The sequence below is a fragment of the Oryzias latipes genome, chromosome 5 (assembly GCF_053564925.1).
Source record: "Oryzias latipes strain Hd-rR chromosome 5, Olatipes_Hd-rR_3.1".
Classification (NCBI taxonomy): Eukaryota; Metazoa; Chordata; class Actinopteri; order Beloniformes; family Adrianichthyidae; genus Oryzias; species Oryzias latipes.
In genome coordinates, this window is record NC_136241.1 from 26,586,659 (window position 1) to 26,651,879 (window position 65,221).

At 41.4% G+C, this 65,221-nt stretch overlaps 1 long non-coding RNA gene and 1 other non-coding gene across 2 annotated transcripts; both read right to left on the bottom strand.

Annotated features, from left to right (window-relative positions):
* Positions 1-9,920: 9,920 nt before the first annotated feature.
* Positions 9,921-35,767, bottom strand: LOC110015154 (uncharacterized). Its single transcript, XR_002290276.3, has 3 exons — positions 35,483-35,767; positions 34,513-34,629; positions 9,921-14,932 (listed from the first exon to the last, which is right to left on the bottom strand). It is a non-coding gene; the product is annotated as an uncharacterized LOC110015154 (long non-coding RNA).
* mir135a-1 (microRNA mir-135a-1) lies at positions 16,614-16,718 on the bottom strand. Its single transcript, NR_107092.1, has one exon. It is a non-coding gene; the product is annotated as a microRNA mir-135a-1 (primary transcript).
* Positions 35,768-65,221: the final 29,454 nt, after the last annotated feature.

The following is a 65,221-nucleotide window of genomic DNA, read 5'->3' on the forward strand; positions in this document are numbered from 1 at the left end:
ACGCCTCTGCACTCCACCTTTGCCCCGTGGTCTCCTCTCCATCCCGACCAGAGCTCGGTCCGCCAAAGCAGTCAAAGCAGAAATACCGCTCAGTCATTACAAACACCAATCAACGTGGATTTGTGTTTCCAATCGTGTCCCGACAAAATAAATGCTGATGTTATTCCCACATATGTACGTGCAGCCAAGATGCAGATTGCGGCATTTCCCGCATGGATTTTATGTTGATCCAAGGCTAAATGTTGTTAGCACAACACATATCTATGTATGTGGCAGCTTGGCCTGTTTACAGCGGGACTCATTTCCTCTTCCACTGTTGTTGAGCACATTGCTTGCAGTTTGGTTTACATCTGGGTTTCTCTCCAGCCTTTTGTTAAGTGGCTGTAAAGCAGCAGAGTCTTCTGAGTTGTAAGCATCTCTGTGAGTCGGCCTTCACGCGGCTCAGTCGATCAGGGTGGAGCACAGATCAGAGCTGCAATGCAATCTGGGTTCGAAGAGACGGTGTGGATTGGCTTACGTACTTACGTTTAGTTTCAAAGCCTCCAGACGAGGCCCTGAGAAGCCAAATGTTTCCCCAAACTTTAGTTTGTGTCCACCAGCCAGTGAGAACTAAAGAAACCGAGAACCAAAGGTTTCTGCTGACACAGCACATGTTTGCAAAAGTGCAGCTGCTCACTCAGAAACGGCGAGGTTTGATCTTCCTCCTCAGAGGAACTGCGCATTATTGACTGTTCTCATTGAAGTCAACAAAGCAAGTCACATTCCGGCTATTTAATAGGCTCCCTTTGATGCCTCCCCTTTCCCTCCGGTAAAGAAAAAGAAGAGGAGGCGACAGGAGCGGCACGGCGCTCCGACAGGAAGCCCAGGTTCACACCGGGGTGGCTCGACTCTCCGCCTGTGCGCACCTGCGCAGGCTTGCATATGCGTCCGGAGAGGCTTATGAGCAGCACACCTCAGCACCCGCCGCGCAGCATCTGTGAAAAGGTAAATTGAATTTTACAGGCACAAAGCCGCCTCCCCTGCTGTCTTTAGAAGAAAAGAGCCCTACTTTGTGAGGCTAAAGCTTTTCTAAAGCTCCCGTCTCCTCATCACCTTCTCTTTTTCTTCTCCCCCCATCTTTCCCTTGCTCCATCTCTTTCTCTGTGGGGGGAATGAAGGTGTGATCGATCTGCTCATTAAAGTGTTGTGTCTTTGGGAGGCCTGTACCCATAAAGCCCGGTATAGCACCATACTGTGGAAAACCGAACAACACTTTCCATAACAAAGAGCTAACAGACGAAGTCTTCACTTCTCCCTATTGCTTCATTTTGTCAACTTCTCCTCCTCCTCCTCTCCTGCTGCCTCCCTGCTTACTCAGAGATGTAGTTAAGGCACTTTTTTATTCTGCTTTGGGCAGAGGACTTTCCAATCTGTACGTGTCTCTATTATTAGAGGCTCCCAACATAGCCTGTGTTTCTGTAGCCAGTTCACACAAACAGCAACGCAGCCAGTCACTGCCCACACAATTAACCCCCCAAACACACACACACACATGCCGAGCTGCAGAGAAAAACGCAGTTTGATATGTTAACTTCTAATTAACAACAGCACTGCCGCCTCCGCTGCCTCTCCCACGTGTGCGTGACTGCGCGTGCACATCAGGCGGGCAGTTGCGGTAAGAGCTGTCCACATGTGCAGCGTGTCCAACAAGCCGCGCGTTTTTTTTCCAACGAAACCCTGGAGAGAGTTTGACCTGGTTCCATTTGGCGGGTTTGGAGGATGTGGGGTGGAGAGATGATCACACTGGCCAACTGCATTTGAGCTGCTCTTACTGTCCTCAGAGAACAGACGGAGAAAACTATCAATGTCAGCAATTATGTAAGAGCCAGATAAAGAGAGAAAAATGCTTTCCTGATGGAAAAACACAGACTTTCGGTCACTAATGTGTTTCGTAAATTACATTGTAACTGTAATAATGTGACACCTTTTCAAAATAACTTTGTGTTTTATTTCAGGTTTGTGTTCATCACTTATTTTCTGAGGCTGGATGGCTCAGTTGGTTAAGTGCAGAACTGGCATGTGGGTTCTATTCCCAGGGGACATGATGGGCGTCATCCAGTGTGGGTCCTAAGGCAAGACCCTTCGCGCTACTGCCTAACTATGTAGCCACATGGGGGCCCAAGTCTGGGTCTCCCTGTGCCGGTCCCCCGCCCCTGATAAAATACAGGGTTGTGTCAGGAAGGGCACCTGGCACAAAAATGTCTGCCAAATTACCTGTGCAAATCAGTAATTTGCACAAGTAATGATTGTGGCAACCCCTGCCCTGAGGGGATATGCCAAATAGTGAACAACAGTAACAAACATCACTTATTTTGTCCATGGGCTGTCTGTGGGTGAAAACTGGGCAAACTTGTCTGGGGAACGCAAGTGGCCTGCAGCATATTTTAAGGTCATAGGCCGCTCAGTGAGCCTGTAAAGCAGGGTCACTAGCGGACCGCGGTCTCAGATGCTGGGTCATGTGGACCCAAACCCGAATCCTACCTTGACGCAAAACTAATACGACGGGCACCTCTATTTTAAATGGTGCAACACATACTCACTTCCCACTCGTTGTCAGGTGGGGAGGGCTGGTGAGCATGAAGGACCCATAATGCAGAGACAGCTCACAGTTCCAGGGCAAGGGGTTTATTCTCAAACAAAAGGCCCTGCTAAGCAGGTGACAAAACAGAAACTCACTGTGGGCTAACCAGGTAAACAGGGCAGAAGACGGACATGGACATGACAGCCAGTGAAGAGACAGTATGGACCAGCACAAGAGGAAGGCAGAGACAAGATTTAAATACAAAACAGGACTGACGAGAAAAAGGTGAACATGATCAGGAGAGATTGCGACAAGGGAAGTAAAACTCAAAAGCATGACAAAACAGGAAACCTTCCAAAATAAGACAGGAAACAGAACTCAAAAATGACAGAAACAAAAGGAAACAAAAACTAATACAAAGAAACCCAAACCATGACACTCGTCATATATGGATTTATTTTCGGGGCCCTCCGCCTCACTTTCTGACATTTTGGGTTTCCCAAACTCGTCACTTTTTTAAGTGTTGCCTGTTCCTATTAAATCAAGGGTCCCCAACCCCCAGGCAGCGAACCAGTGTCTGGCCGCAGTCCGAGCGCCACTTGGGCAAGACACTGAACCCCACCTTGCCTCTGGTGGTAGGCAGGCACCTGTGTTTGGCAGCAGAGCGGCCACCGGTGTGTGAATGTGTGTGTGACTGGGTGAATGGGTCTGTGACTGTAAAAGTGCTTTGTCCTTGTAGGTAGAAAAGCGCTATACAAGTATACGCCAAGTGTTCCCTTTATGTTTTGAGTAGATAGATAGATAGATAGATAGATAGATAGATAGATAGATAGATAGATAGATAGATAGATAGATAGATAGATAGATAGATAGATAGATAGATAGATAGATAGATAGATAGATAGATAGATAGATAGATAGATAGATAGATAGATAGATAGATAGATAGATAGATAGATAGATAGATAGATAGATAGATAGATAGATAGATGGATGCGTGGTTCCAGGAGCTGTGCCCAGTTAGAAACACCCCCAGTTTTTCAAAATAACTGATTGGTTTGTCTTTATCACCAGCATGGATTTTTAAAACAAAAAACAACTTGTTTTATTTTTGTGCTTTTCTTTTTGATCGGTTAACATTTGGCAAATATAAAATAAAAAAAACAATGGATCAAATTCTATATCAATGGCAAAACCGTGAAGACGATAGACCAACAGTGTTTGAGTTATTATGAGGATTCACATTGGCTGTTTTACAAATCATGGTAGCCTTATTTATCACCTTTTTCCTGTCTGGCCTTTGAGAGAGTCTAATCACTGCAGCATACAAAGCCTTCTGAGCAAACAGAGCAATTAGGTTTAGTGTCGTCCCCCTGTTTGGAAGAAGGATAAAGTCGGTGATTGTGAGAACAGCCCATAATGTGCTTCCCAGTCAAAGGTTTGTAAATCACAGACAGACATGAGTCATTATTCAGATCGTCTCCAGAGGTCCTTGTCAGGCACTTGTCGGTTCCTCTGGGGTTGGATCCCTGCGGAACGGTTCTCAGCTTCATGATTGCCGTCTATAATTAACGTTCACTGACAGATCAGGAAGCAGTGGAGCCGCATGGGGAAGAGTTGAAAGTAGAGACTCTATATGCGAAGCTTGCAGATTACAACCTTCGCCAAACAGTCATGATTTATTAAATACAAAATTTCTTTAACCTTTATCACAGCGGGCTGGAAAAGCGTTAAAATTACATGGAGCGTGAACTTTACAAACAATCATCAAAAACGCGGGATGAAAGAAATGCTGGATTTTGCAGAACTGCGCAAGGCCCTTGTAGTTCCATGGTGATAAGGTTGCATTAGCATAGGTCACTTCGGGCAACTAAGAACAAAAGGCTGAGTGAAAACCTCTGATGTGCAGCGGCTGATTAAATGCACTTTTTGAGAATGAAAATTCTGACATCCAAAAGTGAGATCTCACAAAAAACCAATATACTAAGGAAGTTCCGAGTTTTCTTTGGCTACTTTTACTTATCTAAACATGCTCAACACAACGAGAGGGTAGTCCTTCGTCTCTGTTGACCTCGTAGCAGGTAATCAGATTTAGTTATGTCTTGCAATCAATCTTTTAGAAAGGTTTCAAACAGTTGTCAAAACTTTATAATTCTGGGCTGTTTGCTGTTTAGTTTGTTTCCTCCTTTCATTCGTGCGTGTCAAAAGTTAAACCAGGTTGACATTTGACCAATCAAGGACTCGGTTTTGGTAGTGACATATGAATGAAGTTCCTTTTCATTCATGGATGTGCCAACTGTTTAAAAAACGGTCATGTTCTTGAACACCGGGTGTGAATGTAACTTTAGGGAAAGATACACTCTTTATGGACTGTGGTCTACCTGTTGATGTAGTCAGTTAATTGACAAGATAATTGCATTTAGGTAGCCTGAACCCTAACCTCAACCCTACAGTACTCTTTCTGCCTGTTATCCTGATTCGGGAAGGAGGGGAAACCATGATTGAAAATATTTGAAACGATTTAAACACCAAATATCAGTACTTGGGACGGCTTGGTTTAATGGCTAGCAGTCTGGGAGAACAGGGAGAAGGCCCTTGTTGAAATTCCAGTTTGGACCCTTCTCTGGGACCCTTCTCCTCGTGCATGTGTGGGTTTTATCTGGACACTCTAAGTAGACCCAAGGTCTGCATGTGACTGTGTGCAGCCCTGCAACAGATTGGTGGTTCTTACCCGATTACGTACAATCAAGTAATTGTAGCTAGGTTGGCTCCAGCAACCCCACTAGCCGCTTTTTCGATAAATGGATGGGTGATATCAGTGTTCGCCAACATGTGTTTACTTTCTCTTGATATGGATAAATGAAGTATTATCTAAGTTTTTGATACTACCGGTATATTGGAGAACAAGGATTGTCGAAATTGTGCATCAATTCACACAGTCCAAGCAATGTGGGATTGCAAAAACTAAAAGTGGTGAAATCCAGATGCTACAAGTTAAACATTTTTTGGTGTGGTTGTAAAAAACCTTAAGTACCCAATCTGGTCCAACAAGAAATGTTAGAGTTTAGCCTCATATATAATAGGTATTTATACAAATATACACATTGTGTGTCCAAAGATTTAAGACTTCCTACTGTAACAGTAAAATCTCTCCAACGCAAGACTCCTTTAGCTCTTATCTGTTTGTTCCACTGCTGGACAGGACATGTTTAAAAGAAATTTGAGAAAATACCCAGAAGGTACTTTCTGTTCTGTAATCCGAACATACACTCCTGAGCCACCGACATGCAAAGAATTCGAAAGGTTGCCATGGGGCTATCGGCTTCGTAGCGATGGCCAGTTTTTTAGAAAAGGTCAATCTTCAGAAGGTCATTTCAGTTCATTGTTGTGTTGTAGCCTGTCTGTCATTTACATGTCATTTGCCTGTCAGTGTAGTTGTAAGAGCTGGCATGAAAGTTGGAGTTAAAAAAAGTAAAAAAGGTAAAAATCCAGTAGATTCGCACTCTCCGATGCTTCGACTCTCTGCAGTCAATTCCTATCCGTGTGTGGAAACATCAGGACGAAGGCAGCGCCTCTGGTCTCCATAGCTGTACTGCCCAACTCCGGTTGCCTTGGTTACCGTTTCCCTAGCGAATGGTCATCTTACAGTTACTCTGCTAATGATCATATATCAAAGTCACGAGCGGCAGCGTGCGCCTGTCGGGCGCCGATGCGCGGGGGTCGCCCTGAGGCCGAAGTTTTAAACTTAAAATGTCACGCCAATTAAGAATTTGTGAAATTAAGCAAGTGGCATAAAAAACTTAGCATTTTGTTCATTAAGCAGGGAGCTGCTCCTAATGAGATTCCTCTTTGGATCATCTCCCACTTGATTTTTCCACATTCTCGTCTCTGGCTCCTCTCGCTGCGGTTTACCAGTTTAATCAGGCTGCAAAGTGAAGGGGGGGGGGGGGGGGGGTCCGAGGGTGTGCATCATTCTCCCAGCTTCACAGTAATGCATCTTTATTAGGCTCCCAACAGCAGCCCAGGAGATGAGCCTGTGCTATCACTGTCAATTAGCATGGGGGGGGGGGTGCATTCGCTGGGGGGTGGAGAGGGGGGGGGGGAGCTTGCACCTCTTTATTAATATCAGCAAACAACCACACAAGACTCAGATGTATAGAAAGGAGAGTCTTTATTAAAACACACAGAGCGTCAGTGCAAAGCAAACATGGGGGTTTTCATCAGGCGTCAGCTTTTATTCACTGCGACAGTTTCAGTACAAATAAATAAATACATAAAAGGGGGGGGGCTTTGTTTTATTTAGCATTACATTATCATTTCATCATGGCTTTTTTGGCAATATGGCTTTTTCAATCAGCGCGCACGGATTATTTATTCATAGATGCATTTTTTAAAAAGGCACACTAGAAAGAGCCTGGCCAATCTCCGCAGAGTTGACACAATCAAATACACATGAATATTATATTAGTGTGGGTTTTGGTGTGAGAGTGGATGAATTAAACTTTATTCACACGGAGAAGGAGGCCAGGAAATGGAAGAAAGGATTAGAGCGGAGAGCGTTTCAGGAATATCTCAGCTGAGGTTTGGGTTTGATTTGACGGAAGCTGCTTTTGGATTTGCATTCGCGCGTGTGGTCTGACACCACATCCTTGCTTTAAGGCTAGTGTCTCTTTAATGAGGCTTTGCTGCAAAAGGGAGCTCCTCAGGACTCCTGATGTGTCCTGCATTGAAAGCGCACACTCTGTGGCGCCGCTCACACACACATGCCGACACGATGCCCCACAGGTTGAGGCTGAACGCAGTGGCATTGATCGGTGGCTATCCTGAATGTAGTGAGCTCGTCAATGAGACATAGCCTTTCTGGAGCTCCATATTGGGCCTCGTCCTTACACTTTTTTTCTTCCACCAGCTTGTCCTCCTCCCCCACCGTCTCCTGATTTCATGTTTATGTATCTCAACCTGAGTTATCTTGTTATAGTGCATATCAGAGCGTGTGCCATCACTTGTGCTTGTCCTAATGAGCTTAGGTCACATGACCCACTAGTTTCAATAAAAGCCATTTTATAGAACTTTTTTTGGTTATGACAGTGTGATGTTGGCTTCCTGAAAATGGTCGTAGAGATCAGACGAACAAAATTATAAATGGGTTAAATCTTTGAGTAAGGCTGATGCAAGACACGCTTTGGCACAAACTCAGACACAACAAAACAAAACTATTACATTAATAAAAACATACTTTCAGGACAGCTTTAATTTCGCTGAGCAATTTTAAAAGTCTGTATCAACGTCAGGTAAAACCCTTTTTAAGTGTTTATGACATAAAGACTGTCGAGATAAGAGTATGAGAAGCACTGTGTCTCATGTCAAAGAGCCTGCATTCGCCTGTCCACATTTTAATTGCTGTGTCTCATTGTTGCTCCACGTTCGTCCGCGGCTCTTTGTTTACATCCCTTAGTGCTCAACTACAGTGGCCATTTTGGCCCAGTTGCCCTGCTCCTGGCACGGCGCCTATTCAGACTGAGGTAACTCAGTGCGAATTTTGAAAGTCACAATCCTACAATAAAGTCAGCTTCAACCAAAGTGTTTTGAAAGAAAGGAAACTTTAAAGATAAGATGTTGTAAACAAGCTCAGATAAAGGCCTATCTGGTTAGACCGTAAGGCTTCACAAATATTTCCAGACACCATCCACCAAAATTGGGCATGTGTGTGCGTGTTTGTGTTTGCAGGCCATTCCTGTTTCTGAAGGGGAATGAAGTGTTCAGACCATTAGCAGCCGTGCTGAATCACTCTTAATGAATGCTATCAGCCGCTAATGAAAAGTATTGTTCTTGAGCAGCAGTAAATCAAAAGGAGCTTTAAGCGCACGCTCGCTGCACTCACATGCACTTCATCAATGTGCTCCCTGATGGGAATTCGACACCGTGGAGAAATCAAAGTCTCATTCTGACCACGGCCTCGGCTCAATACCAGCTCTGGAATTGACCGGCGTTGGCAGAGGGGTGTGGAATCTGATGGGGGCAGCTGAACTGAATTATCCTTCATTAATAATGGTGATTCAGTATGAAATAATGTGGCACACCAGACCTTCTCTACAACCCCATCCCCCCAGGCCAAAGGTAGGAGTTTTTCTTGCTCGCTGCTGAGTATACTCGTTTTCCGCCTGAATTTTCTGAAACAAAACTTGCATCCAAGCTCAGATAGCCTGCAGCAGCTGCTACAGCGGTGGCACGTAACTTGTTCAGAGTTATGGAGGACTCTGAAGGTGAAAAAGTTTCCACTGGCTATTCCTTTAACCTTTGACTAACACTGAAGGCCGCAGGATATCTGCAGAATTCGAAATGCACACTTTTTGTTTTAAAAAGGTAATACTTTCGATTTCTGAGCTTAAGAATTTCTCTGACTATGCCTCTATTAATTTTTGACGGCCTAAAACTATTGATCAAATGTGCTCTGGAGTAAAGACAGGGGAAATGAAGACAGTCAATAGTACCGCTCCTAAATTATAGAAAATATTCTTAGACCCGCAGCATTTCGAAGTGCCACGAAACGAAGGCCGGTGTTTACCCCAAGGTGCCTGCAGGGAAACAGCTTACAAATGTGTGAGTCAACAAAGCACAAGCCAAAACCCAATGAATTCATCCAAAAGATAGATTTATATTATGCACGTGTTGACAAATAAACCTTAAGGTGATTTGTTTTCATCCACTGTACCTCATAAAAGATTGGTGGTTTGAGATTAAAGACTGGCTTCTGATTTCCAAGAAAGCGTCATGTGTTTGTAATTCGAGTTGATGGGTTGTGCCCCCTTGTGTAGAAATGTGCAAATACACTTCATTACTAAAAAAAACACTCAAGAAATCGAAACTGACTTTCTGTTTATTTATTGAGAGTAAAATATTTAGATGCTAGGAGGATAGGTACAGGGAAAACTTTTATTTATGTGAATTACTGATAAATTTCAATGACACTATCACTAATTTCTTCTTTTGAATTTTTCCTTCTTTGTTTTACGGAAAAGCCTAGTTTTACTGCCGTTTCTGTGAAGTTCGCAACTGCACATCTCTCCACTTCCCATATTTTATCCCTGTATTTTATTTTTGTTTACGTGCTAAGAAATGCTGACTCATTTCTCAACTTCTTCAGCAGATGTTTTGGTGGTTTTGTGATTGTCTTTACAGCTTTATAGGTGGTTACCATTTGAGGTTTTAGTTCTGCAAGAAATTTTATTGAGAGGGTAACGTCTTTCCGTCTATTGAATTCTCAGTTTAAAATTAAATAACAACAAATAATTAATACAAACCATTGGTTGCACTTCAGTTTTTTTAATAGTTAAGTTGAGCCTAAACCAGACCCACATGATTTCTTTCTTTTGCTTTATTTTTGCTTTTATGAAATTGTCTATCCTCTATACAAAGTGTCAAGACAGGGAATTGAATCTAAATTGGTGCCTAATAAACAATATTTACTGAAGAATTATTTGTGATTCATCTAAACAGATTCTTTACCAACTAAAAAGTTCAAGATTTTAGTTTTTGTATCTTACGTACAAAAAAGCATTTGGTTAACATTAATTTCATTTTTAAATGAATATGAAAACAAATTAAATTGCCATAGATAGATAGATAGATAGATAGATAGATAGATAGATAGATAGATAGATAGATAGATAGATAGATAGATAGATAGATAGATAGATAGATAGATAGATAGATAGATAGATAGATAGATAGATAGATAGATAGATAGATAGATAGATAGATAGATAGATAGATAGATAGATAGATAGATTTATGTATCACCTCATGTGATTCATCTAGCTGACAGCACCTAAATGGATTTTTTTTCCTGCAGAAAGTCCAAGATTTGAGTTATTTCTCCTGGCCGTTGGAGTTTGACAGGATTGCCAGGTGCAGCTTTAGCTGCGACTTATAAATAAATCCCACTCTACTTGATTTCATCTCCCCCGAGGCATGGACCTCAACTCTTAAGTGAGAATTGGTTTTTCTATTACAGACAGGTTGCGGGGTGGCGAGTGATCGACACAGGTGGGGGGCTGGTAATGAACATGGTGCAGAACTTAGGTTGGCACAGCAGGCACCAATATAATAAGCCCTCCACCCTTATTTTTCATTTAGACACGGGGGGAGAGTTTGGTATTTACCAGTGGCAGTTGTGCTTTTCAATCACACGCTTATGTGGACACCTTGTTAAACACTGAGACAGGTATAATCAGACGGATTTGGTGTGTTGTCGTGGTGTATTTGTGTGGGTTGGGTGTGAGTGGGTGCGTTTAACAGGTAACCGCACTCCAATCAGTAATATTTATGTGCATTGTGAGACTTGCCGTTTGATGCCCGTTGACTGGCACAAATTAGCAATCAGGCGAGGTTGGTATAGAGAAGAGCCTCTTCTTATGAGGATCCTGACTCCAATTGGCCCCGCTCTTTGCTTTCCCATTGTCTCCTCTCTCTCCTCCCCATCACCGGAGCCATTTTAACTTGACCCTGACAGGTGCTCCTGACAAAACCTATTACAGTCTCAATTACGCCATATATCTCTCTCCAACACCTCCTAGGCCCGTTTTTATCTCCTCTCGCAGCATGCCTTTTTCCCAGTTCCCTCTTCTGATGCTTTGTGACTGCTAGGAGATCCAGCATCTGTGCTTCCCATCTGACTCTATTACTAGTCTATTAGTGTTTTGCCTCTCAGACATCCTAATTAGCCGTGGAGCGGCCATCACTCTTCTCTTTATTGGGAAAAACACAACAGATGTGGGTAAAGGGGAAAAAGGTAAGGTGGGAAATCGTCAAGAGGCTTAACTGACTTCTATAAATCTCCTAAAAATAGGGAGTAAAGTAGTAAAAAAGTAACTTCTAAGGTACTGACCTATCAAAAACCCATTTTTCCATAATTTCTTTGTAAAATTAACCTTCAATTGAGCCTAGTTTTCATGACTGCAATGTCAGTATTTGAAAGATAAAGTATAAATTTACATTAATATCATCCATGAATCCACACAGGATTAGCTTTGGGATAAAAAAAAAAGGATCATAAATCAATGTTTTTTTTTATTTCAAGTCCTAAAATCAACCAACATGAAAGGCTCACCTCTTCTATCCGTCAAGGGTAGACCCTGGAAAGGTCACCAGTCATGAGCGGTCTGTCAGGGGAAATGTTTACGGTTTGAGATAGTTGGGAGTAGTGACATTTGGTTGGTGCCAAATTGTAGCACAGTCTAAATTTAGCTGACATCTTTGGGCAGGATTGACACACTTGGCATTTAGTGCCTCAAAGCAACATTTAGTTACATTTTAAGACATTTTTCTCCTTGATTTTTCGTATGGTTGTAGGGTTTATCACCCATGAGCCAACCTCTTTCACTGACCGTGCAGTTAAGCACTTTACCTGAACACTGTCCAGGTGTTTAAAGCACAACTGCATCTTTTGGATAAATATAATTTACTTGCATTGCGTGCTGGAATTCTATCCGTAAAGTCGCTCCATTGGAAGAGTGTTTCTGACAGGGAATGTTTTTGAAAATCCACCTCCAGTGGCTAAGCACCAACTATTCTGTTGACTGCCAATGACAACAGAAAGACAAACCAGTTAATAAAGAACAACAATCAGAAAATATTTGGGCTTTGAGTTGAGGTGCTGAAACTTTTCTTCAGATGTTAAGATAAAGTTTTGGGCCAGACCAGAAACAAGCAAAAAGTTGGTGATCAAAAACCCACTCTGATGAAAAACACCTTTTTTTGTGTGTGTTTAATATGTTCTTGAGCCATTTTTCTGATGATGGAGGACATATATTAGGAAAATTAAGCTCAAATTGCAGTGAAACCAGCAGAATAATTCCAAACATTGGGGGCTTATGAATTACCACATTTTGGGGGGCTTAAAGCTTTATGAATGTGTTCATTACACAGTCAGTTCAGGCTGGAACAATATGATGAAGACTTTAGATTTGATTAAAAAAAGACATCATTGATTAATTTTTCAAACGGGCTTTTTTTTTCCAGCATTTCCTCTTTACTGTCTAAGTTTCTAAGTGGAAAGGTGTCCAAAAGGAATTTCTGCTTTTATATTTAAAGTCAGATTCAGCTGCTCTGTGGATATCTGTTAAAATATGAGTGAATTCTTAAAACCTCTGGTATTTTTGACACTCATTTCTGTATTTGGTTGTTACAAATCAAGAATCTTCAGTGTCCCTGACCTACTTTTTTTTTCTTAACAGGTCCTCGCGTCTTCTGCATCCCTGTTTGTGTCGGCCCCTCCTATACCGTCAGGTGTTTTGCAGTAGAGGCGTCAGAGAAGCGCCGAAAGGTGCGACAGATGAGTCTCCGGCCGTCTGCAGCAGCCTCCGCTTCGCTGGTTCTTCCCTTTTTTTCTGACCCAAATCTAATGCGACAGGACTCATTTTTCGCGCTCGCCCCCCTCTTATACCCACCTCCCTCTACCCCCCCATTGGTGCTATCGTAAGAGTCGTGCACCGTCCTTCTATTTTTAGCTGTTTGTCCTTGACTTGCATTGCCTGAAAATTGCCATGATCCATAAAGGATTGGGTTATAAAAAAAATAAATAACACACTGCTGCCAAGTAACATTTCCCTGCAGCTCTACCCCCCACCCCTACCCGACAATAAATCCTTTCACCAAAAAACAAATCATTTTTTGTCTTTTGCTATTACTGCTGCCAATATTCCTCCTATTAGGAGGGTTAAATGAAGGGAGCGGTGATGAAGGCAGATCATGCTGCTCTCTTTACGCCGCATCCCTCACTCCCCCCACCCAACCTTCAGAAAGTTATCTACTGTAGCCAATTAGCATGACTATTCTGTCTAGCATAACACCCCCTCCCACCCCCATCTGCATTTTCAGCCCTCGCACTCATTCTCATCTCCTGGCTTCCTCCTCCAACCCCTCCCCTCATTCTCTGCTTCTCATTAGAGCTGCATCGTAACACTGAATCATAATAGGTGCCGTGCTCTGTGAAATGGCTTTAGCTTTGTTTCACTGCATCGCCTGTGCGTGCGTGTAAACACACCGTCTTTTCAGACACGCACTGGCGCACACCATCCGGTCGTCCATAAATCTGAAGCAAAGCAGCATTTTGCGCATTTTAGGAAGTTGCTGATATTCCGAAGAATAGAGTTTATCTGTAAGGCCATGTCCAACCAAGGAGAGTTTGATATAAAAGGTGGTGGTGTTGGTGGTGTAAGACAGACAGAGATCCACAGAGGCACATTCTGAATGTAAAAAATGTGTGAGGGGATTATCGCTGAGTGCCAGGCGGCGCTTTTGGGGCTTTGTCTCCGTGACACCGTGACGTTGGCTTTGTTTCCCTGACAGCAGACGTGTGTGAGTCTGTTTGTCATTGTGCATGTTTGTGTGTGACGTCCAGGCATCTGTTTCCTGCTGGAAAAGGTTAATTACATCTCCACCGCCTGACTGGACGTGCCGCGCATAATCACGCCCGCAAATGAGACTTTGTCTTCGTGGTCGGACGCTGAAGGTAACCCCAAACCACGCTGGCCTTGGCTCTAGCAGTCTGCAGTTATGACCATAGATGGAACAGGTGACAGCTGAAGGGGGGGCGCTATCAGTAATCTATTCGTAATTACCTGCCTGCCGATTAACAAGACGGAGATGCCACAGCATCAGAGGACAAGGTGCTCTCCGATTCCTCATTCTGACCCTTGACTCCCATCTTCACACTCCAGCTAAGCTGCTGATTGGACAGCTGCTTGGCTTTAGATGGAGCCCAGCGCAGCGTGAAAATCTGTGATGGGCTCCAGCGCTCTGTGGGCGACTCTGGAAATTACTCCGCGCCTTCTCACTCGGCTTAAGTTTTCTCTAAGTTGATCTGACATGAGCAGGTAGGTGTGGATGCGGTGCGGCTCGGTTCCAGCTCAGCCTCCAACAGGGGCTTGCAATACAGGTGTGTGTGTGTGTGTGGGGGGGGGGGGGGGGGGTTCTGAGGAGTGTGACTGAACCAAACAAGAGTCTCTTCACCACTTTGTGCAGCTATTGAGAGTTTTTGTAAACGTACAAAATAAATAATTTTCTCTAAATCCCAGTAGAAAATCGATGCTCTGATTCAGAACGGTGTCTCTTAAACCTCGATTGTCTCATTTATGTACACAAAAAAGTGAAAAACTACTTTTAAAAACACAGACTGAGCTGCGCAGATCCAGACAGAGATCCTGTCACACCTCTGTTTCCTCATCCCGCCGTTGCTCTTCTTCCTCGCCCTCCCTTTCTTCCACACGCTCCCTTCGTTTCTGCCTTCGTTTGCAGCAGAAGCCGTTCAGGCCACAGAAGCAGGCGCAGGTGAACGGCATGGTCTACCTGACGCACGGCATCTATTCAGACCTGCAAGAGAAACCCAAGAAAGGAGAAGTAAAGCTTAACTCCATCAGGAGCTCACACACTTTGTTCCTGGAAACTCTGTGGAATCAAAGATGAAAACAGAATTAGGACATTGTTTTTCCTCTGTTGCAGGCAGAGGAAGAACTGAAGGAGTTTTATTTGTTCTTTTAGAGAAGTCCTTTGTATTTTTAGTTTCTTAAAGTACAGAAAAGAAACTTTCAAAAACAATGTAGCTAGAAATTAAAAACTAACTGGAGCAACAATGAAGGTTCGTCATTTAAATTTCCGTCCGTCAAATTGAAAAATGTTAGCTCTCCTTGTCCTTTTTCATGTGTGATTGTCACTCTTTAAAGATTCCAAAGATGGCAGTAATCTGGCCTAAAAATTTAGAGATTATTATTTTGAGTGGAGTTAAAAGTCTGGATTATTCCTTTTATTGTGGTTATATGTTATAACTTTCAAAAATGTTTATGGAAAATGTCAGTCCCGTCTGGAGTCACAGTGACACAGAAAAGGAACATCAGAGCAACAGTCAAACATGGTGGTAGCAGTGTAATGGTATGGGGTTGCTTTTCAGCTTCAGACTTCTTTTTTTTATTTTGCTGGCCAGTTATATTTTCAAGTAATTATCGTCATTATCGAATGACATTCATTAAAGAAGCATTACAATTTTTAAAAATGCAATCTAATACAAATTAGACTATATTATTGAAGTAAAAATTACTTTTATTTATCTTGTATTGAACTTTTCTAATTTTATTTTTTTTGCTTCAATTTGGGTAACTTTGTCTACAATAGGGAAAAATAGCAAATTGAGATCCAAAAAAGTAAAATTAAGCTAAGAAACGGGATAAAATCTGTTTGATGATCAAAATTGACCGAAATTTGTTGTTGAAAGTTAAATTTAAAAACATAGATGCACATTTTTCTTTCATTTGTTTTATTAATTTAGTTTTTGATCATAATGACACATTGTGTAAGAATTCAGAAGGTAATAGTTGGGCTAGCAAAGGTCAGGTGTTCACATTTGTTCCACAGACCTAAACGCTCTTGTTGTATATCCTTTCATCACAAAGAAAGAAACTTTTGCAATCAAGAAAATTACAATGGCTGTCGATAAAAGTGCCTCTTTTTGCTGTTTTCAGCACAAACTGCACACTTCGATCCCCACCTTTGCCCCCCCCCCCCATCCACACTCACAGTCTGAAAGTCTGTTGAACTCCCTGCGTTAACAGTTTTTGAAAAGGCGGCCAGGAGCCAATCAGAAGAGAGCCCTGAGATTAGGAGACGTGAGGTGAAACTGAGAGTTTCATTTAATCGCAACCTGAGTCAGCAGCAGCAGTAGTAGCGGCGGCAGCGGAGGCGGCGGGAAGTGACTGGTTAGAGCGTGGTGAGGGGGTAATTTATGTGGGAGAAAGTGGGTGACAAAAAGAAAAAAAAACAGACCAAACAAAGTGTCTGCAGTCATGAAGGGGTGGGATGGGGGGGGGTGTTTGTTTGTGTGTGGCTTTGGGGATTGATACTGTCTCATATGGGGGCAATTAGCTGAGCTGTGCTCTGAGCTGCCTGCGAGCTAAGACAAAACTGCCTCAGGCTCTTTTCTGTGTGTACGTGCACGTATAGACCGTGAGGTTTGGTTTCATCCCGGCTCTGCCATCCCATATATCCATCTAATCCTCGTCTGCAGATCTCCCACTCTGCACCCAATGGCTTTAGACCCTATGTGACATGCCAGAGAAAAATCACATAGGAATAGAAAGCCATAAGACACAGCAGTGAATCAGTCACACTGGTAGCAGGAGTAAACTTTTCTCCCCTCGTGGTGGTTTGTGTGCCTCTGTATGTGAGTGTGTGTCAGCCTCTTTAATACCCTCAGCCTTCCTGACAGCTAACAAGGCCCTGCAGAGGATTTACAACGGTGCAGAGACACCTTTCGTGTCTCTCGTGTATCCCTCTCCCGTGTTCTTCCATCTTTCCACCCTTCTCCGAGTCCCTCTGCTCCCCCACATCCCCTCCAAATCACCCAACTCTTGTTTTGATCATTGCACAATTTCTACGGGTTCCTAATGTTGACACAGATGAAAACATAGCTGGCAGGCCTCTGAATTATTAACTAAAGAAACCGGATGAGTCAGCGCTAACAGAGAGGGAGACCAAGGAGTCCCCATGTGTCTCCTGTGTGGGCCCCCCACCCATCTAGAAAACCTTTATTTATAAGTAGAACTAAAATCATGTGATCAGGGATTCATTGAAATGTGTGAAAAGGCAAATTAAATCTAAGTTTTCAACTTTTAACCCCGTAAAGACCACTACATCATACACAGAAAATTCAAAGTTTTTGGACTTATCAACAATTTTGCATTCTTTCAATACAGAAAGTAGTCATTTAAAGAAATGAATAACAATAGATGAGTTATATTCACTATCGAATTTTAAAAATGAGCAAAACCTTTTTGGCCAAAAGTGTTTTTGAGGTTTCACAGAGGCAGCCTTTCTGCTGCCCCTAGTGGATTAATGATGAACTACAGGACAGAAAACATGGACCAAGTAATTCCAATGGGTTTATAAGGAAAGTCTTGATCATGCTAATGAGATAGGGGTCTCAAAAATGTGTGTATCAAATATGATTTGAATAATATATAAGGGTTTAAGTCAGAGATGTCCAAATCCATGCCTCAGGGGCCGGCGTCCTACACGTTTTCCAAACAAACTGCCATTGAATCTCCTCTTTTGGCTAAACACATGTGGATTTTTACTTTATTTTGCAGGTTTTCAAAGCTGATCATATGTAAATGCAAGTAGCGTTTGCATTGAAAGCTTTATTGAGCTTTGTTTTACAATGTGCACTTTTTTTGGCCTGTTTTGCATATCATCAAGCATTAATTGGCTTTTAGGCATTTGGTTTTATCTACAACATTTAGCTGTAGCTGATAATTATTAAGTTGTATCGCTGCATTTTGAAAGAACACTGTGTTCTTCGTGTGTTTCTGAGTGTTTCTGAAAGAGACTGCAAACTGAAAAGAGACCGACAACAGGATGAGCACTGCGCCGCAATCAGCAAAGTGACCTGCTGAGCTACTGCAGCTAATGACTAGCTGCTAGCTTGTTATGAAGTAATGATCAAAAGCCCATGCAGCGTGTTTGCAGGTTTTCTTTTTCTAGAATTAGCTTCACTGAATAATGTTTGCTTGTTGTCCATTAAATGACATGTTTCTCCTCTATTTTCTAAAGTTAGCAGACAATTCCCTTTGTATAGGGAAGCCGTCATGCAGGACTACCATGATGCTCGGCAACTGCAATCCGATTTCATGACACTCCAAAAGCTTTACCCTTTGGTTATACTTTAGTTCCTGCATTTAAATTGTTTTGACTAATCGTTTACACAATTAATGAAAATCCAGCAGATTCTGAAGCGGCGAAGATCAGCCTCACGCTGATATGTAACACACTGCAGTAGTAAAATGTTTAAGGAACACATCTGCTGAAAGGATCTTGACCCACACAAAGGGAAAGCATCTCCCCTATCCTCAAAGCTCTTTATTGGCCCCCGGTTGTTTACCGCTTTCAATATAAAATATTAGTGCTGACTTTTAGGGCCCTTCATGGTCAAGCTCCTACATGTGTCTGTGATTTGATCGCCCCCTACAGACCATGTGAGGTCTATGGTTCAGAACTTGTTGATGGCTCCTTGCACACGGTTCCGGACCAAGGGAGACAGATCCTTTCAGGCTGTTGCTCCTAAACCCTGGATTGATCTCCTGGACTCTGTGAACTATTTTAAAAGTCTACTGAAAACTTTTTTTCTTTTGCAAAGCATTTCAACTGAAACCGTTTTTATTTGGGCTTAGGTTGATTGTTGTACGTGGTGCATGTTTTTGCCTTTTATGTTTTTATATTTTTTAACTTGTGAAGCACCTTGGGACTTCTGTCCTGTGAAAGGTGCTGTATAAATAATATGTGCTTACTTACCTAATTAGTTACATTGTCACAGTATAATTTATCTTAGGGTAACCCTTTAACACAAGTAATATCGTTAGCTGCACTTGAGTAACACACACTGTTTGAGCTACCCTAACTGTTTGACCATTTATGCGCCATTAGTGTTCCAAAACGACGCAAAGCCACTTTTTTCTGGGTAAAAATGAGCTGATCTATGTTGATCGCGTAAATGGTCAAAAAAATTTTATTCAGGTGCCGCTAATGATATTTACAGGGTTAACTTAAGAGAAATTTTGTTTGATTTACTGACAACTTGTGGAGGAAGTTTTGCATTGCAATCAAGTGATAATAAAATGGACAACAAAAATGTATAGTTATATTAATAATTCAAGGTGGAATCCCTTAAAGAAACTGTGAATGCCTGAAAATGGTGTGTGTGTCTGTGCATCCGTACACTCAATGTGTCTTTCCTCTCGAATTTTGAGAACAAAGAGCCGCTTTGGCGGTTTAGAGGGGAGCCCATCCTTTTCAAAAGGCTGCTGCAGCAACAGACGTGGGAATAGAAAAGTCAGAGGGCTGGAGAGACATGCAGAGATAAAAAGAAATGAGAGATAAAGGCAACGTGGTTTGAGAATAAAGCAAGACGGGCAGTCGGAGAATTTGAAGCAGCTTGGATTAATGTCAAAGTCAGCCATCCTTGTTTTAATCCATATTTTTCAGCCTCATCCCAGCCAATCCCCACTTTTCCTATATGCTCATGTGCATTGGCGTGTGCTCCTAAGCTGATTTGTGTCTTATCGAGATTCGGTGTGGAAACAGACAATGCGGTTTATTTGTGATCGTCTTGTTTGTCCGACAAGATAAGCGCTCACACGCCGACGTGCGGGCGGGCGTGCGTGAACGAACCAAGCAAAGATAAGCCGAGTGTTGTGTCTTTGACTTAGAGTGACACAATCCATATTCTGATCCCAGGCGGTCAACAGCCCCTAGACTTGCAGTAATCTGCACGCACTGTAAATACAGCGTATGTACGACCTCTACTTGTGATGGGAAATCCTCCAGAGAGAGAAAAGGGTTTCCAGAAAAGCTCACACTCGGTCCTCTTTACCTGCTCGGACTGCTGGAAGAACAGAAGCTTTTCCTTTTCAATGCCTCGAATATCTGAATCCCAAAGCACTCTCTTTCAAGTACAGATTTTTAAGGTCATTATATTTGTGGGGTGTACACTTCAGAGGATGCTTTCAGAACTCACCCAGACTTCTTCTTAAAAGCAGAAATGCTCCCGAAAGAAGAAAAAGCCTACAGATTCCGTTTTTACTTACGTTGTGTGCCCGTTTCTTTCGGTCTTTGAGAGACGCCCCCGTTTTTTTTTTAAATTCTCCGAGCAAAAAATGCTGCATCTAAACGAGCACTAAAACCTGTGTGGTGAATGGTTGGTGTCTGCTCAAAGATTGTACCTGTATTTGTTGCATTCCTGCCCCCCCTCAATCGCAATTCATTATCCCCTCCTCCTCCTCATATCTATTCTCCCTGTTCTTCGCTTCCTTGTCCAGGACAGAATGCTCTCTATGAAGTTCTCAGGTAAACCACCCCCCTCCAAACCCAGATAAGCAGGAAGGAGCAGGGAGTAGAGTTTCTGCTGCTCCACAGATGCTGAAGGCACCAAAAAACAGGAAGCTTCCTATAGAAAGAGGAACGATAAGCTCGCGCTGAAGGTAAAGGGAGCTATATGGAAGATTGAATGACAGCCCGTCAGGCTTCCATATTGGAGTCGGTGTGTGTTTGTTGCACCGTGCGCCGTCTCAGTGTGCCCTCGCAGATAAGTGTCTCCCAGGCCGGCACACAAAGAGCCCATTGACTTTTTAAACACACAAGAGCTTTTTCTCTCCTCCACAGGCCACTGCTTTGTGCTTTGACCCCCCCCCCCCCCCCCCCCTTTCAAAAGCTCACATATCTGTACATTCCCCACAACACACACCACCTTCACCGCCACACTAACAACCACTCCAACATCCCCAATCCACCTGCGCCGAGTGCTGCTGGGCTTCCATTTGAAAGTTTTTCTTTATATACAAAACACAAGCATGGAGCAGATTTATAATCAAAAGTATCGACCGCCACTTGTTGACTGCCTTCACCTTTGCCTTCCCGTTTGTCAGCTCACTGTAATCCACAGGTTTGAAGCCAACTCTAACGTTCCAAAAGCTAAAACAGAGGTCAGTTAAGCTTTGAGCCCAGTTTTTTTCCATGCACTAATAAATAAGTGTGTGGATTTGTGCAACTGCATTTGTCTATTTAACATGGCAACCATTTTTTTTCCGCACTCATCGGTGTTGTTGGGACAGTCATATTCCGGTGCTGCTTACTAGGGGCTGCTTGAAAGCTTAAAGAGTACCTGGAGCCAGGTCATATCATTAGGTAACCGCATGTTACACAAACAAGTCAGTTCCTATTTAACCCAATGTAGAACATATACAGTAGTCCCTCGCTATATTGTGGCTTTGCAGTATCGCTGGTTTGATTTATTTTAATTGCTGTTTTTGAAACAGTACACTGTCCTCTGTGTCCTTTGGCTGTAGACCTTGTCAATCAATCTTCTCTGTACCGTGTCTCCTATGTAGAATGCGTTCAGCGTGCCACATTCACATAAATCTTATGCTACATTCACATCACCCAGGGCAACGCACAATCCAGTAACCACTTTTAATGAAAAGTCTACGTAAACGCGTATATGCGCATTTGGGACTTTCGTTTTTACATGTCCCAATGCAAGTTTTAAAGTCTGTTTTCAGGGTCTACATACAAAATGCACGGCCAGTAATAGTGGTCGAAAGTCAAACCAGGTTGAACTTTGACCAATCAGGGCCTCAGGTTTTGGTAGGGACACTGGAACTAAAGTGATGGGTTGCGTTCTTTTTAAACACCAACTGCTTGAAAATTGATCATGGAGGAGAAAAAAGAATAATTGCATTTTGTGCCCGGACAGAATTCTATGACACCAAGACTTTCATAGGACGGTGAAAGAAAGAGCCTGGAGCAAGATTTGCACAGCTTTGACATTTCAAACCAAGAATCTTCCAACTGTGAGTCTTCTTTCTCTTTCGGCTTTTCTTATCAGGGGTCGCTACAGCGAATCAACCTCTCCCTTGAGGATGAGTTGCATGGTTAACTTGGCAATGTTTTACACTGGATGCCCTTCCTGACGCAACCCTCTCAATGGATCTGGGCTTGGGACCGGCACAGAAGTAGAGAAGGGAATAGAGAGCAGCCCGGATTTGAACCCTGGTTTCACGGACGGAAGGTGCCGCAAACCTGCATGAGCTAAACCGGCTCCTGATCTTCCAACTGTGAGTACAGGTATTAAAACCATATGCTAAAAACGTGTTAAAGATCCTACGTTGTGCGCATTCTTGAACGTGCACCGCATGAGCGGTGTGTACTATTGAGAAATAAACAGCTACAACTTAGTTGTGTGGTGGTCTGTAAAAACTTTTAAAAAAAAACATTCAGACCACCATCATGCCATTGTCTCCATGTTCTAACTACCATTAACTACCATAGAGGGTTTTAAAAAATAAGATACACAGAGAAAAAGTGGTGCCAAGGTGCTATTGAGTCTTCGGCAGAGCTCATGACCAACATGTGTTGACAAATTTTCCACCTTTATGAAAGTCCTTCAACTTGTTTAATCTGGACATCTTTCTAACACGTGTTCTTCCTCTGTGCCAGTTATTTCTTATATTAATTTAGATCAAGGTAAGAAAAAGGTTTGATCTTCCTTCTCTGTAGTCTGCATTTTACTGCTGACCTACTTCTTCAAAATCTTCTCCGAAAGGTTTATGCTGCCAAGAATTTACATCATAACAAATGAACACGAGTGACGAAAGTACCAAAAGAAATCAAATATTCCAAAAAAGAGGAAAGAAAATGTTACTTTTATTTCAACCAATAAAAAGCCTATATAATTTTTAAAGCATTTCAGAGTAAACTATATCTATCTGTATGGTAATCTATTACTTTTGGCACACTAAAGAAAGATTTTTTTTATGAGTTATTTTCGCACCTCATTTTCCTTCCAGAAAATGGCAGCACAGACTCAAAATATATAAAAACTTAAGAACCTTTGCATGATTTAGGCTCTTTAAAGCCAAACAAAACATTGATGGTTTTGGTCCATACTAAACTCACTCTGATCATCTTTTGATCTACTTAAGGAGTGTTTGCAGTCTTTTAATTATAATTAGGTCATTTTTAACCAAAACTGGGAAAAGAAACGTATGACATCACTTCTGCAGAACAGCCATTAGAATTTTGTGGGACCACCACCACTTCCTGTCATCCATCTGTTTACATGCTCTCCTAGCTTACAGCCCCCAACAACCTCAACCTTACATTACCAGTGCAACAAAAATGGCGAGCAATATTGGAGCTATACAGCCGTACAGTTTCGAGCGAGCAAATGCCATCAAAGACGTACATATTTGTAGTGGTCTACAAGTGGATGCATCAGAATGGAGCGGAGCAGGGAGATTATGGATCGTCCAGCGTATTTTCTATGTAGCTAGTCCACTTTTTTTTCTCCACACAGCTTTTTGTTTAAATCTGCTCTTGATTGACACTGAATTGAATAAAAAACTACTCAGAAATGCAATTTTGAGCTATTTTTCTGTATATTTGTCCTCCATCATCAGAACAATGTCACAAGAACACACCATTTTCATAAGAGTGGGTCTTTAAACAAAATAAATCCCAGAATTAGACCATTTTAACATCTAGTGCTGAGATTATAATGGAAAGAGCTCATAGTCACCAACAATCGTTAGGTACTCGTGTCATCCCTCCGTGGAGCAGCACTAACTAAAGAGAGGCTCAGGGGGGTTTCCGAAGTCTGCTGGAAGAACATTCAGCGAAAGCTCCACGTTCCCAGAGGAGACGGAGGCTTAACCAGCCCTTGGTACAGAGCAGAGAGATTAAGAGGTCTCAGCTGCTCTACAGCTGTCTGCTGGACCGCTGAGCCTCTCTGTAAAGTTCTGAACTCTGTACCAGAGCGTTTGTGCACAAGTTCTGCAGCCGAGAGATTTCACGGCTGAGCTGGCTAAACAGATTAGCTGAAACAGAGAGAAGAGAAAGGTAATGAGTAACCATCGACAAAAAAACATAAAGAGGGGCCAAATAAGGAAGAAAAATCTACAGATGAGGTGAAGAAATGTTGATGAGAAAGGAGATATCTTTATCTGTTGATGTACTTAGGATGTTACCTGAGCCCTTGGATGTTTAATTATTTTTCAACGGGGAGGGGGAAAAAAATTATGTGTGAAACATGCTGTGAGGGGGAGGCGCTGCAGGCGGCCTCAACCATGCGGCGCAGGCCAAAGAGTCTCTTCTCTTCTGTCAGCTCGTTGAACGTGCCAAAGAAAGACGGCATCATAGAAGTCAATATTAATCACCAAATCAGGTTATTTTGAGGAATTTAAACACCACTTCAGCTGGGATAATAATAGCAGTAAGGATAAAAATACTGACTTTAACAAAGACTTTTTACTTCTTTGTCCAACTAGCCAACTGAACATTTGGAGTTTATTTAGAAGCCTGATTTATTTTTACTTTTGGCTCCTGATTAAGTGTAGTTTTATATTTCTTTTATGGGCTAAATTTTAGATTCTTGCCTAAAAAAGGACACACCAATCTCTAATAAAGCGTATCTGTATAAAATGCTTCCAAATAAACATAAAACAACTAATTAAAGCAGAATCTATAGTAAAAAAAAGAGAAATTAATTTTCCTTTAATACAATAATTTTACACTTTTAAATTCCTTTTTTTTTGCGTCAATTAACATATTTACATATATTTACATAGACCTTTTGTTTGAAGCCTTTAATCATTTACTGTAACAGTAATGGTAAATGGAGAGATTTATTAGAGCTTTAAGAAAAATGACTTTTTGGAGCATTTGTACTGATTTTTCTCAGTTATTAAACCATAAATCTTCGGATTATCTTTGTCAGCCCCCCAACCCTTACCCCCCACCGCCCTTTGTGGTTAGATGTAATATCCGTGACAATTGTTTTGGGGTGACTTTTCTTCAATAAACGGCATCATTTTTTTCTTAAATTGACAGCAAAATTGCAATATTGTTGGTGGTTGTGTGTGTGTGAGTTGGGGGGGTATTGACATTTAATGGTGAGAATTCCTCCGCTGTACAGAGCATGCTCCAACAGCTTCCAGGCTCAGATAGAGGTTTGGTGAGCTCATGTTTTGGGCAAATTGATGATAAACGTGTAGCTGAAAAACTTTCCATTATGAAAACCAGTTTTACACTCGGACTCGTTAATCTGGTGAAGACCCATTACTTGATGGTTCAAACTTCAATGAATTTGTCTCATGCAGTTCAACCTTAACGTTTAGTATCAAAGTCATTTGATTTATGAAATTATCACAAAAAACATTATTTGGGTTAAAATCAATCCAGAAGATAAGAAGGTTTCAAGTTCTGTGACATGATTTGCATTAGTGGAAACCACATTTTTAACAGGAGCAAAGTTAAAGACCCACTCCGATCATCTGGCAAGTGTTGCCAGTGGTCTTTTTAAATTATGATTATGCCATTTTCACCAAAATTAGAAAAAAAGAAAAAAACCTGTGTTGTTTTCTAGGACATGGTTTCTGCAGAACAGAAAGAGTTCATTTGAAATTTAAGTTGTGGGCGGACTGTTGGCGCAAATCAACCCCGACCCGCTTCCCCTTCCTGTTGCTGAGAGCTCACTGTTTAAAAGCAACAAAAATGGCAAACAATATTGGAGCCATCCAGCCGTCCAGTTTTGAGTCTGAAACCAGCTCAAACAAGGGTAACAAAGACGGATACATGGATCTGCTTGTTTATTAGTGAATGCATCAAAATCTCCGGAGCAGAGCAGGGAGCCTGTGGTCCACCAGAAGTATTTTCTACGTGACAAAGATGATATTTTTCAAACTGCATTTTATCAGCTGCTACTGACTCACAACGATTTTAATAAAGAAAATTTAGAAATGCGCTTTTGAGATTTATTTTCGTAATATATGCCTTCCATCGTCAGAAAAGTGCCACAAGAACATGTTAAAAACAGTAAAAACACCATTTTCATCGGAGTGGGTCTTTAAGGCCATCAGTGTTTGAAATTTGCTTCAATTTCTTGCACTCTAACTTTTCAGTCTCTATTTCTGAAAGCACTTGACTAACTTAGAATACCAGTTATTGATCTCATCCTTGTTATTAATTCAAAGGTCAATCAGTTCATTTGGATGGCTTTGGGTCTTTAAGTAGCAAAGTTAATGAGCTCTAGGTTTGTTGTGTTCTGGATGGAAGATCCCAAAGACCCACTGCAGACACAGAACATACTGTCCACTAAACCTGATATTTAACTTGCTCATTGGGAAAGAACAGGGTTTTATCCTTTCATCTCAGGAGGGACGAAAAGTCTGCAATAATCTTGTCAACTTGATCTTTCAATCCACTTAGTGATTCACTGAGCGTTCTACATTCCTCTGGCCTTTTATGAGAAGGAAACTGCAACAAAGGGGTTTGGGTTTGCTGTCAGGTCGGTTCTTCTTGGGGCTGAAGAGTTTTGGTATAAAGGTGGAGCTTAGGACTGGACTATTAACCATATAAAAGAACTGGACTGAGTGAGCCTGATGTCACTGATAGAAAATGATTTATTGAAAGTGAATTCAGTCCCCATGTTTTTGCGATTCAGACGTCGCCATGTCGGAGCCAGACGACGTCAGTAAGCAGCGATTAGTCTGAGTCAATCTGAGTCAACATTTCTATAGACAATCAGGAGTGAGCTTTTTGGGACGCCACACCCCTAAAAAAGTTAGCAGAGCAAGAATGGTTATTCTGACAAATACAATGACTGAGTAACAGCTGATTATGTCTCTACAGAATTCTATGGGATTTTGGCAATATGTCAAACATTCTTGAGACGACTTCAAGAAAAGTGTTTGTACTGCATAAATACTGTTCCAATGTTTCGATTTAGCTGCTGAACACACAACAATATATGCCCACTGCTACCATTTTTTTTACTCTTTATGATTAAGAAGTATTGCCTATACAGCAAAATTGTAGGCCCTTGTTTGAAGGAAATGTGTCTTATTTTGTGGTTTACAAAAAAAGTCTTAAGAAAGTTTTTCTATATAAAAATAATTCTAGTTTAGGAAAACATGTCTAAGTGAATAGAATTTATTTTCTAAAATAAGAGTACTTGGTAAGACCATTTTTCTTATTCCTTTGGCAGATTTTGTTTTGCTTATTTAAAGAAAATGACTCAAATTTTAAGAATTGCTGCAAAAACTCTTAAGTAATGACCTATAAGCTTCAAAACACGACGTTACGTTCACACTGGCCATGTGACGCACGTTCAAGAATGCACATTAAGCATATGGTGCTCACTTTGGACTGTCGCTACCTGATACTGGCGCATGTCTGCCACCTTCAGTTGGAAGAGGTTTGGTGCAAAATGTCGTAGTGGTGCTAAACTCGTGAATCTTGCTCCAGGCTTTTTCTTTCACAGCTCTATTCTGATGTATAAAAGACTTGGTGTCAAACCACAATTATTAATTTCTCCTCCATGATTGTCAAATGGTTTGCACTTTCGGGAATTGAAAGATCCACTCTTCATGTGTCACTACCAAATCCAAGTCCCAAAGTGGACCTGGTTTAACTTTCAACACCTGTTCAGTGGATGCATGTTTTGTACATAGGGCCTAAAAATGGTCTTAATGCGTGTTGCAGCGTGGAAACACAAGAGTTTTGAACGTGGAAGCCTGAAATGTACGTTTACATCGACTTTTCATTGGAAGTGGTCGCTCGAACGCACGTCGCCAAGGGCGGTGCGAACACAGCTTCATAGATCTAATGTTGGATGCAGTTCTTTAAATCTAATGAAAAACTTTTTCAAATGTTTAGAGCTAAACTCCAAAATACTGCAGAGAATGTCAGTGGTCTCCAAACCCTATGCCAGCACATCCCCAGGTGTCAATTGGTTCTAAGATTATGTCACAAATGTCTGTCTTTTTTATTGTAAATAGTTATTTTGTCAACACTTGTACATGTATGTTGGTCAGTCTTGAGCGTTTTGTACACAGAGGCCAAAAACAGTCATAGAATCTCGTCTAGCCATGCATCAATATATGAGCTTTGAACACAGATGCCCATACCCACATTTACGTAGAGGTTTATTGACGCCCATGGTTGAGGGTGGTACGAACGTAGCTTCAGTGTTTTGTTTTGTTCTAACCGAAAACATTCAAACAAATTCTAAAATAAAGATTGGGAGAAAAAAAACAGACGAAAGAACAGCAGAGTCAAAAAGATATGCAAGGACACCCTGCCCCAGATATCTGCAGCACACAATGCAGACATGGTGGCAGAAAAGAGGAAGAGGGGGGGGGGGGGGGCAGAAGAAGAAAGAAGGAGGGATGAAAAGTCAGGCCAGGGAAGGATTATCCGGCACACATGTTTGTGCAGAGAGGAGTAATGGATGACGGCTTTGTTTTTTTCATGCCACGACGTTCATTATTTACCTTCCACATTTCCAACCAATCCTTCGTCATTAGAGTCAAAATGCTAATCGCGTAAACACACCCAGACCCACTCATTGATTGTAGCGCTGTAATGAGAATAATTCCAACTTTCTTCCTAATTTGTTTCAGGGTTTTCTTCCTCCTGAGAGACAGATGAAAGAAATTCCACACTGAAGGGGGGTGGGGGGAAGAAAACACATCATTTTTGGGATCCAAACACCCGAAAAGGCTTTGAATTCCTCCTCATCCCCTGTCTGCTTCACTCCAGCAAATCACTGATGAACGGATAATCAACAGGCCAGAGATACCAATTAGGCCATCAAGTGGCAGCAGAACAATCTTCAGCACTCCTCCACTTCCCAGAGGAGCGCTGGTGGGGGGAAAACAAAGTGGAAGTGGCAGCGGAGCACGGAGGAAGAGCTCGTACAGGAAGGACGGGGAGCGCAAGAAGAAAACTTTTCAAGAGGCCTAATCAGGGAATCCTCCCTCCCTGCACCGCGGCGTGCTTTAGCAGAGCAACTCGTCTCCCCTGTCGACGGCTTGACCTCCATGAGCCCATCCCGCTCCTCCGTCTCCCGCTGCCCCCCCACCGGCTGACCTGATTGGCTAATGGCGGCTCATTTATCTTGATGCAGCACCTGCAGTGTTGACAAGACATGAAGAGTGTGCGCTTCCGAGTGTATATGTCACGGCTGCTCCAGCAGCTTCATCTGCGCCGGAGCTCCTCCGAACACTCACCCATCTCTGGGGAATACCGGAGAGGAGAAGGAAGAGGGGAGGGGGCGATGATGAAGGAGGAAATGAGGGTACGAGGAAGAGAAAGGAGGAAAAAATAGATGCGAGAGAACCCAAAAGGAAGAAACAAACACTCACAGGAGAAGCCGGAAAACAAGGGGAGTTAAAATGAGAGGAACTGATGCATCTTTTTTTCCCCACTCGCTGCTAATGCTTCTTTAATTATCGCAGCTGAAATCAGTGGCCGAGTGTGACGGCTGTAACAGGGCCTGTAATGGGTGTAGCACTCAGCCACCGTTAATTATCCTGAAATGAGAAATAATGACAAAAAGTGACAAGGCGAGCAATCCCACAGACGCCGTTTTCACTTTAAACTGCATGACAAACTTAATTTTTTTCTCTTTGCTAAATCTTAAAATGTATAGAAGTTGCAGTGTGGCCTTTAGATCAAAGTACTTTACATCAGAATTATTCAAACATTTCAATCCAAATTTAAACTTAAATTTCAACAGTCCTATCTGATGTCAAAAAGCTATCAATTCAATTCAATTCAATTCAATTTTATTTATATAGCCCAAAATCACAACAACAGTCGTCTCGATGGGCTTCGAAGTAAAACATGAAATCAAAAGGATCACGAATACATCACTATCTGGTTGTGTCTGAATCACTATCTGGTTGTGTCTGAATGCCTCACTACTCACTATTAAGTACCAGGGGCGAAGCTATAGGGCTGCAAGGGGGCAATTACCCCGAGCAAAAAGCTTTGCCCCCCCATTTTCAAGTCAATATTAGTATCATTCTTGACAAAGATTAAGAAATGATTCATTCAAAATTCTTTAAACATTGCAAAAATAACAATTATAAAATTGTTAGAAATACATATTTTTTACCCTTTCATTTGTAATACCCTTCTGCTCTGGTGCCACCCCTCCAAAGTCTACTGCCCCCTACCTGCCACCCCATTTAAAATGTTGTAGCTTTGACCCTGTTTAGTACACAATACTGGGCGTTTAATAATAACAATAATAATAATAATAATTGATACTTTATTTATCCCACAATGGGGAAATTCTTCTCTACATTTTGACCCATCACTTGAGGGTAGTGGTGAGCTACGGACTGGCCTCACCCGGGGGGCAACAGCTGGCTGAGGAGAGCGGGGATCGATCGAAATGAACAATTCTGAAATTCAGTCCCAGTAGATTCATAAATAGTTTTCGTAAAATGTTCTAATTTAATAGGAGTATTTCGGCAAATGGGTGACGTCACACTTATACCATTAACCCTGTAAAACCAAGTACATAAAAAAATTCAATTTTTTTCGGAATTAACAGGTTTGTTGTTATTAACCGTTTGATGAATCTGCAATAAAAATGTAGCAATATTGCCTTTTTATGAGAATAGTTAGGATAAATTATGATAGGTTGGATACATTGGTAAGTTTTAGCCCACAAACATGTTAGTTTAAGATACGAAAATATTGACACGAGTGTGCGGGGGGGAGGGGGTACCTTATTAACCCACTATCTCAAATTTGATCAATACATTTTTAACATGGTGCAACTGTAATGAAAATAATTCATTATTAACCAATGTTACCTTCTTTCAATACAATAGGTAGTCATTTAAAAAAATAACAACAATAGAAGAGTTATTCTCACAAAATTAGCTAAACGTTTCCCGCTAGGTGTTTTTAAGATTTCATTCTGAAATAAGCAGGACAAGCTCTTCAACTGCCCCTAGTGGATTGATAGTGTATAAACACAAGTATAATGAATAGTTGCTAAAGATCATCTTTGATCTTTGATAATGGTCCACAAATGTATCTTCCACTGACAAAACAAAGTGTTATGGATGCTATGGTCTATTAAATAATCTTAGACGGCTATTTTAAATAAAATAAAAACTAAAAAACGTATTTATGAAGGGGGACTAATTTTAAACCGTCTCAAATTCTGGCTTTCTCTACTTCATTGTATTAAAATCTTGTTGATACTCATTACACAGTTGCTTCCGACCATTCAGGCATGAACAGCCATGAAACACCAAATGATATATGAATCTGGTAGCAATAAAACACCTGCATCATTTGGATAAGTTAAAAAAAAAAAGGAAATAGTTTGCTTCTCATGTTATTTCCCACCAGGTTTGCTGGTGTGAATATATTAGTGTAAAATTTGGTTTGGACTGAAAATTTTAGACTAAGAACCGTCCAAATAGTTAGCCGCATTCTGTGCTGTTCTCTTCTGTGTGAACTCTAAACACTTAACCCTTCAACATCGGAGTTGTCACCAGCGACGCCAAAAAAACACAATCTCTTTCCCCGTTTACACAATCAACGGGAATCAGCTGAGTCTGTTGTAGAGAGAAGCAATGCTTTTCTCTTTTCTCTGCTGCTTTTCCCTGCCTTAGAATATGTTGGAATTGTGTTGATTGCGTACACTGCCAAAACACTGGAGCTAAAGCTCTGGAGTTGAAGGGTTAGTCCCAAATTCAAACACTGTCAGCCATTTTGGACCTAACTAGCTATCGTAGCCTGGTTTAAAGGGAAATAAACATGTCACTGATCTTCTCCATTGTAGCTTTGCTGCTAGTATGCTGCAAGTTTGACAACAAAGACTACGCCTCCTTACCATCAGCAGATATTTTAACTATATTAGGACAATATTTAGTACAAAAACAAGTGCAACGCCATGTACACTTCCATAGCTGTTTTCTGGGCCCTCCCTCATGATTTAGCTGACCTGCACAAAGTGCGGTGATATTATGAACCAAGCTAAACTATAAAAAGAAGTCTGGAAATTGATCCAAATCCAAAGATTTGACCAACAGACATTCCTGGTGTGAATACGGTCTGACGTCCGAGTTCAGCAGTTTTAACATAACTCAAACTTAAATAGAGTTATTAATATGTTTGTAAAAATTCTTGAGGGTAAATAAAATGACAAGATAAAAACCTAAAGCTGGTGTCCGAATGCATTGCAGCAACCGAGCAATTGATGCAGATCGAGATTAGGTAGACTTCAATAAACTCCAAAGCCAATTTTAGCACATCTCACACCGCAAGGAACTTTTAAAGCTATTGCAAGTTCAAGAATGAACTTGAACGTGCTTTTAGCATATGGCGTTCACACTGGCCTGTTGCTACCCAATACAAGCGTGTGAACCCAGAGCTGAAAGAGGGTTGGTGTGAAATGTTGTAATCTTGCAAATCTTACTTCAGGCTTTGTCTTTCACAGATCTATTCCCATAAATGAAAGACTTCATTACGGCTAAACACAAAACGCAATTGTTAATTTCTCTTCCTCGGTTAATTTTTTCACCCCTGTGAATTGAAAGAACGCCATCCATACGTCACTACTAAATCCAAGTCCCTAATTGGTCAAAGTTTACCTGGTTAAACTTCTAACGTGCGTTCAATGGCTGCAGGTTTTGTACACGGAGTCTGAAAACTGACTTGCGTAGCGTTGCATGAGCGTGAGAGTTCGAAAGCGGAAGGATGGAATGTGTTTTGTTTTTCTTTTGTTGTAGGTCACAATTGTGCCACTAGGTGGCATAAATTCCTCTTAACTGGTGCGATGATAATGTGCTTGGGGAAAATGTTTAATGCGGATTGAACAGGGTCTAAACTTGGATTTTTGACTGTGTAACAGCCTGCTTATTGTGAGATTTTTCAGCTGTAAAGATAAAGCACCGCCTTTTGTTTATTCATTTATTTATTCATTATAACTTCTCTGAAGTATAAAAAGTTGTTTTAGATGCCCTGTGGTTCATATTTTACTCACCGGATCACCGACACGGCATTTTGTTTTTCAGTTTGATTACCACAATCACTTTGTAGGTCATGCCTTGCTAATACTTATCCTTCTCCACCTCGTTTTCCGCCTCCTCTTCCTGACAGCAGAGTGAGGAAGGTTTGCATGCAATATGTCTTCTTTTGTTCTTCGCTGCCGGCTCTTTTTCAAATAAAAGCAGAGAGAAAATGAAGAGCGAGAGGAGGAGTGGGTCGTGATGCCCGTTCTAATCGTAGGTAAGATATTAGAGGCTTCATCAGCCTTGGATAGCCATGACTTTCTCTGCGCCTTCTTATCTTCTATTTTCCCTCTCTAGCCAGGTGCTGCCTTCCAGCCTTCAGCACATTTCATCCCAAACCTACTTATCTCTCACATTCTTGTCACCAACTCGCAGTCTGACATATGAACACAGGCGCTCCCTCTGCCTGCTCCCCCTGCTGTCCTCTTTCTCTTTTCCCTCTGTCATCCCATCCTTTTGTCTCTCTAGGAAGGCTGGAGGCAGCTGGTGGGCTGGGACTTTACCTTCCTAGGATCCTACGATCCAGATATAGAGAGACAGGTGGGCTTAGGAACTTCATCTAGCAGACCTACGATTCATTTTGACCATTCGAATCATATCATAATTACTGGGTGATGATAAGACTCATAATCGATATTGGTTCATTCTGAACTATCCTAACATTGATTCAGGACATTTTTAGCCAAAAGTTTAAACCAGTGTGACTCAGGCATTTTCCAATATTAAAATAATCAATGTATTTTATTTTGAAACAATTTTATAATGGTATGGGTCGATTCGTTTACCAACATTCCTCAGGCAGATCGATCTGGTTGGATTGTAGGACTAGAAATCGATTAATCGATTGATTGTTACACTCTTATGGAATTCTCAATGTTTCTGCCCAAAATCTTCCTTCCAAAATTAAAGCAATCTTCCCAAACCCCTGATGTGTACAGGTGTTTTTTCATCTCAAACAATCAGAAACTCATTTCCAGATCTTTCCACCCCATTAGGAGATATGTAGCTTGTCTACATTGCTTTTAATTCCAGTGTTGTATTTGCATGCAATCTTTGAATTTTTCTTGTGTTTTGTAGCTGCTGGTTCCTGCAGGAGCGAGGGAGTTGTCTGAGTCGAGCTCTCTGTCCTGATTTAGAACGAGATCTATTTCTGTGCGCCCTCCAACCCCACCGGGGAAATGTTCAAATCTGCCGTGGAATCTAAGTGTGACGTGAAAAAACACAGAGGAGATGACTTGAACGCATAATGTAGGCTCGTGAGAATCCGCCGTTTGTGGCAGAGCTTGCCAGATAGCATCAGAAAGGATGGAAAAGGAAAAAGAAAGTGCCAAAGCAGGCTGTGAAGGCTGGCTGGGATCTCCAGGTCAGTCATTCATAACCAGAGCACGTACAGACTAAGCCCAGCTTTTGACACGTGCACGGATAAACATGCACTGTCGGTTTAAGTGTCTTATCTGAATGTCAGAACATACATTTCCCAAAACAAGTTTTATATTTAAAGATTTTAAGTAAATCTGAAGACAAACTCACCTGAGAGTGGGAAGTGGAGCTGCAGGGATGATCGGCTCATGAGCTTTCGTCCTCACATGCACACGGACACACACGCGCTCTGCAGCCAAGTGTGCGCGTGAGGACAATGAGACTGGACTGGATGGAGCGCAGCAGAAGGAGGAGGAGGGAGATGCGGTTGGGCGGGAAGGCGAGGAATAAGAGAGACAGGGAGAAATGTTAAAAGAGCAGCAGACAAATAAAAAATAAAAAACAGAAGTAGGGAAAGTGCGCAAAGTGAGGGTTTTCCTGGACTTTTTGTACACAGAAGCTCTGACAGGTGTCTTGTTCATTCATAGGAGACTCCATCCCACCTTTTTTCACACAGTTTTAATTTTTGCGCACTTAAATAAAGCTTATTTCTCAACATCTGTCAAAATCCAAATTTATTCTTAAGAATGTCTTTTATAAATAAATGACTGATGCACTGTTTAATTATTTAAGCCTGAAATACACCAATCTTTTCCAAACAAGATTTAGAAGCACAATATTGGAAAAGCAAAAATGCCCAAGAAGTTCTTCTTCAGAAACTATAAGAAAAATACCAGTTTTTTTGTTTGTTTTTTGGGATGCAAATGCAGAAAAAACGGAAGATTTGCTCAGCCCACATTTATAAATACATAAAATCATATTTGAAAAAAGACTCAAAATCAGTTATTTGTCCAAAATTAGACACTTGGAGCGCCTGCGTGCACACACTGGGGAATTAATTAGAACCAAAAAAGAAGATCTGGATGGAACAGAAAGTCTCATCTTTGCCTGAGTCTGAAAAAAAAGGCTTGAAAATTAGTCACAAAAAATCCCGCACAGAGCCTGTGGACTTGGAAGCGAGAGAAAGCTGGAGAGAAAAGAGATGAAGAAAGAGAAAATGCCAAAAGGGACAGAGGAACTGAAGTTGTTATAAGAGAGAAGATTGGCAAGAGCGCGTGACATGTTTTTTTTTCTTCCGTACCCTCTCGAGGCAATCCCGAGTTCTCGGTTGTATTAATCTTCTATCCCCTTCTCCTCCGCTGTTTCTCCTTCTCCCTCCTTCTGCCCTCGTTCCGCCGTCCGGGATATTCCATCAAGGAAGGGTCTGGCCCGTGGTGGATGAGGCAGATCGCTGTGCGCTCCGCTCCCTCTCTGCTCCTCTTTGACTCCGCTTCTGCTGTCTCTTTTCACGTGTCGACAGGATCTTTCTTTCTGTCTTTCTTTCTTTCTTTCTTTCTTTCTTTCTTTCTGTCTTTCTTTCTTCTCGGCGGCAGTGACACACCGCGCGTAAAGGGGGGTGGGGGGTGGATGAGGACACGGAGGAGTGGTGAGGAGGAAAGCCATGAGTTTGAACAAATAAAAAGGAGAAAGCTGGAGGATGGAGAGGTGGAGGTAGATGGAGCGCCAGGCGGGGAATGACAGGAGGAGGCAGGTGGAATGGGTAGTGACACATCGGCGGAGGTGTGCGCGCGCGCGTGTGTCAGAGCTCTCCAACACCGACACACCACCAACCAGGAGGAGGAGGAGGAGGAAGAGAAGGAGGAGGGACAGATGGATGCATAGATAGCGGGTGGATGGAGGGAGTGATTCAACAAGCCTCCTCTCCTCTTCCTTTGCGCACACTTGCGCGCGCACGCTTTCTAAGTTCATTATCATTCACTGGATTTCACCATGACACGCATGGCTGACCCACTCACGGAGACGGAGCAGGGCCCTGAACTGAATTCTAATAGCTGAGAGGCTGGTGTGATGAAGAGGAGGAGGTGGTGGAGGATGAGGGGGGTTGTTAGACAAGCAGGTGTCCCCTCTCCATCCATTGTTCCCCTTCAGTGTTAGTCCTTTCTGTCCACTGTGTGTATATGTGTGTGTGCCCAAGTTCTTTATCTGGTGTTGAAGGAGGTGAAGCCATGAATCTCAGCCCCACTTTTATTCTGAAATACAAACTACAGTTAAAGAAACGTTTTAATTTGGTATAAAAGTGTTTGTTGCCAGATAAAAAACTCACTTTTTATTGAAGAACATCGGAAATTTGTGGAGAAAGTCGCAAAGAACACAAAATGTGGGACAAATGAGGCTAAAGTAGATGTTTCTCTATAGCTCTTGCTGTGAGGTATAGATTTACTATAGTCTACGGTGGCCTTAAAGTCCAAATTACTTCAATAAATCACTCAATGCAAAAACAAGCACAACATAACCAAATATTACATTTTAGAAATCAAATCGATTCCAAGGGGGCGTAATGAGCTTCATCCAGTGTAGGTCCTTGGGCAAGACCCTTCGCGCTACTGCCTAATGTAGCCACAAGGGGGCCCCAAGTCTGGGTCTCGCTGTGCCGGTTCCCAGCCCGGATAAAATACAGGGTTGTGTCAGGAAGGGCATCTGGTCTAAAAATATCTGCTACATGACCTGTGGGATTCAGTGAAAGCCTATTCGCTGTGGCGACCCCTGAAGGGATATGCCGAAAGGTGAAGAAGAAGAAGAGATTTTAGAAATCAACATAAAATTCCAGAAATCAAAACATAATTCCAAAATAGCAAAACAAAATTCCCCCAAAACTGAAATATAAAAACACATGTTTTGGAAAACAAAAGCATTTTCTAGAAATCATAAGGAAATGGAACAGAACTGGTACAGAGGATTCTTGAAAACTCGTCAGATTTAGCACAAATCTGGAGAGCTGATCGTTCTGAACATGGTTGGGTGTTTGAGCAATGGATTCTCAAATCTTTTTCAAAGCTGTTGTCACTGCTGCCCTTACGGCTGGATATACGGGCTGTCTGCGGGTGAAGAATGGGCAAACCTATACGGGACATGCAGCTGGCCTGCACAAAATTTCAAGGTCATAGACCGCTCCATGAGCCAGCATGGCCAAAATGTTTGTGCATATTTTATCTATGGGCATGCAGCGAATAACAGACGAGAGCAAACACTTAACAGAGGGGTGTCAAACAAACGGCTCGCGGACCGTCTCCGCCCCGCCAGGTGGTTTAGTCCGGCCCAAACATGAAGAGTACAAATCATAACGATGTTTATAAAAGAAAGCAAGTTTCTAATCCATTCCTGTGGCGAGTTATGATTTTTTAAAGAAATAACCGAAATGTGCAAATCCACCACTAGGGGGAGCAAAGGAAAAGCTTAACAGGTGAAACAACATAACTCTGTATGTGCCAAAAACGAATCCTAACAGCTCTGTGTCTGGGTAGGCAGTAGTTTGGTTCCCTGTGAGCCTCACCACTGAAGGATGATCAGTGGTGACACCCTAATGACCAAAATGTCATTAGTCAAAAAAAAGTTGAAGTGAAGTCCTGAGCTTTCCAGGAAAATGGAAAGCGTTTTACTTATTCACAGAACTGAATGCAAACCTGCATGCTTGGTATGTCATCAACAGGTTCTCCAAGAATATAACATTCAACTCCTCAATGAGACTCTCCTCCAAGAAAAGTTTCACCATTTGCAGTTAGAAAAAAAAAAAGATTTAGCAACTATTAGCTGGACCGATAAATAACCATCTGGATTTACTGCAGCCGTGATGTCAGTGATGGACCAGTGAAAGCTAGCTACCTCATTGCAAACAAGTTGGAGCAAACATCCAAACCATTTTTAGATGGTGAACTTATTGAAAAATGCTGAAGGCTACAAAAGTCTTGCTCCCAAAAAGCAGTCGATCTTAAACATGAGTCTGTCAAGAATTACGATCAGATCCAACATCTCTGAGGAAACATGGGCAGCCATATGAAGGAATCCAGTCATTTATTGTATTTTCAGTCACTATTGATGAAAGCCCCAACATCACAGATCTGTACAGCTGTGCATATTTATTAGAGGTGATGAAGAGACGTCACAGTGGAGTTTCTTGAATTGATGCACACAACAACAACTGATGACATAGTCAGCTCTGTACTGGACAATGTTGGGGTGAACTGGTCACATGAATTAATTTTGGTCACTGATGGTGCCCCATCAAAGGTCAGGAAGAAGGCAGGTGTTGCCACAAAATTCAGGCAGAAACCAGGAAAAGATTCTTATAATAATGAATGATAATAATAATGGACATTTCATTGTATTTTGCTCACTTGAATGACAGTAAATGTGTTTCTGCACAGGATTTGAATCCTGTTATTAACGGTCTTGTGAAGTTTCAGGAGAGAAAGGAGGTTAACTCCAAACTCTTATGTTCACAAATGTTTGCAAGTTTAATTTAGTGTAATTTTGTCATCATTTGGACGTTTACATTTTAGGAAGATGTTTCATTTTTTTCTGTAACCCCTCTTGAATTTATTATCAGGATTGCTTCAGTGTCAGATTTAAAATATTCAGGCTGTATAAAATTGAATAAACCAATACTTTTTAAAGTGAAATTAATTTTATTTAAGATCCATTGGTCTCTGTGAATGAATGTGTAATAAGAAATGATTAGGCTACCATGTTGGTTGAGGCATGTTTTCCAATTGGGTAAAAAAACAAGAAAAAAGCTCTTATTTTGCCTTTACGCTACTGGTCTGGCCCACTTGAGATCAGACGGGTTGAATGTGGCCCCCATATCAAAATGAGTTTGACACCCCTGACTTAACACGTAACGGGGAAGTAGGTGAGACGCAGGTGAGTTTTACAGATTTTTTATCTTTTTCAACTCCCCCAAATCCTGCACATTGTGCAAGGAGCCCGTCAGAAATGAGGAAATTAGAAAATTAGTTTGTGTGGACATCCCACTGGGGTCCTACACGCACTTACGTATTGCCTACACACCCTGTGCACGCGGACAGTAAAGAGCCAGTATGTATATTTTACAGTATTTTCCTAATGACTGACATTTGGCATTGGAGGGAAACGTACGGCAGCATCCTCTGTACGTCACAAATGCTTCGTGGTAAACTTGCCTCGCGCACGACAACGCTTCGTTCCATTTCCATATGAAATAAGAGCCTCAAGGGAACTGTAAGACACGCCCGTACTCCCCCTTGAGATGTTGGCGCCCCTTCATGGTCCCAGACAACCCAATAACCCGCAGAGCCCGTACAGGTCAACCCCCCCATAACGGTCATGTGACTAAGGTTTTGGGATGGCACCACTCGTTGACAAGCTTTAATCACGTCTGTTTATGATGTTATGGAGGGTTTATCTTGCTAACACACCTGTAAAGTTGTCAGTTGAGGAGGAAAACCACCCAATGTGTTGAGATTCCTTGACTGCATGTGCAGTCCTTTTTCTGTACTTTCGCTTCAGTAAAGGCCCTGAATCCTTCTTCAACCACTGAGAAATGAATATTTTAAAAACCCAAGACTGACCCGGCTGACCGGAGCTGCAGAGCACGTTTATTCTCTGCTGATTACTTCAGCACAGACTTTACAGGTTATGAAACGTGCCCTCAGGCTCAAAATAAATAAAATATTTGGATAGCTCAGAGCATTCCCTCTAAAGATCTGAAGATTGTGTTGTTCGCATTAATCTTGGTTGAAAACAAGAAGCTTTGCACTTTAAGAAGAGAATCCAAGAAATCCTTCCTTTTATATTTGTCACCTTCATCTCCTGTGGAGACTAAAGAGGTTCCAGAATAGGCAGTAGGAAGCCCCCACCTGTTGATTCCAGATCCGAAGCTAACAAGTGACTGAGAAATGTTGCAGTTCCTCACAAGGCTATCAGCAGAAGTTGTATGAATGATAGTAAAAAGTCAACATTAAACAAGAATAAAATAGCACAACTATTACAAAAAGTCAACATTTGACAGAAAAAATGTTGCACAATTATTTGAAAAAATATATTTTACGAGAATAAAGTCGTACAAGTGTTAGGAAAAAGTTGCTAGTGTACAAGAATAAAATTGTACAATTATTAGGAAAAGTGTACATTTTGCGAGATTTAAAAAGTCGTAATTTTACAAGGAAGTTTTCAAAAATAAAGTTATAATTTCCTGAAAAGTATGTTAAGCAGTTAAGTAAAGCAGATTCAGTGAGATTATTGAGCAGTGTGATGTCCATCTTTCTCTGAAATTAGATAAAAAATTTAAACGTTACATTTTATTTTCATAAAAACACTGACTTTTTCATTTCAAAATCACTGTGTTTTGAAGTATAAATTTACAACGTTGTTCTCTAAAAATTTTTACTTCTCTTACTTTTTTACTCTCATGTATTTGTTTACTGTGGTGGTCTAACACTCCATTTTCTCCATGAGATTTAGAAAGAAAAAAGAGCTGCTGAATTATTAAATAATTGAATTTACAAACATTGTAGATGGCTGAGAAATTTCCTCCAGCTTCACTTTTGTGTCCATGATGCTTGTTTGGTCCAAATGCTGCTGGAATGGGAAAAGCTCGACTGTTAGTCTTCTCGTGTTGGAAGCTGCAGAGAAATGTGGTCTTTGATGGTGAAAACATTGGTTTGAGCCAAAGAGCAGCTATGCAACAAAGAATGTGAAGCTGACTGGGTTTTGTTTGAATTCCCTTTTTCCCCCGCCTGTGTGACAGCCTTTCATTCTGGTTTCAGTGTGAACATCAAAAATCACATTTTGAACCTCTGGTGTTCCTTTGGCTAAACACTAGAGAGTTATAACAGCAAGTTAGACTCCAAAAATATGCTAAACTTCCGATGTAAGACAATTAACCCGCTGCTCACGACTCTGTAAAATGAATACACAGCTAAATGTCTTTGAACGCATCATATTGTGCACACTTTGATCAATGAACCAAAAGAAAAGGGGGGGGGAATTTAGCTGAGACGCAAATTTCATCATAGCAGCAACTTTTTAATGATAGCCTTTCCACTCCAAAGCTCGACTCAGTACCTCAGAAAAGGATCCCCTTTTCTCTCTTTTTAATTTTACTCCCTTAATATCAGTTTTTTCTTTCACTTTGGATCGTTTCTTCTTGAGAAAAGCCCATAAATTTGAAAACATTTAACACAGAACAATGTGGCCTCCTGGAGGAGTTTAATGGACTATCTTTGTTAGAAATGAAAACAAAAGCAAGCATTTTTAATGCATTTATTCTGTATTCTAATATTAAAATTACCGTTTTTAAACCCCCTGATGACACACATATTAAATAAGACTTTGGAGGGTTTTTGTTTGGGATTATTTTTATTTTTATACAATGTGTTTTTCTTTCATTCCAAAACCAACCCAGACCTTATTTCATAATGAAGATAATGAAGAAAAAAACACAAATGTTGCTTTCACGGCTACCCAAAATCTGTCAATCAAACGGCTCAGACGTTCGACGTCCCTTTTACAGAGGGATCTGAATAGTCCGTAAATAACTTGAATAACTTTAAAAAATTAAGATTAGAAAGAAGATGCTAATTAAAAGATATCAGAGCAGTAATGATCATTCTGACAAACAAAAGGACTCAGTAATGACTGTCTATTTCTATAGTCTATAGGATTTTGGCTTCTTGAAACCAGTGGGTACTTCCTGTTGGGAACGCGAGAAGGGAGGGGTTGAGCTGTCTAAGGTTTTTACAGTCTATGGTTCTTCCTTGTGGCAGAAAAGGTGAAGACAGGAGAACCTGGTGTGGAACGACTGAAACGGTGGATTTAATGAATGGAAAACTCCTGGATGTGTTGCAAACCTGGTCTACAAATGGAAAGAGGGGAAGAGCAGAAACACAAATCTAGCAAAAGCCGAAAGAAAACATGATTTAATGAACCTCAATTTCAATTAACAAAAAAAAAAAAGAATATTGTATTAAAAAGGCAAGAATAGAATACAATGAACATGGGTTCTTGAACGCTTTTAGCATATGGTGTTCACACTGGACTGTCGCTGCCCGATACTATCACATGTAGTCACAGTCACATGTCAAAGCGGTGCTTCCAAATCTTGCTCCAGGCTTTTTCTTTCCCAGCTCTATTCTGATTTATGAAAAACTTGGTGTCATATAAATATGACCGGGCTCACACTGCAATTATAAATGTCTCCTTCATGGTAAGTTTTCAAACAGTTGGCACTTCCGTGTTTTTAAAAGGATGCTATCCAAACAGCACGACCAAATCTGAATCCGTGATTGGTCAAACTTCAACCGGTTTATATTTTAATGTGCATTGAATGGATAACAAAATTTGTGTAGCAATGTGTAAACAAGCTTTGAACGTGGAAGCCCGAAACACGCATTTCTATAGACTTTTCATTGAAAGTGGCAGCTTGAACACGTTTCCAAGCCTGATGTGAATGTAGCATTACTGTCCACAGGTTGTATTTCCTTGATCCTGCTCAAAAGGAATTTAGGTTTAACTAATCCCAAATTTAAGAATAATAGCTCAGTTTAACAGGGCACTGTTTAAAAATGTTTTAACACTACGTTTTCTTTATTTGAAGACTTTTTTTTTTGCCGTTTGTGGTACCCGAAAGTCTCACTGATCTACCTGTGGTTGACTGTCAAATCATGATATCTTCAAATATGAACACTTCAGAGTCTGAAAGGCAGATAATAGAGCTAAAAGTACGAGAGCAGCAGGTTTCATGATGAATGTGCTGTGCTCTTTAACGGCACAGTGACATTATGAAAGGTCAGGATGAGCCCTGATGAAAATGCTAATGTCACGTCATTGTTAAAACACTTGCAATATTTTCACACTTGTACACTGCATTTGGCCCTTGTGTCTGCAGTATAAGATATTGAGCAATAAAGCAATCATAGTATTGTATGGGAACACTTTAATAAGATTACACTGCTGGCAGGCAAGCACCAATTTAGTCAAATTAATCCATTTAGGAGGGAAAATTGACCCTGAATGGCTTTTTAAGCACTTATTAAAAGACAGTAACAGTTCTACAGCTGTGGATGGTTTCCCTTACCTTACTGAGTGTTTTTTCCCCCCACAAACATCCGTGTTGGAATTCACATTCATGTTCCGACATATGGAGAGAACGGACCTCCTGCAATTCACTGAAAGATATTTCTACTCCCCATAATGCTTTTCATACTTCTATCTGTCAAGACTGAAATGGTAATACTCAAGTAGCATGTGGCTTTAATGGAAGCAGCCTAATTTCTTTATTCTTTAAGCGATTAAAAATAAGTAGAAAACAAAACATTCCTTGATTTACATAATGCATTTTCAGTGCCTCTATTAACCCAATATTACCAATCGTATTATTTTTGGTATACGCATTTCTGAGACCCCAACTGCATTAGCATGATCTAAACTTTCCTAAAAAACGAATTGTTTCTAACTTGGTCCTTGTTTTCTGCCCTGTAGTTCATCATTATTCCACTAGGGGCAGTAAAAGGGCTTTTTCCTGCTCATTTTACAATGGCTGCCTCATTTAAATCTCCAACTTGCCTGGCGGAAAAAAAGTTTAGCCAATTTTCAAAACTTTATGATGAGAAAACCTCGTCTGTTGTTGGTTAATTGTTTTTTCAATGACTTGACATAAAAAAATGCCAAATTTGTTGATAATTAATTAAATATTTTTGCATCTTTAACATTTAAAAACTAATCAAATCACCCAACATATCATAATTCATACTACTGAGGCGGATGGCTCGGAATCTCTCCGCCTTGAGGGTTAGCCCAAAAATATATACATTTCGGCCAACTCTACCCCTCCAAATGCCCCTACAATGGGAGGGATAGGAAGGAGTCGTATGCAGTGACGTGCAGTCAGGAGAGGCAGGTGAGGCTGTGCCTCACCTGTCATTAGGGGATGAAAAGAGAAAAAATAAATTATAAATAAATAATTATTTTTAATCAGTAATTTGTGCTTTGCAGTCATTTTCCATTTAAATTTACCATTTTTGGGTGTTTTTTCTTTTCAAAATCGCTGAATTTCCGCATTTGCCGTTCAGATACTAAGAAGTGACGTGCGATGAGGCACCAGCCCGCTGAGCCTCACCTTGGATTGCGCAATACCTATGCAGTCAGACGGTACTGCTGTCTCTCTGTATGTTGGTTTAATCACTTGTACTATATGAGCTGAGTTTACATAATTTAGCAGATGTATATGATGTACAGTGTTTGTTTTTATAACGTATTGAACGTAAGGCCAGAAAACGGTCGTAGAAACTTGCGTAGTATGCGTCATGGCAAGAGTTTTGAACATAGAAGTCTGAAATGGACATTTACCTGCGTTTACAAAGACCTTTCCGACGGCTGTGTGAACGTAGCTGCTTTAAGGAACATTCCAATCATGGTCGTGACTTCAAACTTTCTAAAATTAGAAACGAGAGCTGCCAACCCTTGAACTTTTTTTCGTAGCGAAGTAAAAATCTAAAATATGTGTTTTATTCTTTTATTTTTGGCATTTTGATAAGTAAATCGTTTAAGTGGTAAATGCTGATCAAACTTTTTCGATTTTTTTTAACATCCCTGTAGCTGAAGAGTTTGCTATGAATAGCAGGAAGTTGAGATTTATTATGTGAAATGTAAGGCTTCAGTGTTTCAGCAGACAGAAAATACAGTAAATGCTCTTAACACTTTTGTTTGAGGTGAGAGGTGCAATTTGGTACGAGAGCGCAGACACAGCTGCGCCACTCAGCAGCGAGTCACGGCAAGCAGATCTGTTTGGGAGCCACAACATTAGCAAACAGGTGCAGGAGCAAATAATAAATTTCGTTCTCCCCGGCAATTACAGCAGAAGTTCAAGTGCATTTCTCCCTGGAAATAAAAGCATCCTGGTGTCTGGGAAGACATTTTAATTTACGTTTGTAAGAGAGCTGGCCGTGTGTGGAATAAATTAAAGATTTATTTGTTGAGTTACAGTATCCAATATCCACAGGAACTCAAAGGTCACTGACAGACCAAGAAAGGAAATAAACATCACAGCATCGTTCTGGAAGGAAAGAAAAAAAAAATCCACACAGCGCCGGCTGGAACAAAGGTCACATCTCCTCCTCTACGGTTCATTGTCATGTCAGATGGCTGCCCTGCCTCAGGTGGGATTTCTGTGAGGACCTCTGTTTGGAAAAGTAGAAAAATGCAGGAACAGTGTGTGAAAAACTACCCAAAGACGTGTAAGCCTGAAGAAACACCTTCAGCCTCACATGTGAATCAATTTTCAGTGTCTCACACCATCCTGGAGTCATTCGGGATTCACATATATCTGCTTCACTCGGTCAATGTTGGAAACCCTATGGATTGTCTAATTCCCTCTTTGAAAGTAAAGATGTTTCCTTGCGGCAAAACTTTAACCGAAGCTGTCACCAGTGGTACCTAAATAACATGCTCCTTGAATTATTGAAACTCTTTGACCCTTTAAATAATTAAGGCAATCCATTGGACACTGTCAAAAAGCAGCTTCACTAGCGAAAAGTGTTTTATATCGGTGCAAAGCCGCCTTTCTCCGTGACAAAATCAGCTGATTTACGTTGATTGCTTAAACACTTCATTACTGTGAAGGGTTTTATATTGTTTAGTGTGACAAAATTTCTTTTCTCATCCATCAATCCATTTTCTTTACCATCTATGTCCCTTCTGGGGTCACAGGGTTGCAAAAGCCTGTCCCAACCACTATTGGGCGAAGGCGGGGTACACCCTGGACAGGTCAAAACTGCTTTTCTCCACTTCATAATCTGCTGGAATTACAGTAATTGCGTAAACTGTTGAAGAGTTACAGTAGTTGAAAGAATGTCAATACTAGAGTTGAAGCTCTGGGTGAACAAGTCTGCTCATGTGTTCCTATCCAGCCACGAAAACAATTCCTGTGGAGAAAAGCGGCTTTTAGCCAATATGCAACAATTTATGGTAGTAAGGTAAAATATTAGTTATGCAACACTTTACCAACACAGTAAAATTTTGTATCATACCGCAAAGCTGCTTTTCTGCCTTTTGGAATCAGTTGGAATTACGTTAATTGCCTACATGATTGAACAGTTAGTGTAATTCAAAACAAATATGGAGCTCAAGCTCTGAAGGGCGTCTCTAGTTTTATAGCCTCAAAACAAGTCCTACTTCACAGATTTCCCCAATGGCAAGTTGAGGGAACACTATATTTGCTAAAAATTTCAGTTTGTCCAGCTTCGCATTTGCAAAACACAATATAGAATTCAGGAATGTGAGAATTTATTGCAAGTCACAAATCCAACTTCCTGTCTATTCTGGTTCCAATGTCTGATTCCGATCCTAACCCTTTACGTATAAAACATCAGAGTTTTTTTAGTCAGACGTTTTGAGGAAAATGCCAAATAATGATCAATGTCCTTTAATGTCCAGTAGTTGCTCCAACTATCCACAAATTGTAAAAATAATAATAATAATAATAATAACAAAAATAACTTTCATTCATCTTACATTAAAAATACTTTTCAGAGTTTTGTTTTTATTTATTTTTGTGTTTCATTGAGTCAGTTTGAACTAGATTAGCACTGGTTTTGATTTGGATGAATATATCTAATCTGTTTTAGCTTTTGTCTTTGCTTCTAAGTTTTTTTCTTCTTCAAATACACTGCAGAGAAATGCTGGTCTAAGAGTTTGTGTTGTGTTCTTTGATAAACGAGTCTTTGGTGGGTGGCTTCCCTTCATCTTATTAATGGCTCTAGACTAAAAGAGGCCTCTTTTATTTAGCTTTCAATCATATCGTATTAACAAAACCCCCCAAAGATAATAAAGGTTAGAAATGGACGTGTAAACAAGACGAAAGCTTTTTTCTTGCTGCAGAGAAAACCGAAAGGCCAAGAGAGACAGTCATTTGTAATGGGGTAAGTGTTTGTTTGGAAAAAAGACTGAGAGCAGAAACCTTCAATTTTATGTCTTCTTTGAGTTTTTGTTGCCATATCCAGCTTTCTTCCCCCACGCGGGTGATTTAAGTGTCGCCTGGTCTGACCGGAATGAATCTGCAGTCCAGTCAAGGAGACAGAGTCGCCCTCCTGCCTCGGCTGTCTTCATCCTTCCTCATCTGGTGGCACCCAGAGTGACACGCAGCAATCCAAATTTCCCCTTTCAATCACGCGTCCAAATGCAATCATCTAATTCTCTGCTGACGCGCCAGCCCGCAGTGAGAATACCAGATCTGTCGCGCGGCGGCCCTGGGGGTAAACCTGCGTCATGTAATGCAGAGACGTGCTTTATTTCCTCAGTGTACGCTCCGCAATTCATCTTATAAATGTCAGATAAAGCTTGGAAAGCCCGCACGCCATCGCTCGCCCCGCTGCCTCCCATCTATCCATCCACCTTCCTTCCCTGCCACATAGAAAAACACACGTCTGATGGGCAACATTCTTATTAGATATCATTTTGATCGGCCTCCTCTGGCCTTTGTTTTCCGTTGACATCATTCTCTCTAGTCAAAAATGAGAAAAGGTGATTGTTTATGAAACTTTTGTTAAAAAAACAACAACTTTAGCAACGCTGAATTATAGTGTGAGCAGTAATTCAACAGAAGTTTCTCTGCGATGTCAGTCTTACAGATCATGATGAAACTTTGCTCAATCTTCACAAAGATGTGTTGTTGTTTTTTACTAAGCTTTGCATTGTTTGCTTTTCCCTTCTTTTTTCAAAATCAGCCAAAGTGTTCAAACAGGTTTAGGTTAGGACTACCTTAATACATGAGAAAAAAAACAAAACAACCATTCAATTGAAAAACACAGAAATGACATGTTTGATTTTGATAAAACCTCTTTTATTTTTGTAAGGAAGTCAATATAATCATGGATGGACTCTTACACACGAACTTTACCCAAAGATCATTTAAAGACCCACTTAAAAATTGTGTTGACATGTTCTTGTAGCATTTTTCTGATGATGGGGAACATATAGTAAATAAATTAAATTAAGTAAATTAAGCGTAAAATTGTATTTCTTAGTGTTTCTTTATTCAAATTGTTGAGAATCAGGAGCAGACAGAAAGAAGCCGTTTTTACAGAGGGTCTTCGTTAGAAAGGTCAGGGGTCGGGAACCTATGGCTCGCGAGCCATATATGGCTCTTTTGATGGTCACATCTAACTCGCAGACAAATCTTTAATTATAAAATCTTTCAGCCCTTCTCGGGCGCGCAGTAGTAGCGGTGCTTGGAGAAAATAATTCCATTATCAGTTTACCATTATCTGTTATATCACAGAGCTAGTACAGCCTGAAACCTGTGAATTGTCGTGCCTGCAGCTGCGCACTCCCGTCTCTGAGACAGAGCGCGCAGTTGCAGGCACGGGATGTGTGAGGAAGAAAGGGGGGGGGGGGGGGGGGGGGGTTAGTGGGCACAGGCAGCAAGGTGAATCGCGCACGGATTGCCATAACTTAAAACACGCTGCCCGTCGCATACTGCAGTGTGTGAGTTTGTGTTTGGCTCCACGTCTGCATGTGAACAGTCTTTCTCACATCTAAAGAACATTCAGACTAACCTACGATCACGTTTAACGGATGAAAGTATCTACGCCTGCATGAAGCAGAAACTCACCACGTATCAACCAGACTAGTCCATCAGCAAAACCATACAGCACTAGAAGTCGTAATAATGGTAAGAAATACTCATTATTTATTAGCAACAGCATAACAATGTTCTTAAAAAGAAAGAGACAGACGTTTAAACGTTTAAAAGTGTTGAAATTACATAAAATTCACACATTCACTTGTATTTTTACTTTTAAACATATTGTAGCGGACTGAGTTGGACTGGGTGGCTGTTGGGTTGCGTTCTAAGTTCCGGAGTTCATTGAACGTATCAAGCAGAGATCTGATTGGCCCTCAGTTCTGTCGCTCAGCCTGTCGTTGGGGAATTTGGACCAATGGGGGTTCAGCAATGGGCCGAATAAGGGAAATAGGAGGGCTGTTGCAGCAGTGAGGGAATATAAAGTTGGGAGAAGCGCTCTCAGCGGGAGAGATTCAGGAGTTCCTGAATTAGTTGTACGGTGCTGGTTACGGTCTACTCTACAGTAACCAGAATAAAGAACCTTAAAAGAGGTTAAGTCTCCGTGCCTCAGTGTGGGAAAGGGACGCTACATTATTGTGTGGCTCTTTTGAAATTACATTTAAAAATATGTGGCGTTTATGGCTCTCTCGGCCAAAAAGGTTCCCGACCCCTGCTCTAGGTGGTCCGCAAGGTCCGTGCTCAGCTCCATTCGGATGCATCCATTCAGCTGGAATCTGCCTCAAAACTGGACGTCCTTGTTATTTTTGTTGCATTAGTAATGTTATGTTGGAGGTGTGAGGGGCTTTAAGCTAGCAAGAGAGTGTCTAAACAGATGGATGACAGGAAGTGGGGGCAGGCTTACTCTGTGCCCACAACTCAAATTTCAAATCAACTGCCGCTCTGCATAAACGATGTCCTGGAAAACGATTGTTTTAAAAAAAAATCTACTTAAAAACTGCATAATGTGACTATCTGAGAAGAGAATTTGGCAAAACTTTTGAAAGTTTTAATGCTTCTTGACTCTGGACAAAAGCCCTGTAACTCATAGGGAATCATTTCAAATCTCAACTAAACTTTCGAAAAACTATTGAACTTTTCTCAAGAAGGTTTTGGCAACAAGGCACGACACTGCAACTGCAAAGAATCTGGAATCCGATCAGGTTTGCTTAAATGTGGTCTTTAAAATCTCCCCCCAATTATACTTAAACCTTCCACATTGGAGATGTCGCTGGTGACGTTTAAATGACCCGTTGTGCTATCTTGTGGGATCCTGGTGATCCCCCTCTCAACGTCAACGTGCCTTGGACAGCACAAGGGATAATAAACGCTACGCGACAACATGAATCCACTGTGTTGCATAACGCTGCAAAGTTGCTTTTCTCCATTTCAGAATCCGCTGGAATCACGTTAATTGCGTCAACGGTTGAAGAGTTACGGCAGTCAAAAGAATGTCTACTGGAGCTAAAGCTCTGTTTTTGAAGGGTTAAAGTCTTAACACGTGGCTCACTTTTTCCTTCATACGTCACTTTTTAAAAACGTCTTAAGTGTCTTATGCTTCTTCCTGATGTTGCTGAGACTCAGGAGTTCTACATCTCCTTCCCTCTGCTGGTCGTTCATCACCACAACGTACAGTTGTTTAGCCAACACCATTCTGCATCTGGAGTCTTAGCATGTTCATTTTCTACATTGACCACAAACCTTATTGAAAATTATGTTGCCATAGAATTTTTCTTTTGGTTATGGTACTATACTACCTTCTTACATCCTGCTGGTATGTGGTGAATTATGTCCGGGGTGAATTTAGATACACAACGTGTATGTGGCCAAAAACTTGAGGGTTTTTATGAAGGCCAAGATTAGAAATCCAATATCCAATAAAAGTGTCACTTGGAGAATGCAGCTCTAAAGTACCAACGAGAGCTTGCTGTCAGTCTTATCTGCTTGTTTTACACACTTTCACTGACACACACACACACACAAATTCATGCTGGTGCTCCAGCAGCGTGACATGAGAGTCAGGATGGCTTTAGATGCTCAACATCCACCCATAATCCTCTCCCTTCCTTATCAAGTGTTTGTTGTTGTGTGTGTGAGAGGAGTCTCAGCTCGCTTTGCCGTTTCTCATGGTGCCTCAGCTTATTTCACGGCCCTCCTTCTGCTGTTTGTATGCGAGTCTATGCGAGAGCGCTCCCTCTCAGAGTCATTCACCATGCTTGTGGTAAAGGATTGTGTGTGTTTGTATTGGGGCTGAGGACCTGATGGGTCCCTGGACACAGAAGATGGGTTAGCCTCTGCCCTGGTTTCCATGGCAGCTGCTAGCTTTATTAGACTCTCCCTTTAGCCCCCACACACCTTCACAAACGCACCTCATTGTGTGCTGACAGGCCAACATTGCCACCCCGCCCCGAGGCGCTCGCATTTTGGAGCAGTTAAGAAACTTGTCAGGAATGAGAGATGGGCGATGTGTGGCTAAATGAAGCGCAATGGAGAAAGCGTCACACGATTTCACACTCCAGTAGCCTCCGGCGCGCCTGCTGCTGCGCACAGACACATTTGAGCAGCAAGGCAGCCTGAGATGAGTCTGAAATGAGAGCCACATCAATACAAACCCCTTTATATCTATGCTTGGCAAAAGCTGTTCTAGATCAATATTCTCCAGAGCAAACCCATGTCACATTCAGTACACTGGAAGCCAGACGGCATCACTCATCTCCAAACTATCCATCCATCCACTTATTGGCCTCATAACACACTCCAGGGAAGCTTTACACCTCAATTATATTCAAATATAATGTAGTGGTAAATGCCTGGGTTCTGGTGTATGATGTCATGTGAAAGTGTGCAAAGAAAACAAGTGTGAAACTATCAAATGGTGAAATACCTTCAGAACCTTTATACTACATTTGGCAACCCATGTTCAAATGACCACTTCCAATCAAAAGGCTATGTAAACGCGCGTGCATAGGCGTTTCAGGCTTCTGTGTTCAAAACTCTCGTGTTCACACGGCGCTACGCAAGTTTTCCAGTCTGTTTTCAGAATCTACAGACAAAACGTGCGTCCATTGAATGTGTGTCAAAAGTTAAACCAGTTCAAGTTGGACCAAAGAGGGACTTGGATCACATGTTCTGGGAAGATGAGTTTTCAAAGGATCCAAATACTCACTGGGGATTGGCTTTAAGTGATGAAGGGAAATGGACAAAACTGAACCGTGGATCCCTCCAAAACTGGATCTGTGGGGAAAAAAAATTCCTGATCCTTCTTGTTACTGAGCTGTGCAGTAATACAACTGTTTAGTAATGTAACTAGAAAAATAGAGTTTTAAAATGTTTTATTTTATTTCTTTTTGTTTACTTGTACAAAATATTGTCTAAATGAAGGTTGTACTTTCTTCTTGTTCAGAGAAATGAAGTATTCATCTATGCAACAATTTCATCACATTTAAAGTCTCCATTAAAAAATTAAAACATTAAAACAAGATAATTTAGAATAGCAGTTGAGTAGCAATTTGGTCTTTGATTAAGCACTTAGAGAAAGGCAGTCCAAAGCAAATAATAAACAGCTACTTTAATTAAAAAGTTAAATATTAAAGAGGGAAGCAAAATTATATTCTTTAATTTCTTATGATTTTGGTCCTGTGTTAAAATAGTTTATGATGAAAAAAATCAGGAAATCATATTTGGTAGTGACGTATGGATGGTGTCCTTTTTAAATTCACAGAAGGCCCAACTGTGTGAAAATTAATCATATCTAATGCAGTGGTAAATGCCTGGGTTACGGGGAGCGGTTTGATGTGCTACAAAACTAAAAATAAAAAAATGAATTAAAAGAAGTCTGAAAAGGGCAGAAAACACACTTTTTGGCAGCAGTTTAGCTCAGGCGGTAGAGCAGGTTTTCAAACAACCGAAGAGTTGGCAAATCAATCCCCACTTTCCCCAGCCAGCTGTCGCCCCCCCAAGCGCGGCTAGTCTGCAGCTTACCGCTTCCCCCAGGGGATGGGTCAAAGTGTGGAGAACAATTTCCCCATTGTGGGATACATAAAGTAAAGTTTTTTAAAAAATCTGCAAAGACTACAAGTAATTTAGATCAGTGGTCCCCAACCTTTATTGCGCCACGGATCGGTTTGATGTCTGGCAAAATTCTCACGGACCGGTATGTTATATGTGGCGGACACACGCTGCAGCGACGTTGCAATAAAGGGAGAGACACGAGATAAGACGTACTCCTCACACTCGAGGTGTGACGTCTCCCATAGAAAAAGCTTCACCTCCAGCTCTCGCTAAATGTGGCTAAATCCCTCACCATTGCTTCCTGATACGGGTGCCGCCAAGTTGAAACCAGTTGATAGTGATTGGTCTGAGTCAGTCTGAGTCATCGTTTCTATGGCAATGGCGACAGTATGCTATAGATACAATGACTCAGATTGACTGGGACCAATTACTGTCGATTGGTTTCTACATAGCGGCTCCCGTATGAGGAAGCAATCGTACTTCTGATGTGGGAAAACGAGAAGGGAGGGGTTGAGCTGTCCATTTTTTACAGTCATTGGACAGCGACAGTCCAATGTGAACACCAAAAGCGCATTTAAGAATGCACATTTACAGTGTTCCGGGATCTGAATTACATGCATGGTGTGAATGTAGCATTAGATATACTAATTCAGGTTTGCTATCAACAATTTCGAAACATTTATTCCTGCAGGATGGTTCTTTAGGCGCATTTCAAGGTCAGCAAAGACATGGCTGATGAGTTGGTGGAGTAGACTGTTGTAATAAACTTGGATTTTGCACCGTTGTAAAATCTTTGTATGAAATGATAAAACAAAAAGAACACCATATGTTAAAAAGGCGTTCAAGAGCCTGCGTTTATTGCGTTCTTGAACGCCCAGTGTGTACGTAGCATTAGAGGAACTCTGTTTCAGCAGCTCGAAATGTTACATTTGTATCTCCGCATGGAGCCTGCGCATCACTAGACTTCTGGCACACCGAATGTGATCAAATAAAATCTGTGTAACAGCTCTTTCACATTTGTAATTTGTCTTGTTTCAGTCTAAATCACAGAATAAAAACGAGTCTATGTTGCCTTTCACGGCAGTCGGTTCTGCGTTCACAGTGATTTTTCAGAGCAAGCCATGGCTGTAGCTTCACGTCTGAGCCTGAGCAGCTCTGTCTGTGTGTCTATGCAGGATGACTTCAGGCATTTTTGGCAGCACAGAGACCTCAGCGCACAATCACTTCCCATGTGTTGAATCACCCAGACGCCACAGAAATTACTGGAGATGTTTCCATTCATTTGTAAACATGGAGAAAAAAGATAAACACGGAACCTGAACCATGTCTAAAATTAACTTTGCCACTGTTTCACAAACTCATTTGTTATAAACCTTTTCTAGCAGGAGCAGTTTTGGCTGATTTGATGCCTTGGATTTTGCGATCTGGTTACCTTGACAAATATTTCCCAGGCTAATTCTTTTACAAAACGCTGGCAGTTTTAAATCGATTTCCTCTGCAGAAGTGGGAGATGTGGCATTCTTTAATATGCACAGAAATGAGAGTGGAAAGTAAAACTTTAGTTTTCTTGGCTGGGACTGTAAATTGTTCTTCAGCTGGAGGTGAAACTATTCCCCTCTCGTGAACTCTGCCTGCATCCTTGCACATTGCAGTCTGCCTGCTGCAGAACATAAAAAATCAAATAAAACCAAAAGAAAAACTGCTTCTACTCACATCATTTTTGAATTTAATAGAACCAGCACATTCTTCTACTACTGTGTGTTACTTTTTTAGAGTTGAAGAACTTGCGTTTTTTTTAAACCTCTGGCTCCTCACCACTTACCTTTGTATGATGTAAAGCTATTTATACACATGAACTGTATAATTTTTTAACACAAATGGATTCTCTGAAACGTTTGACAAGTACTGTATGTAACTGTTGTTAATTTAACAACAATTTTTACACTACAACCCACATTCATGCTGGACTGAATTATACTAAACTTTATTTCTATATACAAGTGTTTTTTTTCCCCACACTCCCACTGTGAAACGAGCACACAATGTGAGACAGATGACAAAGTACCAGGCTCTAGAAGAGACCCTACCTTTTGATCAGTTTTCCAGTAAAACACTTTTGTATGACGCACACATGTTTCAAATGTGTTGAAAATATTTTTAAAAATCCACCCACAACTGAAGTTTTCTCACCAAAACTAACCTTCAGCCTGAAAGATGCTGATAACCTTCGCAGGAATTGTAGTTTTAGTCATCAGTAGCACAGACCAGAATTTGATGTCATCATGCCCCCCCCCCCCAAGGCTTTGGTGCACTGAGCTCTGTATGGTGTGTGTTTGGTCTTGGGAAGTCTGAACTACTGTTGCCACTCATTCTTCTTCCTACTATTTCTGATTACTCTTCTCCAAGGTAAGATCAAACTTACCTTGGTGGCAGATCAAACTTACTGCCACCGTCTGATAGTTAGAAATTCGACGGTAGCAGCGCCGGCATTTGGCGAGGACTGTTGACATGGGCCAGGGGTCCGGTGATGACCAGATGTCAATCTAGTGAGCCCGGCCACCGTGGGTCTAAATGGGGAGACGGGATTAATGCTGCACAAAACTCATCCCACCGTTGGTAGCACCACAGCAATCTAGAGACCCACATCTTGACGAACTGCGGTTGATGCTGACAAAATTATGATGTGTGTCGGCGGCACTTGATGTGGACGACCACCGTCAGGAAAAAATTACATATTTACCAGCCGGCAACCCGGCTGCCACCGCCCTGTGGCCGTCCAATTTGGTAATGACATCATCCCCGCTTGACTGATGTTGTTTCATGACCACAGGAGGCCGATGCCTCCTCATCGCGCAGTTGTGTTTGTGACCATAGCCCAGGTCAAGGTCAACAAAGACATGGCAGATGAGTTGGTGAAGACTGTTTTTACTAAACTCTGGTTTTACTCAATTGTAAATCCCTGGGATGAGAGGCTGAAACAAAATATCTCCTTCGGATTTCTCCTCACCTGCTACGACCGCACTGCACTAAATCCATATTAGTGACAGCAGCGTCAAATCTTACAAATGTGATGTCGTTCATTAGTGACAGCATCTTGGTGGTAGTTAGTCATGCCATTTAAGATGAAGTGATGCTCCCTCATGCTCCTGCTGACAGGCATCTCAAATACATGCTGTCAGGTCTGATGAAGGAGGTGACATGTATCAGTTCATCACTCAGACAGCTTCTCCGTGACGGTGTAGGAGAGGATGAGTCCTCCATTTAAAACTTGGTTATGTTGAATTTCCTCAGCTCATTTACTATTTAAAAACCAAACTCTTCAGGAGTTATTAATGGAACCTCGTATGCTTTTAGCAGAGACCTCTCATTTAAAATCAAAATGTAATGTTTGAGTCATTAAAGGTGGCTTAAAACCTGAAACCCAAGCTGAGACACGCAGTGCATGCATGCTGCACAATGCTTGTCCGTTTGGGCCCATAGAAAGTTTTTCTTGCAGCTTTAATCCAAACTGAATCCTTACCATATGCATTTGTGTCACATTTTGTTTAGAATTCCTGCAATGAAGGAAACATACATGATGTACTGCATGTCTGCAGTCCTTGTTCAGCACTGTGGCTTGTCTGGGCTGAAGCTCATCTGCACAGATGGTTGATAGCCCTTTGGCCTTCTATTAGACTCTGCCTGTAGATTAGAAAACTGCCTTTAATGCACCTTAATGATCCGATGAATGTTCTCTGATCGGTGTTCTGTCTTCATGGGGTCAACAGAAACATCAAGTCAAGGCGTTCGGAGGAAAATGAAAAACAGATCGTTTAGAACAGTCGGTTAGTCGTTGATACATTTTCCTTCAAATTGTTTTACTTGTCCCAAACATTTTCAAAGTTTTAGGTTTACAAAGGATCTTTTGTTTTAAAGAATATTTGTCAAGAGGGAAAAAAAAGGAACCCAGAGACACCTAAAAGGGCAGATGTGCTTTATATTGTTTTCCCCTTCTGACTCAAATAAAAAAATATATCATGAACTGTTGATGCACTTTTTGTTCAATTTTTTTTAATCCTCACCAATACTTCTAGTATTTCCTATTACTACACTTCTGAGTCATTTTAACAGAAAATGTTTTGAAGGTCGATACGCTCCACCGTTTTTAAAGTTCAGCTTTGAATCAGGCTGTTCTCAATGCGTGGCATTCTGTAAAAGAAGGTTTTCTTTCCAACAGATACATGTCAGCAACTTTTGTTCTCATCTGTTCTTGAATCTCTTTCTCTGGTAGCAGGATGTGTTTGTTTTTATCATCTTATAGTGTGACTTTCTAAAGCGGATTAAACAGCTCGGGTTGTGAAAAGAAGCTGGTTGATGGAGGATTTTATTGAAAGGAGATTTTGCACAAATAGGTTTTTTTAAAAAGCAATAATAATACTCAGGAAGACTACACAAGCCAGCCAACATAAAAAATATATGACCTAACCATATTGCTGATATACACTGTATCTATATTAGTAGATTTTTCAATTAGACAGACAGACAGACAGACAGAGACTGCAGATAGACAGGTTTCTTTTATTGTCACTCTCTACTTAGACGAGGAAATTGAAGACATCACCATTTACATTGCAAAGACAAAAACTAACGAAGTATAATATAAAATAAATCAGTGATTTTTATTTTTTTAGATGCATAAAAATCCTTAAAAGATTTTTGTTTTAAGCTAATGTTCTACTATTGGAGTGAAGCAGCTGCTTGATTCATGCCAGACCCAGGCATAAAACTAACCTTGACTTTCATTTTTAGTAATATTGGGGACAAACAGAAAAAAATTGAGGAGCTATTAGAGTGGCACAAAACGTGTAGCTCCCAATATTGTTGATAAAACCTAAAAAACTGACTGAAAAACTACTGCTAAAAACAAATGTTACTGTGACGACGCCAACTCCCAACATAGTTAGTAACGCGTATAAAATAACGCTGCAGCACCACTGTAACATTATCCGTGTTAGCATATTTACAATTATGGATAACTCAGTTAAACTTGTTTAAAAAAAAACCTGACATTTCTGGCGGAATCTTAGGAACTTCTCAAAATTTCCACATCAATGAACACAACTAAAATTAATCCATAAATAAAGCAATCCGTATTAAAAGGCACACTGTCATTGTTTGAACAAAATTAAGGCTTTTAAGTGCATCCCATAAAATATGTGGTAAGTTTTGCTTCTTGTGTGTAACATTTAGAATTCTTGCATATTTTCTGACCTTTAACTGGTCATTTGTGCGCAGCTACAACCAGTGCCTTCAGATTTGCAGCCCTCATCATCTAGCAGAAACCCTCTGAAACAGCAGAGCCTCTGCAAATTAGATTCTGTTTGCTACAAACTGCTGACCATGCTGCTCTGAGTTCCCAGTTCCTCTTTTGGGATAAAGATAATCACCTGTGATCAGTCTGCAAACTGCACGTAAAAGCATCTGCGTGTTATTTTCAGCTCACTCAGATGGAGACTTGTACATTTGATTGGACTAAAGCTTTGATATATTAAAACATACCAGCAATGAAACAGCATTTACTCTGCACAGATACTGGTGGATAATAGAATGTCCTATTCCCCACGAGCAGCTGCGCCTCTTTAATTGTACATTGAGCACTCCTCTCTGTAGCATCAAGGTCACATTTGTCGTGCTGAAGAAACTTTCTCCACCTGCATCGTGTTGCTCCCTCCCCCCCTTGAATGAAACCCGCTTTCTTCCCTCCTTCCATCAGATGCTGGCATCCTCGTGTGAAAAACGGAGAAGAATGAGCGCCGGGATGCAAGGACGTGCGGCGTGGAGAATATTAAGCACCGATGGGTGTTTGAAACAAAGCCCTGCAGGGACGCGGTTTTACGCACACACACACTAGAGGTGTGCATGAGCACTCAGTGCCACAGAAGCGTGCAAAAACACACACTTGGGTGGGTATTAGTGGACTCCTCGGTGCCGGTTGAAAAGAATGTATTTGTACCTTTAGCCTAAAGAGTGAGGATTACAGGGAGATGCGAGGAGAATGCTAAAGGGAATGAGGGAGGCCGACAACCTTGGCGTGGACTAAAAAAAGAGGGAGGGGGAAGAGAGGATTGTGGGTGGCACATCGTTTAAAACTGCTTTGTAACAGGCGACGGTGTGTCATGAAAAGTCAAGATGTTGACTGCATCACAGCAGGGAATATGAAAGCTCTCAGAGTGAAGCAACACGTTTGTGAGCAGCGATCTGCAGTGCGTTTGGGGGGAAAAACATCCACGACTGCAGCCACTTTCCCACTTTCCACGGGTTTCTGTGCCCAATTGTGTGGAAACGGGGGATGCATCATCTACCGGTTAGGAGTGGCAGGACAGAATGCATAATTTATTTTCATTTGGGCGGCTGTAATAAAGAGAGGGCTGGCTGGGAGGGTGGGGGTGTGTTTGTGCGCGAGCCTCTGGGAATGTGGCTCCTCGTATTTTTTTGTGGGTGGAAATATTTGTGTGGCACGTCTGTGTAATAACCACGGATTGAATGTGTCAGGTCATTTCTAAAAGTGTTAAAGAAAAGCAGGGAGAATAGACAGGCAATCTGATGAGCAGAGAAAAAGGAGGCGGGGATGGAGGCGGGATGGGGGGGGGGGGTTGAAGGCAACATCTCTGTACCGTCTCTGCACACGAGCATGCAGCGCGTGTTAAAGCTGAGGCGGGAATCTTCAGGCGCCCTACCCCAACCGTTTAAAGGGCAGCGATTACAGACAGACCTTTCATAATCTACATTTTCTTCTTGGATTAGAGCGTTTATGAGAATTTTACATGTCAATATCAGAAAGTTTAGTTCGTAAAATTTGTGGAAAAGGTGCACCACATGACAAGAGATGCACATTAAATTTAGAAAATGTAGTCAAAACTGGGCAGGCAAAAAATGAGCAAACCTGTAGCGGGCAAATTCACTTTTTGGGCCACTTCACTTCACAAAAATGTTCAATTCGATTTTTTCTGTAGGCACACAGCAGATAACAGGTTGTATTGAACACTTGAACAACACGTAAGGGAGGCAAGACGAAGAAGACCAACAAATGACTATTCTTTAAAAAACACTTTTTCAGCTAGTCAGACTAGCAATACCCAAATATGGATGGTAGGTACCCCTGGTATCTCAGACCATCTGGGGGTTACTGGTTTTCTCATGTGATATACCCTCCCTCAAGCTCAACTCCAGTGCTGCCCCTTAGCCATCCATTCCCGAAAACACCTCAGTATCTGAGCCACATGACCCCTGCAGACATCAAGTACCTCGTGGGAATGAGGGATGACGCACTGGCGTACCTGGGTATCACTCTGAATCTTGCCAACATGGTGGGGCATGCAGGTCCATGTGTTGGGAAAGAAGGTGAGGTGCTCAACGATGAAGAGGATGAGAGTGACCAGCAAGATATAGATGGCTCCACCACCAGAGGGCAGGGCGACAAAGACGATCCCCGGATCAGGTGAGGGGTCTTTAAAAGACTGAGATAGTGGCGATAAGGGCCCCGATGAAGGCACTAATGGCCCTGATGATGGTGCTGAAGACCAAGAAGGAGACGAGGACCCGGGTTCAACCTCCTCACGCTTTCACATCTCAGATCCTCCACCGATCTTATCCAGGATTCCCCTTCCTGCTCAGGGTTGTTCATTAATCCTTGCGATACCCCCAGGGACCACCCAAATAAAAGACCCGTGCTCTAAAAGTGAGTGATGCACAATTAGATGCAACCCAGGTAAAGTCAACTGTCATCTGTTTTGCCAAGCCCTCTTAACTCACGCTCAACACAAGAGTCCAACAGTGTCTACACAATGGCACCTTGGCCCAACCAAGTCGCAGGCCAGTGGGGCTGGGAGTTTGATTGCAAACTCAACACTTGAAAACGTGACTCCCGAGAAACCGCCTTCATCGAAAATATCCTCCACGAAGACTCTAGGCCTTGTTTATGAGCCTTAAAGCCCCATTTGGTTTGTGTTCTGATGCCAGTTTGTAACTGTAATGTAAAGCAATATTGAAGTGTGTTATCTTGTTAGATTAGCTCTTATGGGTCAAACCATATGCCTTTTTTTTGTCTGGCTTTATTTTAAATTAATTAATAATTAAATTAGGAGCACATTAGTTTTTATGTTTTTTTACCTTGTACATAGAGGCTTTTGTGAAATTACATCCAATCTTTTTTGTCTTTCTTCAGTTAAAATAACTGGACGTAGTATGCCCTGCAGAGGTTCAGTACATTATTATATTTTGTTGGACAACAATTATTGGAAAAGAGTAAATGGGTTGCCATATACAGTATTGTAGACCAAGGACCATCCAATTGACTTCATCACCACTTCTGCCAGTATCTACCCATGGGAGGCCACCACACAAGCATGATCATGACAACTCTCAGCTGCTTCCCACTGCCAATAAGGTTGTTGTCACAAGAACGGGCAGACGGTTGGCTCCAATTGCAGCAGGTTTATTAGCTCAGATAAAAGTCCACAAAGCTAAATCAGTTTCAGGTAGGCAGGGGTCAATCACAATCATGAGAGCATAAGAGAAGTAACAGGGATAGTGAGGATCCAGGCGAGATTCAAGGCAGGCAGCAGGCAAAACAGGGTCAGGAAACAGAAGATACAGGTATAATGCTTGGTAATGCAGGCAGGGTGGCACAAACCATACTGAGCTTACTCAGTGCAGTGTTTAAGTATGCTGTGGTTGACTGAATGAATGAGTCAAGTGTGCGGCATCCAAGAAGAGTGCGTTGGGGTTGTTGGGAGATTTAGTGTGGTTAGAACTCGGGATATGGCCCCTGCTAGTGACCAGAGGGGGATACAGAGTTCTGACTTCTGATAGTCGTACCAAACTGACAGATCGCCATGGCTGTCCCCACATTTGTCCAGCCTACCTTGGACAACTTGACCACAATTACTCACTGTCGGCTTTGGCTTTTTGTGACTTCACCACTGGATCAGAAGAACTGGTTTCAACCTAAGCTTTGCACACAGGTACAATAAAGATGGCTAAGTGCCCACACTCTGCTCTTATTGTCTACCAAAAAAAATTTGGCAACACGTATACAAGGAAAGCATGCACATGAAAAGGAATATTTGCTGTTTGTAAAGTCCACATGGTTTCTCCACTCTGTGAAACATGGGGCAAACGGCAGAAAACCAAACGTGAACTATTTTATTTTTTTGCAGTTTGTCCTGTACATGCTATTAAGTGATATGTGTCTGACAGTAACCATCACTTTAGTTACCCCATTTATCATGAAGTGAAATTTGATTGTAACCCAAGAAATATCCATTGACAGCATGACATGCCTGTATTGCGGGGTTGGTGGTGTCTGCTGTTGCTTCATAACTACCCTCTTGACAGGTACCCTTATATGGAACCTAACAAAAGCATTTAAAATGATAACTTTGATTACATATGTACTATAGTTATAGGAAAGTGTTTGCACTGGACTGAGGAGGGTGGAGGACTACTGGCAGGCCAGCATTTTCCTGCTTTTGGCATTCTTGAACGCACAAAAATGCTGTCTCGTCTTTGAAATCACAATTTCACCTTGTGTTGAGATGCCCACACATGCTTCAAGTAACAAAGTACTCAATCAATCTTAATTACCCTCCTATGAAATCAAAGTTCCAGATTGAAACTGGTTAAAAGTAGGTTAGATTGCTGGGCAGCTGGAGGCCCAGATGTGACAGAACAAGCCATCTCACTCAGTAATGGTGCGGGGGTGTGGAAAGTTTGACGCTAAGGTGAGCTGATCAGCCACCGGAAACACCCCCGATTCTCTCTCATGTGAGCTGTTTAAGGTCATTTTGTTCCCATAGCAACAGATACGTCAGGAAAATCCCCCCTTCCACGACCCCTCCCCAAAAGCCTCTGCATGATTCCAACCAAATGCCAATGTCTGCGTGTTTAAATGCACATGCTTTGGTTTCCTGAAGTTCCACAAATGCCACCGACCAGTGAAACCATCTAGCTGAACAACAGGGTCTTTGTGAGTTTTCAGATCAAATTAGAGGTTATGTGTCCTGAAATGAGCGTCTGGTGTTTCTCTGACAACACAGAAGATGCTTTAAAAACTTCTTATATTGTGAAATAATCAGTCATTTCCCCTGTTTGTGTGTATGACTGCACCTTTCTTGTTAACCGGCAAAGACAGGCTTGCCACTTCTTGATAAAGCTAACACGCTGCTTAGCACTTAATTAAGATATATGAGTCACCGTGTCTCTTTGTGTGTGTGCGCCTTTGCCCCGCCATCATCGTCTGCCGCACACGAATTGTGCCGTCTCTGGCAGAGTAAGGCAGATTTGCAGCCAGGAATGTTTTCCAATTGAAAAATGTGACACATGCTTCAACGCTCATGTGCGCAAGCTCTCCACGCATTCAGTCTGCTGTAGCAGCAGGCCGGCTGCGCTGGTACAAAGGCTGCGCACACACATCCCCAAACCTGAACAGCAAAACGTCTTGATGGATAAACAGTTGGGTGAGGAGGTGTTGATGATGGATACACACTAAGTTTTTTTTTATGTTGACTGTGTCCCACACACACACAAACACAAAGATGAAAAAACGAAGAACCTTTAGTTCCCTGTCAGGATGATTAGCACTTTGATCATCAATCATCAACCTACAGACACATTCATGCTGACATAAAATGTTCCAGTTCCTAAATACACTGGTACAACCATCTGCAGTTACGTGTCTTGAGGGGCACACACAGAATTCATCGTCTTTAACTGAACTGAAAAGACTCAAAAGCTGCTACAGACACAAACCTGTTGAATATAAATCCATCAACAAGTGTCTCTTAAACCAATTGGCTTCACAAAAATGTTTAACATGTTTTTCATGTATCAGCCTTAGACTTGTAAATATATCTCGTGATGGGCAGATGAAGCTTCACGAAGCATTGAAGCATTCGTCAAATTAGTTTAATTGGTCCAATTGCTTCTTCAAACTTCATTTGCTCTAGTGGGACGTCTACTGGATGCAAAAATATCAGTTTTTAGGAATTTGAAGTGTGTGTGACATTTCACAGAAAGTCTAAATAAAAATGTCAACAAAACAAAGTATAAAAAATATGTCTACTGTAGTGATGGTTGTATGCATACACATATATAAAGGGTGTGACAAATTATTTGGTTAATCAATTTCTATTCCTACGATCCAACCACATCAAGATGTCTGAGATATATCCATAATTGAATCGAAATTATAAAATACCATTTAGATTGAGGCATAGTAGGTTTATTTTACTATAACGTAAAAATTACCAAGTGCCATCACAACCTTACAGTCCAATATGTGGAAACACTTTGAATTTTATCAAAGTGGTGCAAATATCAGCAGTTTGAAGCAGCAACCACAAATGGCGATATGGATCAAATATATATATATATATATATATATATATATATATATATATATATATATATATATATATATATACATATATATATATATATAAACAAAGCCATGTGATTTTAGATCTCTTCAGTCATTGGTCAGGAATTACAAGACCAAGGCAAAGAAAATTGAGGCAGAAACTATGGAAGTATTGTGGTTTTAGTTCATTCAAACTTTATGTTTTGCTGACCATTTTTAAACGACTGTGTCAATGATTTCTTGGTCCGGTGGAGGAATGCTGCAGGGGCAGTTACTGGCAGGAAAACCGCTAAGATGGTACACCGATAAGTGTCTATGATATTGTCGGGAAACAGTAAGAAGCAATGTGTGTCACGCAAAAAATTGTTAAGCCTGCATTCATCTGACCACATTTCAATGAGTTGCTGTGTCCCACCGTTATGGTGTCATGTCGTTTTTACAGAAATTTATTTAGGAACTACAATATAGTTTTTAAGAGGACGTCACAGCTGCGCCCGTCGGGCGTGTGTTGCGTAATAACACGCAGAAAAGCATGGAGAAGCGTTTTCAGCTGTGTTAAACTAAATGTTCCATCAAATAAACAGTTGGACGCTTTTTTCTGTTTGATAACACGCGGCTCATCTATTGCTTCACTCCCACGCTGTTTACATCGGCTACGGTGGCCGTTTTGGTTCAGTTGCTCTGCTCAGGAAACGAATTGTATTCCGACTGAGGAATCTCAGAGCCAACCAAAGCTCAGTCCTATTGGAAACGAACCAAGACCAACTCAAAAGATGGGTCCGAGAGCGTTTCCTGCTCCCGGACCAGGGTCCACGTGGGTGTATTCAGACTGAAATTTGTTCTGGATTATGGGGGGAAACAAACTCTGGATCACTTTAAGAGAACCAAATGTGTCCAGTGTGAATACACCCTAAAAGAAAGAGTTTTATTGAGTCCACCCATGTTAGCCTACCAGCCATTAAAACAACACATGCCCCTTATTACACACAAATTGTTTTTAAAGTGATAGTGAAGAACCCAAAATGCAGAAGATCTGGCTT